At 39.3% G+C, this 72,089-nt stretch overlaps 2 protein-coding genes across 2 annotated transcripts; both read right to left on the bottom strand.

Moving 5' to 3' along the window:
* Positions 1–22,580: 22,580 nt before the first annotated feature.
* foxi2 (forkhead box I2) lies at positions 22,581–27,489 on the bottom strand. The gene is made up of 2 exons (XM_014972333.2): positions 26,639–27,489; positions 22,581–25,122 (listed from the first exon to the last, which is right to left on the bottom strand). Exons 1-2 carry the CDS (start codon positions 27,240–27,242, stop codon positions 24,527–24,529), a joined length of 1,200 nt encoding a protein of 399 aa, XP_014827819.1. The 5' UTR covers positions 27,243–27,489; the 3' UTR covers positions 22,581–24,526.
* Positions 27,490–42,366: 14,877 nt separating this feature from the next.
* LOC106906872 (phospholipase A and acyltransferase 3-like) lies at positions 42,367–44,912 on the bottom strand. The gene is made up of 4 exons (XM_014972334.2): positions 44,807–44,912; positions 44,142–44,250; positions 43,275–43,543; positions 42,367–42,734 (listed from the first exon to the last, which is right to left on the bottom strand). Exons 1-4 carry the CDS (start codon positions 44,819–44,821, stop codon positions 42,627–42,629), a joined length of 501 nt encoding a protein of 166 aa, XP_014827820.2. The 5' UTR covers positions 44,822–44,912; the 3' UTR covers positions 42,367–42,626.
* Positions 44,913–72,089: the final 27,177 nt, after the last annotated feature.

The raw sequence follows: 72,089 nt of genomic DNA, 5'->3' as shown, positions 1-72,089 counted from the left end.
GTGCACTATTTATCTATTACAATTGAACTAAGTCATGGACAGGCATTGAAACAATATACCTTGGGGAGTATTTCAGAAATTAGTTGATTTATGAAACTATTAACTGCTCTTTTTTAACTTTTTTTAGTCTAGTTTTAAATTCACATGAACATTCTCGGAAAACTTTTATTTAAAGAGCTCCAGAAAAATGTTTTACTTTTTTTTGCATATTTATATAAATATATACTCACAACATAGTCTTATTTTTTAACATTGCAAATAATGACAAATACTTGGACTGATTAAACTTTACTCTTGTTTAGTCATTTGTATGTCTGAAACAAATGACTTTGTGTATGAAAACATACACAAAGTAGTCTACCCCAAAATGCTGCTAATATCCTATCTTGTTTTCTATATCCAATTTGTTATTGTTCCTGCATGCTGGATGTCTCCTTATGTTGTTTAAAAAAAAGAACACTGAGGAACATCAGACAGCAGTGATAATGGCTGCTCACTTTCCAGTTACATCCTTTAATAACAGTATTAGTGTTCTTGCTTGAAAAACAAATGTAAACCAATTATTCCCCCATTTTCAGTCCTTTAAAAGATTCCAAATTTGAAGTCGTCTTTGCTTTAGGGTGATTAAATTTTATGTAATATACCCCATAAAGTTTTTATGTCAGTCATGGAAAGGTTTTTAGCTAAATTAGAAGGCGTGAAGGTGGTTTCAACGCTCATTACCTCCGCTCCCCCAACATCTCCCCCCCAAAAGGTTTTTGAGGTTTGGGGAAACGGGACGCCTCCATACGACAAGATTACACAAAGTCACACAAACTGTAGCTTGTGCGTGTAACACGGTGAAGTCCTTTCTCTTCGTTCTTCCCAGACTAGAGACCGCCGCACACCCAAACAGGCGGTGGGGTATAGTTGTGTGAGGAAAGGGTAATTTAAAGATGAATTAGGGCCTTTTATGCTGATGCCATATTGTCAACACGGCCTGTAAAACCTCCTCCTTCGCTGCTCTTCCCTCCCCTTCCCTGCCATTCTTCCCTCAGTTCCACTTTATTTGTTCTAATTCCAGGGGACCGGCTGGGTCTTGCCTGGATTTGGAGAGTGCTTGGTTTCAAAGGGTAATTGACACCTTACCTGTAATTTCATGGTTTCACTCCACCTGCCTTTGATGTCTGGGTCTTGGTTGAGGTTGGGATACGAAAGGAAGAGGCGATGTCGTTTTGCCGCTGCACGCTCCTCAGCGAGCCTCTTCAAGTTGGGCCCCGAGTGGCGTTTCTGAGCACAAAGAGCAACGTTTCCATTACAGACGGGAGGAAAACGTTGTCAGTGTTTTCTGCTGGTCTCGAAAAGAACCACAATTTCGCAATGGTGGCATTTCCATTAAATAAGAAACACAATTAAAATCACACCTGGGTCACGCCACGGCATCTTCCTCCAACCACTTCCTGTTGTCTTATTTGTGGTTTGTGCCAGTGGCAACATCCGGCTTTTGATCACGTGACTCGTGTGATGCAAATAAAGTGTTTCCTTTGCAGTTTTGTGAAGTAAATCCATTTTGAAGTGACCGAAAAAACTCACCGTATCCTCTTTTTTTAAAAATCAAACACAATTTTTTTTTTATTAAAATTGGTGTATCGGTTGAGCAAATTTATCTTCAAAATGTCAAATTGTTTAATAAAACGGAGCTGCTGGCATGTCGTCAAAGTCTGGTTATCAGAAAAGTCAGGAGAGGATGGTGTAGTAAGACAAACATCCATCATGGCAATGAATGTAATTTATTCTGGGCTTTTAAGGAACTGTTCTTTTTTAATGTTTGAGTATAAAACAAAAAATGTAAATGTTTTGTAAAAACAAGAGTCAGGTATACAACTATATACAATATACAAGGTATATAAAGCATATATACTTAAATCTAAACATACAGACCCACTCATATTTGATTGAATGACTTTTGGCTGGTTAAGGAGAAGTCACTGTCAGGAAGCTTCTGCCAAAATTCTGCTTGTTTGATCAACCACAATATCAGAATGGCTCTGAAATTTGAATTGCTTGGTTTTCTGGCTCTGATATTTAATTTAATTATAGTCCATATAATTTCCAAAGGGATCAGACAGGAGCCTAGAATCATCCTGTTTCATCCAGTTTTGATGCAAGCTTGAGGTCAGTATCCTGTTGGTGCGTCCAACTGTTTCAAACCTTCAACAATCGGATCCCGTTATTTATTTTGATCTGCACTTTTTTTTTTTTTTCAAACATGTGCATAACAATAAAACTTAAAACAAACCAGACAGTTAAGCTGAACATAATTTTAATCCCTGTCAGATTTAGGTTTAAAATTGTGAGGATTTCACAAGAAGTTTGGCATCTTTCAAAATATTATGAGAAAAAACAAAATGAAAAAAAAAAACACCCAACCCAAAAATAGAATTTATTTGCTTATTTACACTCTACTATGAAATAGTATGTCAAAAATCATTTATTCCCTCTCTAATAATCAATGTAAAAATGTGCTTCCATTATATAAAACTCTCTCTTTAAGCCAGGAGGCGGGTCTTAGCACTGTCAGCTAACTTCGTGAAAGTCAACATGACGTCTGCTAGTGGTGGACAAACAACTCACCATTACAGGAAAACCATTTATCCATCATCAACTTTGGCCACGCTAACTAGCTTTAACATTGAAACAGGCTCTGCTAGTTGCGGCGTAGCAGGAAGCGAGGTGGGCTTTGGGGGTGAAAGGCTCGCACATGGGAATGATTGACAGCGCTAAAAACCGCCTCCTGGCTCTGATTGGTTGATTCTACTTGGCACTGGGAGAAGTCAGAACAGCTACATATTTTCACAGATTATCTGTGTCATATTATACTGTCGCAATATAGTGGCAGCTTTGACAAATATGTAAAAAGTTACATACTGCATCTTTAGTGTCAATCAAGTAGTTCAAAGTGCTTCACATGATAACAAACATACAGTCACAAATTGTGAAACCAGTAGCAAACATTACATTTTGTCATCTTCCATCATCAAAACCATCAATACACATCAGTTATGCTGTTCAACGTTCCAGTGATTATGGGTCCAAAGCTCTAAACAGGCGGCTTCTCAGCCTTGATTTAAAGGAATTCAGTGTTTCAGCTGTTTTGCAGTTTTCTGGTGGTTTGCTCCCGATTGGTGGTGGGCAGAAGCTGCAGCCGTCCAGCACCATCCAGCAAATACATCTACAGTCGGCTCATTTCAAAGACTACCAGAGAGAGCAAAATATTTACTGGACTTAAAAAAAATTATTTCATGTATTTTCGCAATAAAACCTCTCAGCCAATCATAGACGCTCTGCTCCGGTCTGAGAGGAAGACCTGCAGATGCAGGCGTGCAGCAGTGAGTGATGAGAAGGGAGTGACAGGAAAATTGCATTTGTGCAACCATGAATCATTACAAACAACCCTTTAAAAGGCTCCCCTCACTGTAATTACCTCCTGTGCGATGCTCTATTACGGGGTGCTTTATTACCTTCTATCACTTTGCCGTGCCGGGCTTGGCAGATGGAGACCTCACACTGACTAACAAAAAACTTGGCAGGTGAATCTGGAGGACTTGTCTGTTTGGGGGCAACAGTAGAGGTCCAAAAAAAAAGAAAGAAAGAAAAGAGCGAGAGAGAGAGAGAGAGAGAGAGAAAAGAGCAGCCGTGTCAAAAAGGATTACGTAATGTGTGACTGTTTGATTGCAACAACATAGACACACCACATCTTAAAGTTCGACTTTAAAAGCAGGTTTGAATTTGCTCCAGGCTCTTCTGTCAGTTTGTTAATCAACAAGTGTATAAAAGCATTAGACTGCTATAAAAAAATAGACATTGCTAAAATGTTTTAAAATTTAATTTTAAATACTTTCTGTTTCTTTTTCTTTGTTTGTTCTGTGATGCTTTTCTTCTAAATCATGTACTATCATCATAGTGCATGATTTAACATCATGTATTAGGTACATGATAGATTTATATTAAAAAAGAAGAAATTTGATAGTGTTTTAAATTGTGATGCGTTAATCCTTTACAAAGTTAGATATAAACACTGAATTCTTAATATGTTTTCAAAATTCTTCATGAAATAGAGACCCGTTTAATAAATGAGAATAAAACTTAAAAAGTTAATTTATGTCAGGAACTTTATCACAAAGTGTTTAGATGCCTTTATTTCTGTTAATTATGATGATTTATCACAGACTGAAAATATTTGGACAACTTAATATGGCAATAATAATTTTTTTAAAAGTGTGAAATTATTCAAATAATCTGTGTAAACAATTGATTAAATTTTAATTAAAATCTCTGTGTAACTACAGAGTGAGAGAGTGAATTTCACGTGATTATTTCTATTCATTTAGCTAAATATGGCAAACATTTAATTAAAACCCAGCAGCTTTAATACATAATACAATTACAAATACAATTTTACTAAAGAAACATTTTTGGTATTCTTATGCTGCTATTTACACAATTATGGGGAAAAACTGCTGACAGTTGTCTAAGAAAGGAAGGATAATTATTTGCTAAAGAAGCTGACTCTTAATATGTTTGGCCAGGCCAAGCACATAGAGGGAAAGTTGAGTGGAAGGAAAAAGTGTGCTTGAGAAATGTGCACAAGCAACACAAGGAAAAAAACTAGGTGGTGTATGATGCCATATTATGGCCATTATGAATAGAAAAAAAGGGAGTAAATTTGTGAGGAAAAACTCAAAACTTTACTGATTAATCTCAGAAATTTTCTAGAAAAAACACAAATATTTGTGGATTTTTTGGCAGAAATGTTCTAATATCTACCACGGCCGTAATACATTGTCATACTGATCTCTGCTGACCAGAACAAAGATTATATTTAAACATCATTTCAAAAGAATAAACTATTGACTTTAGAAAATTTCTGAGATTAAAATCAAAATTTCTCAGCAAATTTTCAACTTTTCAAACAAAGAAATTTTAAAGTTTTCCCCCACCCCAGAACATTTCTGAGATTAATCACAAAACTTTTGAGTTTTTACCTGCAAATTTCCGACTGTGGGAGCTCAGAAATGTCCTTAATTTCCTTTGATTAATATCAAAATTTCCATGTTTTTTTTTTTTTGTGAGAAAGTACCGCTCTTTTTTCCAACAGCCCTAATACTCTGTCATAAATATCTCTACATAGGTCATATTTAAAAAATTTTTTTGTAAGTCTGTTTGCAAGTTATTGTAGATTGAAGATTTTAAATAAGATTAAGAAAATTGACATGCACCATATCTTACGGTGTTGTTCTCTATTCAACTGTTTTTCTGCGGGAATGCCTCACTGACAGTGGAGTTGATGAACCATCGCTAAGAAGAGACCAACTGAGCCGATCCCAGAGCAGCGGATGGATGAACGAATGAAGACACGTTGGTCGTCATGAGTTTGGACCCACTTCCCCCGCCAAGCGGGCCCGGGGCCGTGGGCGGCATCAGTGCCTTTGCCACCCGGGCCCCCAGAGCGGCACTCGGCACAGGTCCAGTTTTCCATCTAAATTACCAGCTCCGCTTCGCAGGAGAAGGCCAGCGGGGTGAGAATATCTCACCCTCCGCCCCCCACCCTCTCCGTCTGATCCCCTCGCAGGCCCGGTGCGAAGCTGACAGAGCGTCTCGGATGGCCCCAGATTGCACCTGGACCGGGGGGCTTTCCAGTTCCTCCCCACTTTGGTTCACACACATGCACAAATCCATCATAACAGTCTCTGGCTTTTTGTGGCTTTTGGTCTTTGGCTCTGAAACCAACATTCCCTTAATTGTAGAACATAAGCAGCTAGAGTTTTGCTAATTTTGAGAGAGATGTTAATTCTTAGAATGTATTTTCGTGAAGAAGGTTCTCACTGCTCTAAGTGCAGTTCAGTGGCTCAGATATTACAGATCCTATGTAAATTATGGATATAGAATTTGGAAAAAACTATCGCCCGAAGAGCAGAAATTAAAAGATAATGCATGATCTTATCGCATGATCTGGCTCAGAGGTGGGTAGTAACCAGTTGCATTTACATGAGCATCTTTTTGGGGGAAAACCCCCCCAAACTTTTTGGAGAAGTTTAGGTGCATCAATCCATTTTCTTCACATCTGATACCGATACTGATATCTTAGGTTTAGTATTGACCGATACCGATGCGATACAAGAAATCAGAGCTGAATTGACTTAAATTACTGTAATTCAGTACCATTGTGCTGACTTGCCAACTCTGCACCAGTACAGCTCACTGTACTAATTAAAACAACAGATGTCGTCGGAAGTGTAACAATGGTAGCGTGTATTGTGTTTTCTTAAGACGTGACCAAAGGGTAGGGTAGGGGGTAAATGAGGCATCATCCTCTGCCAATGAGGATGATGTTGGAGTGAGAAATTGTCAAAGTAGCATTTTTCTACCTCAATTTATTTTATTTGTAAGAATTTTTTCATTATATTTTTAAAAACACCAGAATTATATCTTTTTTCATCTGATGAAACCATCAGCTAGTATTTAAGTAGCTATTCTACAAAATACTTTTTTTCCCCTGTCACTTGAGTAATTTCTTGGATAACTACTACTTTTTACTTTTACTTGAGTAAAAATATATCACCCACCTCTGATCCTACTTGAGTCACCATCTGACTTGCATATTCATTCACGAAGGGGGCTGTAATATGTTCACACAGGTGAAAGAAAACAGAAATGTCATGTTACATAAGCCCAAGTAAAATATATATTAGTTTTCTCCCTCATTAAATTTGCAAACTATATAAAAACAAACAAACATCTTCCATGACAAAGAGTCTCCCTGAGCGTTTGCAGCGCTGCGGGTATCATGCATGTCGGACAGCTTCCTGGGGCTGCGCTGCTTGTCCTGGCCTCCCCTCAGGGTTGGGGGTTGTGTTTACCTCATAACAAAGTGCAACACGGTTTTGATGCCTTGCCACTGTGAAGCTGTGTAAGCTGTAAACAGAATACACACAAACACACACACACACATTCACAGTCACCTGTTGCTCTTTGTCACCGTCTGGGTGAATTTACAGAAACACAGACGTCACGCCTCGCTGTCATCACTGCCATGTGGTCATCCTAGGCAAGGCACTTAACCTAAAGGTGAGTCCTGTGGATCCACCAAGTGAAATAGTGCTTGGCAAGTTTAGATGCACAACTGTTTTTTTTTTTTGTTGTTGTTTTTTTGTTTTTTTTTAACCTTTTAGTTTACAATAAAGTGAGTATTCTTCAGAAGCTTAAGTTGTAAATTTAAGCTTTACGGGCCTTACAGGGCGTGTTTCTACTAGATTAGTATTTTCTTCTTTTTTGCAGGGTTGCTCTTCCCTGGTTGATGTAAAATTTGTTAAAGGTGCCAGTAGCTGCGTTTCCATTGACCATATAATTATGCAATTTGGCATTTTGAAAATAAATTCTAAAGTAGTTGTAGTTTCCTCTTTGTAGTGGTGCTTTCTGCATTCCACTCCCGTCTGCTATGTCAGAACATTGTTACAAAATGGAGGCCGACAGATTTGTTGTAGTTGTTTTTTTTGTTTGTTTGTTTGTTTGTTTGTTTTTTATTGATTTTGGGACATTTTAAGTCATTTCTGGATTGTAGTGGATGAGAATCGGGATTCTTAGATGAATAAATTTTTTTGACACATCTCTACTAAGAACGGTTGTAAACGACATCAATGGACGCCATGTTGAGAAGCTGAAGGGTTAGTAGCAGAATCAATAGCAGGTCCTTAAAGAGGCAGAGGCCAGTATCAAGGCGTCAGGTGACGCAAGTCAGATTGCTTTTCATTTGTATTAGTTATGTTTTATATATTCAGCGTTTTCATACAAAACTGAAAGTAACAGTTACTTGATTGTGCTGTAAAATGGCTCCATGTGCCTGGAAAACACATAACACCCATCCTTTAACATGTCCCCCCTGATGTGTGTAAGACACTTGGTCTGTTCAGATTGATGTCCCATTCATTAGCTAATTGGTTGACTTATGAACACACTTGATTGTACTAGTACAAAGTAAACAGAGCAGAATACAAATGAATTCTGCTCCCAGCAGTGAGCCACTTTGTGTTTCCCTATTACACAAAACTTCAGAGTATTTTTGTAACGTATCAAAATGTGCGAATGCTCAAGCGATATGAATACTGTAGTAAGACCCTTTACATTTTATTAATTGCTTAGCCATCGCAGCTTCAGAGATCATTAAAAGAGCTTAAAGTGCAGTTATCGTTCCTGACACCCGCCCTAAAATTGTCCTTCAACACTAATCCAGGGAAGCCACTTGTCAGCTATCCTTTCAAAACATTTAGTTTCAGTCTGCTGCCATCTTTGAGGGCTGACCATTGGCTCGGCTGTGACCCATGAGCAGGCGTCGGGGCAGTGAACCCAGACAAATGTGAGCGAGGAACCTCAGAACCAGTGAACTCCCAACTCACGGACATGCACACACACTAGCTCTCTCTCTCTCGCTCGCTCACACACACACCTACACACACACACACACCTACACACCCCCACACACCCCCCCCCCCCACACACACACACACACACACACACATCCCACCACCAGCCCCCACTTAAGCGAATGCTTCTCCAGCTCATGCTCCTCTCCATGGAGGCTGATTCCGGCCTTTGGATGAACCTTTCCCTTGGACCTTAGGCTCAGAGGTAGCTGAATTATGTGGAGTTTTTGTGTAAGATAAGACAGGCAGATAAATAGATACACTTTAGGAGTTTGCACAAGACATAAATATTGATTTTCAATTTAGAGTTCTCTGGACTTTTCTCATTTACCCTTTGAACATTAAGTTGAGCAGTTAAAAAAGCCCAGTAGTTTATTTTACCAAAAATAAAAATACATACCAATTGAATTAAAGTGTTAAAGGGGGAGAATTAGGTGTTTTCCAGACACATAGTTACTTGATTGTGCTATAAAATTGCACTATGTCAACTTCAGCTGTTAAAAAAAAATGCTTAAAATAAATTTGACTCTGTAATTTAACATCTTGACATTGGGCCTCTGTCTCTTGAAAACTTCTGCTCTTTCTGAAACTCCGCCTTCAGGAAGTCGTCACAACTTTGCTCCTTTAACAAAATTTTTACCAGTATTAGACTGAAAAGTAGCTCCTATAATGAGCTCAACAGATGTGCAGTTCCACCAGGTGTTTGCTAATTGCTGCTGGCTAGTCTGAAGGAGCTCAGTGAGGGAGTTGCGGGTTAGTGCTGTTCTGTGAGGCGGAAGGTGGACAATGCACCACCCAGGAGAAGAACTCGGTCCAACCAGGCGTCTGATACAGCTGATTGGTTGCCATGATTTTTGTATACATGCCTGGGTGATGTTTTTTCTTTTAGATTTTTATTCACTGGTGAATTTCAATGTTGTATAAAAACAAATAGAGTGTGACAGAACATAGGGCTTTTCAGTACTCGTGATACTGATCAGTGTGACATTAATGGCTAATGGTTAATAACTATATTTAGCAGATTAACTTGTTTTTTTTAATTATTTTCAGGACCTTTCCACTGACATGGCTGCATCAAGGAAGGACATTTTCAAGAAATGCTCTTAAGCTTTTAGACAGGCTTTAGAGATTCTTGCGAAGAAAGAGTGTCAAAGAAAACCCCATGAACAGAAAGTCCTGCTGCTAGCCCAGCAAGTAAGCAAAGCAGACGACAAGATGGCAACAGCAACGGATGAGCTGGATATGCTTCAGAGAACGGCTGCATTTTGTGATGGTGATGGCAGGCATTCGAATAGAATTTCTTGATATTGTTTTTGTGCTAAAATCTTTCAGAAAAGAAAGTTGCCGGCAAACAGACAGATTTGAGTTTGAGTTCTAAAGATATTTGAGAAATAAATGCCATGTGTAGAACTGAAGGTCTAGCATTAATTAGACCATTAAATGAAAAAAGGAGTCCTCAGTGTTTTAGAACTTTTTATTACTGAATCTGAGGTATTAAATATGAATCACAACGTATCTTCTCACCACAGGGTGGAGCTGTGAGAGACGGTAACAAGAATACTGAGAGAAAATGAACAATAAACATGAGGGGAGCTGAAGAAGACAAATAAACTAAGAGAAGGCTATGACTAATATAAAGGGGTGTATTATGTAATTACCAGGCAGCTGTATAAAAATGCTGTATAGATCAAACATAACTTAAAAACGGCAAAGGGCAAAAAAAATATTGAAAAGCCTTTAGTTGAAATTTGTCTAAAGACTCATGGGCAGGTAGATGACATAGCAAATTCCATCCGTTTAGAAACTGGATACGGTTTTCTATGCGGATATTAAAGCCTCTCTGACGACTTGAAACATATAAGTGTGACAAACAAGCAAGAGCAAGAAAACAGTTGCTGTGTTTCCATGAATAAAAAAATGTGCAAATTGTGAAAGTAAATTCTCTTAATGGAAATACGACTATTTATTTTTAAAACTCATTTTCAATTAAAGGTTTTTGTGCATTGATGAGGTTGTTTTTTCCAGCCGTATTGAAATGCATGTATTTTTCAAAACTGCAACTGAAACTTTTCCATCATCACAGGAGTCACGTGATAAACAGCCGGATGTCACGACTAAAAATGATGAAGAAGCCCACAGGAAGTAGCGTGAGGATGAAGTTTGCTCTTGTTTTTTCTGTGGAAGTGCAGCTGGATCCATCAGAGCACTCACAGCGTCACACAATTCATAAAAACTGGTGTTACATTCCAACGTCTTTAATCCATAGCTTTTCTGTAAAATAGCCGACTACAATTTACCCAAAACGCAGCATACGTAACCGCTCACAAGTTTGTCACTCCAACGCCTGAATACGTTGACGTCTCCTCTGATTGGCTGATCGATGATGAACATTTTCACTACGACTGAGTTATGAATATGTCTCATGTAACTGTTTACATTTGTTGCTGTCATGACTTTTAATAACTTATCACGTGGACAAACTTGTTCATGTATGATTTGGATTTTATTTCTTATTTAATGGAAACACCACAATTGTGAAATTGTGTGTGTTTTTTTTACATTAGTAGGAAATAGACAAAGATTTGTGTACATTTGTAAGGGAAGCACAGCTACTCAGATGGATCAAGTAAATAAATACATTTTATTTATATATCCCTTTTTACTGATAAAATATCACATGCTTCATAGTATACAATAAAAGAAGAAAATAAAATGACAATTGAAAATAAAACTATGTGCAACACAGAGGTGTTAGGATTTGTTTTGACAAATATAGACAGACTTGCACACATTTATAACGAAAGCGCAGCTAGTGAGTAGAATGTGTATAATTTATGGTTCTCTAAATGTGAGTATACTTTTAGTCATTAAAAAAGGAGGAAAATACGACTGCACAATGTATAACAGTGACACAAAAATATTAACACACACACACACACACACTGTCTCTTTCTGAAGCAGAGGGGCTCCTCCCAGGACTCCCCCCAACACACACCTGTACGCTGCTTTGCCCCAGCATGCCCTTCATCAACACAGCACCCTGCACACATGAAAACCTTTACATCTTTGCAACAGCTCAAGAGGAAACTCTGGAAAAAAAAAACATCCTAGCTTTCACTCAAGCTAAGTTTAGCACTCTCCCTGTCCAAAAAACCCACTTTGATAGAGAACTGCATCTATTCTGCAGCAGCCTTTTTACAACGCGGTGACTGACTTTGACACTCAGCCATGAGGGGTTGAGTTCTGTACATCCCCAACTTAAAACACAGCTCTGCGTTTCTCTCTGCTGTGGCTGCATGAAAGCATTAATGTTTCAGCCAGGCTGCAGTGCCAAAGCCCTGAATTTCTGCCTGGCTGTGTCAGGACTTGTAGAGATGGATCACTATTAAAGAAGGTTCACTCTTAGTCCCACCATGCAGTGCTTGACTTGCTCTTTCTTACAGGTTTCAGTTATACAGAGGAATAATGTAACACCTCTCTTGAGTTTTAAGCATTTATTACAAAGTATCCATATTTTACTGGGTGAATGAATGAAAACAGGTCAGCAGGTTTTTCTCTTTTTTTTAATGGTAGAACACAAGCCCTGTTCGCATTGGATTAGTTTTATTTAGGGGCCACGTGCTTTGGAAACTGTGTCGTTAATCCCATGCAAATCAGCCACGTTGGTAATTTGTAAAGTAAAAATTCCATCGAAATTACCTGCTACTCTGAGGTCCTGTGATAATACTAATCCAGTGATTAGTATTATTTGTGAGTTAAACAGAAATGGGTAGAGTCCGAAGTGTAATTACGTGTTGTTTATTTTTCTGGGCTCATTTTTATTTGTTGTTGGCTAAAAATAGAGGTTGCATTGAAAATCTTCTGGGTCCCAAAATCCTTTCAACCCAGCATCAAAAGCAAAAGACTGAAGAGAAGGAGCAAAATAACATGGAAATGGTGGCTCACATCATCCATTGCACTGTGCAGTAAGAATCACTGTTTGCAGCTTTCTGTTATACCGCTTGCTAGCATAACACAGCACCGAGATGTTTCCACAGCCTGAAAAGTAGTTTTAACATCAACTCGCGTCATTCCTCCAGTCGACATGCGGTAACATCTCACCCAGGAGATGTCTGTCAATTACTGCAAACATTCTGTGAAAACGCACCACGTAGAAAGCAGACGTCAGGGAGTAATTTATGTATAATTTGGGGTCCTGTGCAATTGGGTAGCCAACCAGGAAACAATGGTTTCTCAATAACCAAGATGGAGCGAAGCGTAAATCCAGGGGCTGATTTTTACCTGGGTACCAATAGACTGATTTGTGTAAAAATGAAAAAAAAAAATAATAAAATGGTTCCATTCAGAGAAAATATGAACAAGTTTAGGGGTATGAATACTTTCAGAAGTTACTGTAGTTTTTCAGGTAAGCAGTGTAGCTGTAGAAAATACACTATAAAAAAAATTAAGTACTTTATTTTATTTTTAACCGTTTCTGGATAGCTGAGGATATGAAAAATATTGTTTATGTTTAACATTGTGAATTGCTGGTGTATGGCCTGATGGGACCTCTCAATTCGTTAACAGGTGCTTCATTGTTTTCCATTGAGGCAGAAAGTCATATTTGTACCAAAGCAAGATTGCTGGATAAAAGGTGTTACCGTTTGTTTTGTTGTTTCCTGGGGGGCACTGAAAACGAGTTCACCACTACGTGATCTCCTCCTGTGTTTACCTCTGACCCCTGCATACCCTCCCCCACCCCTTCTTCCCCCAAAAAACAGGCAAAAGCTGCCCTGGGATCTAGGCAATAACAATGGCTCGACTGTGATGTCCCGAGTCCCAGTCCCACACAATGACCATGTCCATGTCGATTAACGTAGGGTGGCGGTGGAGGCCGGTCTGGCGGAGGCTAATAGCTTATTACACAGTGTAAAATTACAGTGCGATCTGGAGAAGTTCCAGTAGAATGGGTCCAATTAAAGGAGAAAAGAGAAGGTGTGTGTGTGTGTGTGTGTGTGTGTGCACATATGTGTGTCTGTGGAAGAGACAGTGGTGAGAGTATCAGGGGGTTAGGACAAGTTCAGCAATGTACGTTCCCCCTGAGCTTTGGTCTAATTTACCCCCTCAGAGGTTTCCTGGGGACTGACACCCTTCGTGACTAAAAATATTTGAAGGTTTTCCTGTTCTGCTGTTCCATAAAGGATCTGAAATAACCCTCCAAACAACCACAATCACCACCACGCAGTTCTGGATAAGTCAGGGTGTTTACTGGTTCATATCAGCTGAGAATCAGAAGTAGGAGAAATATGAGGTTATATATATATATATATATATATATATATATATATATGTGTGTGTGTGTGTATATATATATATATATATATATATATATATATATAAACAATTAACAAAATACATAATATAGCTCTTTAAATTAGTCATATCCTTTTAATTTGTCTTCTTCAGCTCCCCTCATGTTTTTTGTTCATTTTCTCTCATTTTCTTTTTGTTGCCTTTGGTTTTCCATTCCTATGTCCATGCACTATGCTGTGCTCTTTATTTATTCCTTATTGTTTAATCAAAACAAGTTGTTCTTTGATTGGAGAGATTCCATTAAGTGACTGTTTCTGAAATGTGCAGTTAAGTGGTTAGTGGGAACACAGCTAGTCATTCCTAAAAGCAAGTTAGAAAGTCCAGTCACCCAAACAAATGTGAACTGTAGCAGGAAGCTGGAGTACCTGGTGAGCTTCCATACTTATTAAAGGAGAAGATGGACATGTCACACATGAAGACTCTGACATGGGGTTTGAAGTGACAGCCTTTTTGTTGCAATGTAACCCCATCGAGAACTGTTTGCCTATGCTGCCCTACAAAATAAAAATATCACCTAAGAAGGTTTGCTTGCATATATTATCAGCCTCATTTTATTCTAAGTTCAAGTCTGTTTCAGATTCTCTACTGAAACTCATTTTGTCTGTCGGTTCCTCCTAATTGTTGCATATATTGTCATGAGTTATTGTCACAAAGTGTCACTAGCTTCTTTTTTTTTCTCAATGGGATGTAGAATCTTGTCAGTTTGATGTTTAAGCCAAAAGAGGAGAGCCAACAGAAGGGGTTAAAATAATCCATTTCATTGGTTGGGAGCTCTAATAACTGCTCTCTGTCTCTCTCTCTCTCTCTCCCTCTCGGCGTCGTCATTGGCCCGCAAAGTTTCCATTGTGCTCGCCGGTGCAGGTGTGGGACATGCTTTGTTGATCATAATCCCCCTGGCAAGCATAGAAGCTTTGAGTGTGTTTGACGTACCCCACCGGCAGGCCCTTTGCTCCTCGGCCGCCGAGCAGCCACCGTCTCCAGCGGCCGCTCATGGGATCCGACAGGCGGAAAAATAATGAACAACACCTCAACCCGGAGCTGACCTGGCTCCAATTCACCAGCTCCACACGAGGAGTAAACGAACCACTTAAGTGAGCCTTCCGAGATCAAATCATGCGGCCCAAACCCCACCTCCACAACCCAGCTCCCCACTGTCAGCCCCTTACACACTCCCACTTTTAACTTCCCAAACAGTCAAGATATTTTCCTACATAAACAAACATTCTGTTTCATTCTTCTGTGACTGGTTGTGGCACCCAGGCCTCTGTCAGGCCTGCTTATGATATCAACTTGTATTTGTATACTGGTAAACTATGGTTGTGCTCCTTTAGGTCAGTTATGGATACCAACATCACATCTGCTTGATAAGTAAAAGCACAGTCAGAAGTTTATAGAAAATGTTTTATTACTTTATTTAAATTGGGAAGTTTACATACAGTTCACCAGTCATATTGAGTCCACTTTAATTAAACTCTAGTTTATTTACCTGGAAAGTGTGGTTCATTCGTGGAGGTGTGAACATGTAATCAAACTCTGATGCTAACCAAAAAAGCTAACTCTGGTCCGCCTACAAACCTAGGTCTTGGATCGGTTAATGGGAAGTTCATATGTGAATGAGTATGCTCCAAAAGCAGGAAGTGGACTATAGTGCAGGGATTTCTGGGTAAATAAAACCAAAATAAACATGCAAATCTAGCGCTAGCAGGAGAAGCGGTTCATGGTCTTTAGCCAAACACAAAACTGAAATCCTACAACCGCTAAAGTCTGATCCCAATGTATTTTTGTTTACATTTTGTAAAGAAGGAAGTCACACTCAGTGTCTTCTTCAGAAGATTTTGGGTTGTTTACTTCAGTGGATCTTGGTGCAGCGCCCCCACAGGCAAGGAGGGGAACAGGCTTTTCAAAGGTATTGGTTCGTTTGACACGGTGCTGTGTGAAATCGAAATGCATCAGCTGAAAATGCAACAAATGTTGCAATTCCGGTCCCCAATCAAAACTACTCTACCAGGCTATGAGGTGTGAAAACACTCTTAAGGTTTTGGTGAAAAATTAATGCAACACTAGATGAAAATAAATCTTGTGACATTGCCAAAGCTTATCAAAACAATGCCACAGCAAATGTGAGCGGTAATCAAAGCTAAAGATGTTCCAATGAAATATTAATGTATGGCCTTAATGTTGTTTTGCTGTACTTTTCACTAAGCTCACATTTCTGTTTTGAGATGTTTCTTTTTTTTATTGGTCTAATGTAATATTCTAATTTCTAATTTATTTGAAATTGAAGATCGTAATTAACAGAAATAAATGCTTTCAAACATCCATCTGTGTGTAATTACAATAAGTGATCAAATGTGCTTCACTTATTGATTCATCCATTTATTTCAGGAACTTTATCGCTAATATTCTAATTTATCAACTGGCTCTGTATTTATCCCCTTTTTACTGTGTTGCATCAAAGTCAATTCCACTGCAACCAACTGCCTTTAAAATCATGATTTGGAAAATAAATCTTCCACTTGTGCAGCATGTGCTGAAACATGGTGATCATCATCCTGTCAAGTTTTTGATGTTTAGGAATCTAAGCCATGGAATCTGTTACTGTAGATCATTCCAGGACACGGGTAGCGCCTTGCTCTGACATCACCATCACTCTGTGTCCTTATTTGACGCCCGCAGTCAAGAAATCCTTGATGAAGCTGATCCCCTGTCCATCATGTCAAACATGCTGACTAGACGGAACAGTTGCTTTCTGTCCTCTCCCTAAGATGTCTCTCATTAGTGAGGCGCACCTCTCTCCCGGTCCATTGTCAAGGGAGCAATTTGGGGCTGCGGGGTCACGTTGGGTGGGCTTAGGTCATGAACCTACAGTATATAGTCATCCAGCGAAATAGCACCGGGAGACCCGTGCTTAACCCGCTTCCCAGCCACTCCAACAATACCGCTTTTCACATGTCGAGCTGATACAGCCGTGTGATTGCCAAATTAGGACGGGATGCCTGATGTTCTAGGCGCAAAAGAAGGTGATCAAACAGAGCTCGGGTCAATGGATCCGCCTCTAATTGAGAAGTTCACACTTGGCAGCGGAGCAACTCATTCAGCAGACAGTGCTGCTGCTGCCTGCCAAGGGGGAAGAGTTTTGAGTCTGCCCGGGGTCATCTGCTGGTTGTTCAGAAGTCATTGGGGCACAAAGGTAGAAATCTGCTTCATGTGATGAAGGTGACAGAATGTAAATGAGCTATACTGATCCAAATTCTAGGACTTAGGTAATCTCTGAATATGGATTTCTTTGGGACTTTATGCAGTATTTAAAAATAGCACTTGGGGCTGGAAACAACTTCTTCTATCTTCATTAGAGCTAAAATGTTATTCCCTGATCAAAAACATACCTTTAGTGTTGCTTTGATTCTTTCGTGCATGTTCGAGAAATCCTTTAATTTCCCATGGCAACCATTCAACTGTCCAAAACGCCTGGGTGGACAAAGCCCCGCCTCCGAGGATGAAGCTCCTCCTCAGAGCTCCGGTTTCCAAGCTCCTGAGTGTCCGAACTCCCCTCATGAGTTTTTGTGTCGTCTTAAAGTTAAACTTGATGTAGTGTTTTGATTGTTGATTCTATATTGCATGATTTTGAGTTTTTGTTATGATTTAAAGCACTTTGAAATGCCTTGCTCCTGAAATGTGCTATACAAATAAAACTTGATTGATTGATAGATTAAAGTCAAAGACATTCTAATGTGTGTTGCAGCTAAGCAAGGATCTGGGGATAAAAGTAAACTGGATCACATCTAGATGTCATCATCCTTAAAAATAGGCCTACATTTTTGCTAAAACATGATTTAGACAAATGAACAAATCACTTTGGGCAAAAATAATTTACTTAGACCATTATTTTAGGAATATTGTTACAATATTCCTAAAGGTAATATCATCTTTAGGAAGGTGACATTATTAAGATTACATTCAAAAACTAACAATAATAATTTAGGTTATTATTGACATAACTAATAACCCAAATTATTTGGGTTATTTATGACAATGAGACTTTGTAAAATTAACCAAAATTAACCAAATTTTACCATGTTATTAATTAATTTATAAATGTCACCGTTCCAAAAAATTATTTCATATAATTTTAAATCTCACCCCATTACAGTATGTTGCATCAGCAAGAGGGAACACATAGAGGTTAAACTGCACATGTCCCAATATCAAGCCTAGGGGGATTCCAGAGTTAATTATACATATATATATAAAAAGGTCCAGCCACCACCGACACTGATTCTGATTCTAATAGTCGAGTAACGCAGGAGAAAATGAGTCTCTCCTTATCATGAGTCATCTCTAATCATGAGTCATCTCTAATCATGAGTCATCTCTACTCATGAGTCATCTCTTGGAGCTGGATCAAGTGTAAATGACAGATCACCAACGCTCAGATCCAATCCAATCCGAGATTTGGGCAACAGAGTACAAGTCATTTCTGTGAGGCGATTAAAAAGCCTTGACGCACGCTTAACTCCGTTTAAAAGAACTCCAGATTCACAAAATCCTCAGACCGTTTTCCTGTATCAGCACCATGTGTGGTAAATGTTTGCAGAGATGTTTCACGATGTGCTGATTCTTAGCAGAAACAAAGTAACGCGGCTCCCTCTCTTATTTGGGACAAAGTGCTGGAAACAAAGGGGATGCTTAAATCCCGTTGGCCTAACAGGGATATCTTCACCTCTCTTCAGAGAGTACCTAATTGATACATGCGGATTGGCGTACAGGACAGAGGACAATGGCGCCATTGTTTCAGGGTTTTCTGTACCAAGACATCTGTCAACTGCTGTGTCTTTGCGAAGCGCTTGGCTTCGCTCCAAACGAGAACCTTTTCATCTTCCCAGCGCGCCTCATTCCCACCTCTGGCTGCAGAGCTCGTGTTGGAGGAAGTCGGGCTTCATTCATTTATCTTTTCTTGTCGACGAGGGTCGCATTCTATTAGTGTTTTACCGAAACACTTAAACTAAGGGTGAGTTTAAGTGTTTCGTAACATTCAGGTGGAATGTCACAGAAATAAAAGAGTCGTCACTCTTCTGTGTTTCCAGGGATGCAGTTTTAATAACCAAGAACAAAAGTATGGAGGACCTTTTAAATTTAATCGTGCACTTGAAATAAGATAAAACTGACTTACAAATAACTTTTCAACAGGAGATTGTTTTAAGTCAATAATTCCTTAATACTGATGAAAAAGTACTCGTTCCGATTCCAAGTTATAGGTGAAATAATTTGCCAGTGAAGCAGGTACTTTTTCATCAATATTAAGGAATTACTGACATAAAACAAGCTCTTATATCTTGATGTAAAGCTACTTGTAATTGTGTTTCTGACATGAAATGGTATGGTTGATGGTGAGGAGAGACGCTGAGACCCAGGTTATGGTGATGAAGAAGATTTAATGAAGGCTCAAAAACAGTCCAACACAGGCAGCACGGCAGAGACAGGCACACAGCCAAATACCGGTAGCAACTGACAACAGGACTTGGAGACGAGAGCTAACGCAAACCAGGACTTAGCAGTTCAACTGGCGCGAATAGACGACAACTTAGACAAACCTAGACATACGACGAGGATCCGACAAGGAACACAGACAACAGGTGGGTTTAAATACACACGGGGTAATTAAGGGAATGAGACACACCTGGGGAGCAATCAACGGGGAGGACAGGACAGAGACTCACAGGGAAACAGGACGGAACACAGAAAACTCAAAAATAAACACACAAAAACACGGATCCTGACAATACCCCTCCCTCAAGGGCGGATACCAGACGCCCACAAAAAACAGAAAAGTCCAAAAACACAAAACAACCCAACAGGGTGGGCGGAGGGGCGACGGAAGGAGGGCAAGAGTCCATAGAAAGACAGTCCAAAACAAAAAACTACCCATCAGAGTGGGCGGAGAACCAGGAGGCTAATCCGGCGGACGTTGCCGGCGCAGGAAGCGAGGAGACGGGTCCGGCGGTCTCTTCCGCCGGCGCAGGAAGCGAGGAGACGGGTCCGGCGGGCGGCGTCTCCGGCGCAGAAAGCGGAGTCCCGGAGGCGGGTCCGGCGGGCGGCGTCTCCGGCGCAGAAAGCCGAGACGTGGAGGCGGATCCGGCGGGCGGCGTCTCCGGCGCAGAAAGCCGAGACGTGGAGGCGGATCCGCCGGGCCGGCAGGAAGGCCGGCTGGGGTCTCGGGGGAAGCAGACTCAGGAAACTCGGGCGGAGCAGACTCAGGAAACTCGGGCGGAGCAGACTCAGGAAACTCGGGCGGAGCAGACTCAGGAAACTCGGGCGGAGCAGACTCAGGAAACTCGGGCGGAGCAGACTCAGGAAACTCGGGCGGAGCAGACTCAGGAAACTCGGGCGGAGCAGACTCAGGAAACTCGGGCGGAGCAGACTCAGGAAACTCGGGCGGAGCAGACTCGGAGAGCTCTGGCTCGGGGGAAGGCTGCGCTCCGGCAGCAGACTCGGGGAGCTCTGGCTCGGGGGAAGGCTGCGCTCCGGCAGCAGGCTCGGGGAGCTCGGGCGGCTGCGCTCCAGCAGCAGGCTCGGGGAGCTCGGGCGGCTGCGCTCCAGCAGCAGGCTCGGGGAGCTCGGGCGGCTGCGCTCCAGCAGCAGGCTCGGGGAGCTCGGGCGGCTGCGCTCCAGCAGCAGGCTCGGGGAGCTCGGGCGGCTGCGCTCCAGCAGCAGGCTCGGGGAGCTCGGGCGGCTGCGCTCCAGCAGCAGACTCGGGGAGCTCGGGCGGCTGCGCTCCAGCAGCAGACTCGGGGAGCTCGGGTGCGGGCCACGCCACTAGCCGTGCCGCCTGACGTCCCGGGGACAGCCTGGCTCCTTGAAACCCCAGCACCACGGGGACTGTAGCGACTGGAGACGGGCGGACGGAGGTGGCTGGAGACGGGCAGACGGAGGTGGCTGGAGACGGGCAGACGGAGGTGGCTGGAGACAACGGAGGGGTGGTGCGGAGGGACGGAACGGGAACAGGTATGGTGAATACTTTCTTGGCGAGAAACTCTTCGTGGAGCTCGTGAACCAAATCCAGCATAAACGGGTCATTGTGAAACAGATTGAACAGATAACAGAAATCCTCCTCGAACTCGATGTTGTGAATGTCCTTTGATTTGAGGAATGGGAAGAGCGGTGGAGTTGTAGTGGTTACTGGGTCCATGATGATAAACTGCGAGCCTCACCGGTCGTGGTCGGATCCTTCTGTCATAATGTGTGGTTGATGGTGAGGAGAGACGCTGAGACCCAGGTTATGGTGATGAAGAAGATTTAATGAAGGCTCAAAAACAGTCCAACACAGGCAGCACGGCAGAGACAGGCACACAGCCAAATACCGGTAGCAACTGACAACAGGACTTGGAGACGAGAGCTAACGCAAACCAGGACTTAGCAGTTCAACTGGCGCGAATAGACGACAACTTAGACAAACCTAGACATACGACGAGGATCCGACAAGGAACACAGACAACAGGTGGGTTTAAATACACACGGGGTAATTAAGGGAATGAGACACACCTGGGGAGCAATCAACGGGGAGGACAGGACAGAGACTCACAGGGAAACAGGACGGAACACAGAAAACTCAAAAATAAACACACAAAAACACGGATCCTGACAGTTTTCTTATATTTTAGTGTACTAAAATATTTACACTTCAACCTAGACCAGAAATGCTCAATAAGATTTTTTTGTTTTTGCAATACATACAGGGATCCTTTTTTACACATATAATTACTGATTTATTTATTGGTCTGACCAATCAGATGTCTTTTTAGAGAGTCACCACAACAGATAAAATTATTGTATGGTGCGCAGTCAAAAAGAGACCATGCAATTATTGCTTTTAACATAAACATAGCTAAATTGCGTAAACATTTATTTACAATTTTATTTAAATTGCTACATGTATAAAGCATTAAGTTTATTTATATGAAGAACTGTGGCACATTTGGGCCTCCATACAAGACGACCCATGTCCAATGAAAATTACATAACCAAATAGAACAAGTGTTTTCTTGTTAGAAAACAGTCATTCTAAGGTTAAATGCCTTCCAGAGGATGAACTTTACTTTAAGCTCTGACTTCCTGTGAAAACAGTTTAACATTTACTGTTTAATCTGAGTCGAAGCTAACACTTAGTGTATTTTTCCCTATAAATCTGGGTCTTTGGACCTTACAGTCTCAGAAGTCAAAATAGAAAATCTGAAAGAAAAACTTTGTTCATATGCTTTTCAATCGACAAAACAATGATTAATGATTTTTAGAGTTAGACTTGGCAAATTTAGTAAAAAACAAACAAACAAACAAAAAAACCACTTAAAACATAACTTATTAAAACAAAATATCCATCTATGCTCATTTAACCCCAGTGGGGTTGTGAGGGGTGCTGGTGCCTATCTCTAGTGTTCTAAAATAAAATATAGGAAACAAATTATAAAGAAATTAATTTTATTCATAACACCAGGTTTAGCTTTTTTTTAATGCAAATGTTTAAAAAATATGAAAGATGCTGATATGTAAACATAAGTAAAGTTGTGAGAATACAAGAAACAAGAATGATTTTGTTTTTCTGTTTGTATTCTGTGTGAACTGATATGAAATAGAGCAACACATTACATTTTTGGCAAAGCCCTAATAATATATATGTATATACAAGTAAAATGCATTAGAAACTAGATCAGTTTTATTTAGTATGATTGTGTGATGCATTTCATCAAGAGTAAAAACAAAACAAAATGTCAATAATTGATATAAAAGCCATTTAATGATTGTCAAACTGAATCCTGAGGAAAATAAACAAGACAGAATATATTGTTTACAGATACCGTATATTAATAAAATCTGTGTTTTTTTTTAGTGATGCTGTTTTTTTTGCTGCATCCTGGAAGCTAATATTTGCATATTTAATCAGGCAGTGTTTTTTTTTTTTTTTTTGGACAAACAGTAGAAAATGCCTATGAACATAAATAGCATAAATACTCCCAAAAAGTATTTTTTTTTCCAAAAAATGTTACAAAAATACACATCTATCAGGTCCACGTCTGTTTCCACAAGCCACAGTGCTGAGCTATCAGTCAACATGGAGGACGTCAGAAACAAGGCAGCAGGGATTGGCTGGTCGGGCAGCATTTAGCGCGAGTACCACAGTTTCACAGTATTTACAGAGGAGTTTAAAACAACAACAAATGTAAAACATGATGTAGTTGCTGTTACTTAAATCAGAAAACAATTAGTCCTACTGGTGCTTAAATAACACATCAGTTGTCACTGTTGCAATAATGTCTGTAGCTGCATTTCAATTGGCGTTAAAATTGCGCAAAGTTTAGTTCTGGAAATAAATACGGCAAGATTCTGTATGTTTTTTTTTTTCTTTTTAGCTGTATCAAAATTAATGCATTTTGCAAAACTGCAGTAAAAACACTTTTTCTTTGCAGTTTTTATAAAGCAGAAACCCACTAATTTATAGGAGCTGGCCTCCTTGGACGATGCACAGCTGGCTCCACTATAAATAAATCGCATGTAACTGTTTACATCCGTCGCCGCCATTTTTTTTAAGACATATCGCGTGAACAAACTTCTTCACGTGTGATTTTAAATGCATTTCTTATTTAATTACAAAATTGTGTTTTTTTAACATTAGCAGAATATCAAAAGTTTTACACACATAATGGAAATGCAGCTGCAGACATTTATTCTGATCTTGTTTCACAAGTTGGAGATTAAGAATCTGATAAATTTAGCAGTAGTTCTTAAGTGCTTATCGGACAGAATATCAAGTTTTAGGTGTTATGGTTACATAGCAACAAAAGAACAGCAAGCTGGGTAATTGGTCAGATAATTCAGCAGGGTATTGAGTCTGCAGCTTACCGATGAACAAACTAACTGAAGTTTTCCAACAGCATTTTGTTAATAAGCGTAGTGGGTGATGCTACTTCAGTTCCCACAGTGATTATCAAGTTTTTATTTTATTTCCAAGCAACAAGAAGTTTTCTTTTTGTAAAACTTGGGAGAAGCACAGCGTTTCCTTTCTCAGCCTGCTCACGAGCAGTGTGCAGCAGCATGTTGGGGAGGGGCAGCTATGAAAACCGTGAGAAATCTTGTCAGCGCTTTTTCTGCCATGTCATTAAAGGACTTAAATTGTAGGAACGATTTTGAAACCGCAACTTCCCAAAATCTCAGCTGGTCCTGGTTCATAAGGCAAGCATATGAGTGAACATATTAGCATAACTGCATTTGTTTAACAAAATAATACAAACCCTTGGAGGGCCACTGTAATAAATGACTGTCATTCTGAGGTATTGTTGGCGTCACATAGGCAACTTTGGCAGCTTGGTGTTAGTGATGAACAAGCCCTTTTGTGGTGAAAAACCTATAGAACTGTGAAGGTTTGGGCTCAACTTTAAATATGGTTGTAAAAAATCAATTTAAGTTTATAAAATATTTTACTTTTTGATGTTACAATATTGAAGTTTAGTTGAAAAAGGTGCTCAGGTGTAAGTGAAAGGAGAAGATTTTTTTTTGTTTGTTTTGTTTTATTTTGCATTTTTTTCTGCTCTCTGATGATAATCAGACACTCCAGCTCAGTCTATGCTGTGACTTCTCTGTGGGAAATATGAAGCGTATCGAGTATTGATGCGTATTCTGAGTGGGATTCTCTGAGAGAGTCTTCCAGCAGGTGAGGCCTTGTCCCCCTAGAGCTCAGTCCCGTCCCTGGGAAAGATCAAGCTGTTCACACTGAAGCTGTTGTAGAAGTGAGCGTTGAACTGTCCGCTCTGCCCGCCGCCGAACGTGTTGTAGTACACTCCCCGGTTAAAATGCAAGCCCTCGCCGTGGTCGGGAGGCCCCGCCCCCACCTCCTGCCCACCGCCACTGCCGCCGCCGGGGTGGTACGGGCTCAGAGCCGTTATGTTCCTGTTCGACAGCTCGTTCACCAGTCCGAGGGACCCCTGTCGGCCGGGGGCCCCCGAGCCGAGCGCCGACATGTTGCTGTAAAAGTTATTGAAACACGGAGCGGCGGCGGCCAGCCCTGCTGGCGACGACGACGAGCTCTTGTGGTTTTCGTTCATGGCTTCCATCTCCGGGGAGGAAGGCCCCAGGAGCTGGGGGCTGTCCGAGGCCTTCATGGGGCCCGCCGCCGTCGGCCGGCCGTCCTCCAGCTTTGTGGCTGCGGCCGCAGCAGCTCCCCCGGAAAGGCTTGGGTCTGACCGTCGTTTCCTTTTCCGCCGGAAGTTTCCGTTGTCAAACATCTTTTCGCAGTTGGGGTCCAACGTCCAGTAGTTTCCTTTTCCTGCAAAGAAGATTAGGAAAATAAAATAATTTGTCATTTATTTTCTCTGCATGCAAACCTTAATCTTTAAAATATGTCAAGTGAGATTTTTTTTTTTTTTTACCAAGACATGGAATAATATCTTGGATTTTTATTTTTTTCTTCAGAAAATATAAATTTAATTAAGTATAAATAAATAAAAATTGATAGATGTAACTTTAAGTACATGTAATATAAACTTTAAAAAAAGGTAAAAAACACAAAAAACAAACAAAAAAAAACTGTTGAAACTTTGTTCCCTTCTTCCTAATTTCATTCATAAATGCATTTCTTTTTGAAAGAGATGATTAAAATCTAATTTGTATCGTTGTGTACATACTGGAAAAATTAGACAAATTCTTACTTTACATCTTAAGTAATTTTCTGGGGGGAAATCATGTTTTTATAAAGTTTCTTGAAAATACATCCAACAACTTTTGTCAGATTTTGATTTTAAGATGAAACTGGTAAATTCTCTTTTTATAAATGTTTGAGAATTATTAGTACTTTTGTCATAGGTACTGATCTTTGTATATTTATTTCTTAAATGTTCTACAAATTTTGACATATACTTAAGTCTTTTTTGCCCTTTTATCTTTATTTGCAGGTATTTCAAATTAAAAGATGGGGGAACAAAGCTAATTCTATGAAGGTTTTAATGCTACCCATGCAATATATAATTTTTTTTTAGTAATTATACAAAAACAGAATCTTTGGTATTTACACTTGTCTTAGTGTATTTTTAACTGATCTAAATTAACTGTAAAAGTTGTTTCTTTTGACATTGTAACAAAGGATTATAAACCAAGCTATTTTTGATATAAAAAAATTATTTAGTAGTTTGTTCTGAATGCAAAGGCCTTTTGTAAGTTTGGGCTGTTTTTTTTATTTTTTATTTTTCACTTTAAAGAAAATCCAGTTCAGTGGCTCCTCACGGGTAATTCCACAATCATGGGGGGCCAACAGTACAACATTTCAATAAATACTTAAATCTGAACCATATAACTATACATTTTTAAATAAATAAAATTACTTTACAATCTAGTTTTTCCATTGTCCCATACAACAGCAAAGCATGAAAACAACCGGACTGACAAGCTGTGCAGGTTAACAGTTTAGATGTTACTAAACATTCAATAAGCCAGTGATAATTTTAATAAAAAAGAACCATGAAAATAATTAATTTATAAATGTGTGTGATTTTTTAGTGCAAATTTAATTCTAACTTGTTGCCATTCTATATTAGCTTTATTTTGATAAATTTACATTTAAAAAAGGGGAGGAAACATTAAATGCCAGATTAGCTAATTTAGCATTACAATCATTCATATTGTAAAAAATACTAACAATACTAAATAAAATGTTAACTCTATTCACAATTTTATTCAAATCGTGACATTTTTGATTATTTATTTGTTGAACTGTGGCACGTTTGACCTTCCATACACTTAAGGCGTCACCTAAATATTTCTAACCCTTTCCAAGGTGTTTAGGTTACCTGGGTCATCCTCGTCCCTCGGGACTTTTTTGAAGCAGTCGTTCAGAGACAGATTGTGCCGGATGGAGTTCTGCCAGCCGGCTTTGCTCTTCTTATAAAAAGGGAAATTGTCAGCCACGTACTGGTAAATCTGACTCAGGGTCAGCTTCTTTTCGTGCGCGTTCTGGATAGCCATAGCGATGAGAGCGGAGTAGGAGTATGGCGGCCGGACCAGCTTCAGCAGCTCCTCCTGGCTGGCGATGGACAGCCAGCCTAGGTCGGGCCCTCCGAATCCAGGTGAGTTGGCGAGGAACTGCCGCTGCGAGCCGTAGGAGGGCGGGATGAACGGCGTCGGGTTGTTGCCGTGCAGGTAGGACGCGGAGGAGTTCACACCCGGCCCATTGAGCCACAGGTACGGGTTCGGGGAGGAGGCGTAGTCCCCGAGGCCGTAGCCGGCGGGTCGCTGAGCGCCCTGGAGGCTCTGCTGGTGGTACACGCTGCTGAAGTTGTCGCAATAGACCGCAGCTGCCATGTCCGGGGACTCCTGGGCGCCTTTATGTGGAAGAGAGCCGACGGTAGGGGAGGTGTGGTGCTGGTGATGGGACTGAGGGTCGATGGAGTTCATCACTCCCCGCGGGAAATCCCAAAGGAGAAGCTGAAGCGGTTCGGGTGGACTCTCTCGATGATGCGCGTGCAGCTGCAACAAGTGTCAGAAAGAGTGAAGCAGGTTTTAGAAGCTTTAAAAGGGAGGTGGGGGGAGGGGGGGAACCCTGGAGAGCGGCCACATGAAGACTGTGGAGAACTCCCAGTAACTCCTAACAACCAATAGAGAGCCCAGAGGGTGTGGTTATACACTCATTGAGCTGAGAGTAGGTCAGTGGCTTCATTTAATAAAATTCATTGAGAGAAACTTTTCAAAGAGGAGGATGCTGTGACCGTTTAACCTCAGCTAACAAACAACACCGGACAAAAAGGGCTATGTGGCCTTCAGGACTTTTAATTGAAGATTTCTATGTTCCAGGTCATTACAGTGGGATGGCCTGGGGAGAATAAGTATCTGACACACTCTGATTTTTCAAGTTTTACAAAGAATGGAGGGGTCTTTAATTTTCACCTTTGGTACACCTCATCCATTTGAGACAGAATAGAAATCTAAAAATGAATTATTTTACAGAGCCATTTAGCTTAATTATGTGATCACCTTCCAATCAGCAAGAATTCTGGCTCTGATAGATATGTTAGTTTGTCTTTAAGATGTAATCCTGTCCTCCACTCATTACCTGAATTAATCACACATGTTTGAACTTGTTACCTGTATAAAAGACACCAACCTGTCCACCACGGGCAAGATCAAAGATTAATGACCTGGAGGGAGCTGGGACCACAGTTTCAAAGGTTACCATAGTAACGCATTCTTCCTTCGAGGAATAAAATTCTGCAGCACACACCAGGCCCATGTGAAGTTTGCCAATGACCATCTAGAACAGAGTTTTTCAAAGTGGGGGTTGCTGCCCCATGAGGAGCACCAGGGTTGCTTTAGGGACACATAATTTTGGAAAGATGAGGAAAAAAAACCCCACAAAAATAAAAATTTTATTAAATTTTTATTTTATCATAAAATTTAATCTGTTTTTCAATCATTACTATAAAATATAAGTTAAGATAATTTATTGAAGTATTATTTGCTATGCTCATCTTTCTGATTGGCTGCCAGTCAAATTTATCAAGCTGCTTTCAGCTAGGACAGCTAGCAAGCTAAAAATCTACAACTTTCTGACAAGAAAAAGACAAAAGAAAGCAGCCCATCTGTAGAGGTCACTACTGCAAAAAAAACAAACTACGAACCCACAGGAAACTAAAAGTATGTGATCAGATGAAACTAAAATGGAACTTTTTGGGATAAACTCCAAAAGAAGAAGGTCGAGCACAATCTCGACCTTCTTCCTCCAAGAAGACTAATCTCAAGAAGACCAACCCTACCCCAAGCATTGGGGTGGAAATATCATGTTTTGGGTGGAAATATCATGGGTTGGGTGTGCTTTTCTGCTAAACTGACAGGACAACTGCACCGTATTAAGCATAGGATGAAGGAGCCGTGTATCATGAGATTTGGGGCATTAAACCAAAACAGAAGTACAGGCTCTGTACTTCTGGTGTCTAAAAGTGCCTTAAGTTTCTGACACTCATTTTTCTGTTTCAAAAATGTTTCATTTTCTTGCTGTCATTACATTCCTGGACTGCAGTACTTTGCTTCCTCTGTGCATCGGTTAGGAGAACTTCACCCAGGACTCCGTCACAACTCTCCTCACTACCTGCGTTTCCATTACAAACATGCTCAAAACTTTGTCAATATTCTGTTAATGTCAAAAAACCACAATTTCGCAATTAAAATCAAATGTAAATAAGTTACTTCACATGATAAGTTATTAACCATGCCACACCACGATCCTCCAACTACTTCCCATCTTCTTTGTGGTTTGAGCCAGCGGCAACATCCTGTTGTTGATCATGTGACTCGTGTTGCTCCTCATCCTAGCGCCAAAACTTTTCATCGGCGGGTTTCCATTAAGCAAATTTATTTTCGAAATGTCAAATTGTGAATTTATATGATCAATGGAAACACACCTACTGCTCCTCTGGCCACCTTTGTAGAACCACCATCCCGGGTTTCCCCTGACTCACTCGCCTATCCACCGTTAATCACTCCGTCCCTTCAACATAAAATTAGGACAAAGAGACAATCGGCAACAAACCCTGCCAACCTCAACTTCTGCGGATATGCTAGCCTCCTCCTGGAGCACCACCCCTTCTCAATCAGCACAAAACCTTTTCTTCTTCATTTCAAAATCAATCTATCAGATCTCAGACATTAACAACTTGCCTCTTCCTATAACGTTGACATGGACTGCTGCCGTTTTCCTCAAAGAATCATCTTGCTGTACACATTTACAAATTAACATCTCAAGCTATGTTTTGGGGTTCTTTGATTGTTACTTGCACTATGGTCTCATGTCTTAACAAACATGACAGCAAAGATTTAAATCTTACACTGCTCTTTGTGTTTTGCTTACAAGGAGCCAGACTCTTTTGTAAATCTTTTCAAGTAATCTTGACTAAACCTCTTCAGCCTTTCTGAAGATTTTTCATTTTTTCTTGAAAGATTTACTTCTTTTGTATTATTATTATTTCCTGTTGATGGGAAACTGGATGGAACTAAATGCAGGTCTATCCTGGTAGAGAACCTATTAGAGGCTGCAAGAGATTAGGATGGAGGTTCATTGACGATGACCCTAAACATACAATCAGAGCTACGACAGAATGATTTAGGTCACATTTTATTTATGGTAAAACATCAAAGTCCAGACATAAATCCAGCTGAAAATCTGTGGCAAAATTTGAAAATGGATGTTTACACATACTCACTCCTCAGTCTGACTGAGCTTGAGCCATTTTGCAAACAAGGGTGGACAACAATTTTCAATATTCAGGTGTGCAAAGCTGGTAGACTCCAAAAGACTTACAGCTGCAACTGCAGTGAAAGGTTCTACTGGCAATGACTCAGTGGGAATTGACACAAATGCACACCACACTCAAATAAACGGACACAGACAGTGAAGAGCTACTGCGGTGTGTGCAGAGCATTATAAGCAAAAAAAACAACCAAAAAACAAAGAACGGCTCTCACTAACAGAGACTCCAGTCCTGTTGTTAATGGTAAAGAGCCGTTCAAAAAAATCGGATCCTTCATGAACGTAATTCAGGTCTAGGCTAAACTTGGTAGTTTTAAAATACACTTAACTAAATATGATGAGGTACCAAACCAGACATTTGGTGCACCTGCTGTAATAACACCGGAAATCGCTAATACAATCAATCATAGAGCAGCGCTGCTAGGAGCAAGGGGGGCGGCATAAATATGCTTTTGCAATAATTATTTTTCCAATTATTACTTTTCCAAGCAAGACTTCACATTTGTTCAGATGTTGTGAACTATTATTATAGAACATGTCTGATTTTTGTGACTCTTGAAAGATATGGCAGCTCATGCAGCTCAGCAGAGGGGGCAACGTTGCTGAAGATTCACATGCTTGTTAAAGACATCGTATGAGAACCAACATTTAAAATCAATGGATAAAAAGGTGGACGTGACTTTGAAAAGTCTATCCTTTATTTTTTTCTTGGATGACATCCTAAGTAGTTACTTTTTACGGTCACTCATACGGATAGAGCGACCGTATGTTTTCTACACTCCTTCACCCTTATGTATCTTCCTTTGGGGGTGGGGGGGCGATTTATGATTCCACATCCATCTGAATAATATGTAGTTGCGCCCCTGTGTGTAAAGGACAGACCAGTTGAATACAAGGCACTGGACACAGCGCTCAATTCATGCTCAGCAACCCGGCTCTTTTACAATGTTAAACCAGCGAGAATTGACTTACATTAACAGCTGCTGTTTTATGGTTCGCTGCGAGATTAGAGAACACACACACAAATACTAGCTAACTTTTAGGTACTTGCATGTAAAGCTAAGTAAAACCTCACCATGTGTCCTGTAACACCGAGGTGACGAAGGCCAGGCCAACCTCCAGTGGCTGCCGTTGTTTTTCCTCTCTATTTACGCTTACATCTGACCATGATGACCAATCAGAGAACAACAGCAAAGCTTACATCACACTCAGTATCGACTTGGCCCTGACGGAAAAAAGCAGCAGTGGAAAGCATCTGAAGGCGGACTGGGTAAAGTGGAGCCAGGTCTAGTAGAGCCAGTGGAAAACGAGCACATGTCTTCATGGAACTGAATGACTTGTTTGGTGTGTGAAAGCGGGGCTGTGGAACACTGTCGACATTTACTAGCACAGAAAGATGGCTAACATACTAAATTACCTTTTAAAAACACATAAGCACTTGGTCTTGTCATCATTTGACATTTTCATATATTATGAATACAGATTAGTTGCTACCCTAGGCTGAAGCTAAAGGCTAGTCCAAAAGAGGCCAAGATTAAAGTAGACTTCCAATGTCACGATAACTACGGGTGATTAGAGCTTTTTGTCAGACTATTTATTACAATTTGGTAGCAGATAGTCTACTAGAAATACAGGTCTTATTTCTGTTGCTTTGACACTTGTAATTAATGTACACAAAGATTAACTGACCAGTTTTTCGCAGTATTGCATTCTAGCTAGGCATCTAGAATGCCAAGTCGCTCCCTAGCTATTTAGCATTCCGACTAGAACCATGAACCATTCTGTTCATTGTTCTATAAAAAACCATGGGCAGAATGATTTAATAGTAGGTAGCTGAAATTCTATACCTAGGGTTGTAGCCAGGTAGCTAGAATGCTAAATAAGCTATTTAGTAAGTAGCCAATTAGCCCACACTTGAGGGCAACAAAGTAGTTTTTAAACAACATTTTACCAGTCTTAAACTTTTCCAAAGTTTCACTTCATTCTTAGACATAGTAATCAAAATCGAAAGTAAGAAAAGAAATGTAAAAATTGGACACAAAAAAAGTTATTTATGTGTCCATTTAATATAATAAACCTGCAGTTCATTTCAGTCAAATGATTTCAAATAAACAGTGCCATAGAGGACCAGAGTTTTAAACATGAGATGAAATAAAACAAACAAAACTGTCAGACTTGCATGAACAAATACTTACCTCAGATTCATAATAGAACCTGCCAGAAACAGTAGAGAACACTGTTGCATGTAAAAAGTATAGTTTTTCAAATAGACAATAAAATGAACAAAGGAATTAGTTCCCTTTGAGTTGGTCACCTTCATTTACCAACAAACAGTTTTCAAAAAAGTAAAAAGCAAAAGCAATGCTATTGTTAAGTATGGAAACTCTCCAGTTGTGAAATTAAACTGCAGTGATCTAACAAACAGAGACAAGCTAGCCAATTAGCCTTGCTAACCAAACAGACACAAGCTACATTAGCATGTTGCTAACAGAGCTATGTTAGCTAAGTTAACATGTTAATCAGATAATTTTCAAGATATTTTGAGATCGTTCAGCTGGATTTGAAATATATGATATTAAAATTAATACTAATAGTTTATTTTAGTTTTTATTTGTCTCACTTGTTAAACATATGCCTTACTCTTTTGTTAGGTGTTTGAAAATAGATTTTCTGTTTTTTTTTTCCTGTCTTATTTTGTCACATTCTGAAAATATGATTTAAAAGTTGAATTAAAAAAAAAACAAATTAAAAGAGCATCGTTCAAAAGAAAAGACCTCCAAATGGTTCTACAAAAACCATTTGGAACGAACGATAGCACTAGAAGGTGTAGAAGTCCTTCTCCGAGAGCAGGGATGCCCAAGTCCAGTCCTCGAGATCTACCATCCAGCAACCCTGCTTCAACACACCTGAATCAAATGAATGGCTCATTATCAGGCCTCTGTAGAGCTGATCCCAGTCTGTTGGAGTAAGGATACTTCTAAAACTTGCAGGATGGTAGCTCTCGAGGACTGGACTTGGGCACCCCTGGCCCAGAGGAATCGCTGATGGAGTCATGCTGCCACCTGGAGATGCCAGTTCCTCTGTGCCCAGCTTCACAGTGTCAGATCCACGGTTCCGATTGTGAGCTATCACTCATTCTCACCACTAGATGGAGGCAGCTCGCTGCAGAATAAGGAGCTGAAACAGCAGAGAAAGAGATATCGGCAAGAAGAGATCAGCAGATGGCCGCAGTCTCTGATGAGCTCCTGGGACGTTTTGGCATCTGGAAAATTATTGGGCTGTTTGCTTTGTTTACCTCAAGGGATCCAAATGTTAAATTGAGGAGATTAGTTTAGATTAGATAAAGGTTATCCCAGTCTGCTGTAGAGACTGTCTCTGTTTTGACTACGATAGTCAGCAGTTAATTTCCTTTTAAGGGGGAGTCAGTCCCCTCTGAGCCCCACTGTGATTACTTTGGTGGATATTGACACATTATCTGCAGTAAAAAGACTAAAACGACTGAGGTTTTCTTCTAATGCAACTTTCCCACTGAGATCCAGGCCACAGGGTAATTGTCCGCTGAGCAGCAGGAGTCGCTCTGTCTGACTGTAATTCTATAATATCGGGGTTGGCCATGACAATAATCCATGGGCTCGTCGTGCATCGCCAGAACCGCTTCCCAACCCAAAATATATCTATATGAGAATGCGAAATTGTGGAAAAGGGAGGAATCGCTGGCTCTGAAACACGGACTTGTTTTAAAAAAAGAAAGCTTCTGTTTTCTTGGAGCAGAAAATATGGATCGTTAACAGGATACTGGCAACATTAATGTGGCCAAAAAAAAAAAAAAAATGCTGAAATGTGGGAATCAGGATCAGCATGCTGGATATGTTATTGGTGGTGAGATTTGAAATTAAAATGAAAGAAAATGTATTGCTCTTAATTGGAAAATGTTTTTAAAAATGGAATCTGCACTGGCTTATATTATTTTTTGCCACCTTGCTTTAAACAAAAAGATAATTTTACCAGTGTTTGAAGGGAAATATATTACCACAAGCCTGACTAAATAGGGAGAAACTCTTCAGATCAGTGACATAAAAATATTCTACATATAAAAATAATTCCAAGAGAGACAAATATGTAGTTTATTCACACAGTAAAAAGTCATATTTGGAAGTGTCAGTTTATTTTAAAGTATGTCTTTTTTTATTTTGAATTGGAATGATAATACAATCTGACTGAACTTTATCCAGTTTTGGCACATTACAGCTTCAAAGTGTCAAACTGGAGTCTTATGTGACAGACCAACACGTGTGTGTTTGTTAATGGACCCAAATGCAACAGGCTGAGACGTAAAGCAGTGTAGAGGATTTAATAAAACAGAGAAATGATAAAATAAAATAAAAAAAACTCACAAAAAAATCACAGAGAACCCAAGGAGCCAGAGAAGAACAAAAAAACATGAATCCGAGGAAAGGAACGACTGGGAATCAACGGGGAGAACCAATTTTAAGCAAAATTTGAAATGTGAAATGTGGGAAATGTGAAGTATGAAGAGAAAACGCTGTTAGCTTTGTTGTTAAAATCTTTAAAGTAACAAAGTCACTTTTTAAAGGGTTGGTGAGTAATCAGTAGTCAGATTAAATTTCCTAGGTAGCCGTGGCAACACTGTTCGTCACATAAAAACTTGGTGAGATTTATTTTTTTTATAGACTTCAACATTACAATGTATAACAGAGAATCAGGGTTATACGAATAAAAAATTATTTTACAAGAATAATTTTTTAGTTATTCATAAAAGTCATAGTACCATGACTTTATTCTTTTAATAACTGTGTATTATTTTGACTTTTATGGTATGAGTTTCTTCTCGTAATGTCATGACTTTATACTTGTAATACAAATATGTTCTCGTAATACTACGGCTTTATTGCTGTGCAACTTTATTCTCGTAATATTATGACTTTATTCTCTTCATTTCATCTTTTTATTTTCTCAACGTGACTCTTACACTCCATCGTATGAAACGGAGAACCACAGGATTAAACTTAAAAAAAAATTACTTGGTTTCAAGAAATGGGGGATTTACATCATACTGCCCAAACATGTAAACAAGCTCCTAGGAAAGAATTCTCCCACAATGCTCACACTGTAGGCAATCAGTGAAACACACTTACATAAAACAAGCCGCCTTGACAGGCTTTTAGTGTTTAACCATCAGTGGGAAGGTGGGTGGAGGTTAGGGGGGGCGGTTAGGTTATTTCTGTAGATGTAAAGATCTATTTATTTCTGTTTTGCACAGATATGTCTATTCATCAGATGCACAATCACCACCATTTACCTGCAGCCTGTTTCTGATCGGTCAGTGATCTGGTGCATCAGCCCCTGTGTCCAGCCAAGTGGGATCGTTTACGCAGGAGCCATGTAAAAATAAACATATGCACCGTTACCTACGTGCCTAACTCCTGTGAGGAACAAACACATGAGCAGACATGCAGGTATGAGGATCAGGAGGCAGATAACACACACACACACGCACACACACACTCGCGCCCACACACGCACACACACACACACACACACACACACACACTTGCGCCCACACACACACGCACACACAGAAGGCATTCATAGCAGGAGGTAATAACACAGTGCTGCTTTTCAGACACAAGCCACCGTTCAGTGGGCTGAGAGAGTTACATGCAGGACATGTTATTGCTCTATATGTTTATAACGCTGCCATAAAAAAAAGAAGAGACCCGGCCTCAGGCATTTCCTCCGGCCGCCCTCTCCTCGGTCGCCTTCCCAAGAAAGGCAGGGAGCCCTCAGGTCAGGACCGAGAGCACACCACACTTCGCTTTCGGAGACGGCGTCTTTGTTTCTCTTTCCGCTTTGAAACGTTTTTTCCAGGCACATTTTATAGCTCAATCGAGTAACTATGTTATCTACAGTTGTTGTAAAAATGCTATATATATCAAATATGACTGAAGAAATTCAACTTTGTAATTTAGCGCCTTGAAATTGGGCCTCTGTCTCTTTAAAAACTGCTGCTCTTTCTGAAACTCCGCCTTCAGGAAGTCATCACAACATGGCTCCTCTGTTAAGCCTTTAACAATGATTTTACCAGTGCTGCACTGACAAGTAGCTCCTATAATGAGCTCAGCTGATGCACTGACTGTTTGCTAATTGCTGCTGGCTAGTCTGAAGGAGCTGAGTGGGGTTGCTCTGTGAGGTGGAAGCTCTGAAGTTTGGGAACTGCATCTCTGAGGAGATTAAAGGATTTCTCAAATATGAAAGAAAGAATCAAGGCATTGCTCTAGGTGTGCTCTGATTATCAAATAAATTTATAACATGATGTAAAACTAAAAAAAATTATAATAAATTTTACATAGTAGGATTATAACCTCACACTTCTCCAGACCTTCCTCTCTCACTTGTCAGCTGTGTCACTTAATACATCAGATAAAAGTTAGTCACACTGTTAATGGGTTTGACTACAAATGTAACTGTTCACATCTGAATCGGTTAGGGAAACTGAAAACCATGTATCATTTTTATGTCACTTCATAAGTATTCTCTACTTTGTGTAGGTTTATCACATCAAATTTGACAGCTTTCTGAGCCATACTCTTACTATTTTTTTTTATTCTGCCAATAAATTGTGTCCCTGTATTATCCCGCCTGACCCCATGCATAAGAATAGAAATAAGTCAAAGGAAAATAATGAAGACGGTGTTGGTTTTTAGGGCTCATAAAAGGATTTTCAGTATTGGCTCTTTCATCACCAAGTGTCTGAGGATTTAACAAGCTCTTTCAATAAAACGGATAGAGACTTTCCTGGGAAGAGGTCATTAAACCCACAACCATGTTGGGTTAGAGGGAGGAAGGCAACTCTTTCCTGGACTGTGGAACAGAAAGCTGCTGCAGGAGATTGGGAACCAGTGATCTAAGTAGTACTGTCAGCCTATAACACGATTCCAAATAACAGTTAAAAACATGTCACGTTTGATTATTGTCAGGCTTTTTTCCTCATTGCAACTCTGAAAGCAGGTCCTTAATGTAAAGGGCATGTTAAAACCTTAGAGGTGATGGACTTGTGACCTGTCCAGACGAAAAAGGAAAACAGTTGATCCAACTTTTAAAAAATCTAATTTGTTACTAGTAATCACATTAAGTTTATCCAAGGAAATATATTAAGTTGTCGTGTTTAAAAAGAAAATGTAAATGGATTAAATTTGACAAACTGAATTCGATTACATGTAACAAATTAACTTTTTTTTTTTGAGTTGGAGATCTCTTGGATATAAGATACATAAAGCAGAAAGGAACATGAAATGGAAAAAAATAATAATTTAAACTACATGCAACACACAGGAGTTTGGATTCAGATGTTTTTCACTCTACATTGGGTTGTTCCACTAAATACATCTTGTATTAACTTGTGCAGTTTACTTTTCAGTGATATTATTATTATAATTATTATTATTATTATACAGCTCTGGAGAAAATCGAGGGATCACTTAAAACGATCAGTTTCTCTGATTTTACTTTTTACTTGTCTATGTTTGAGTGAAATGAACATTGTTCTTTTATTCTATGAACTACTGACAGCATGTCTCGGAAATTTCAAACAAAATTGTAGTATTTATTTGCACAAAATGAGAAATGGTGAAAATAATGAAAAAGATGCAGTGTTTCCAAACCTCAAATAATGCAAAGAAAACAAGTTTGTATTTATCTAGGAACAACAATACTAACATTTTAACACAGGAAGAGTTCAGGAATCAATATTTGGTGGAACAACCAGGAGGTTTTCAGTGCAGTGGGCTCTTCATTTTTTTCCAGAGCTGTATTTCCATGTAGTGTTTGTAGTTTTTTTTCTCTTTCTGCAGACTTTATAGTGTTGACTTTTATTCTCTTTAAGCTTCTTTCTTTTTTCTACTCTTGCCTCCTTCTTTCCTTTCAAACTTTCAACTTTCCTTTCTGCTTCCATTTCCATTACATTGGCAATAAACCCAAAGCATTTTCTACAAAGATTGGGAATTACTGATTGTACATCCCACGTAGCGATGTCATACAACCAGTGATGGTGAATGTCCTCAACATGAACACCTTTCTGCTATGACCTTTCTCCAGGACTGACGCAGCTCTTTTGTTGACATTGTATGACATATCGTTGGTTTAAATGCCCAAAAATGTGCACTGATGTGACGTGTGTGATTTTAGGCATTTTAACTGGGAAGAAACTTTGGAGCGTCCAAATTTATTCCTCACCTGAAATTGCCTCATTTGTCGAGCCTTTAGCTTTTATTAGGCTTTTATTGTCATGGTTGTGTGGATGATAGTGGACCCAGAGTCAGATAGGCAGAGGCAGCTTTAGGTGGAGAATGTTTTCATGACAAAATGGTGAAAAAAACTTACAAAAACCACAGGGAACACAGGGATCCAGAGCAGAACAAAAACCATGAATCCAAGGGAAATGTAGGGAGAGTAGACAGGGGATTACTAAATACTTCTAAAATGATATAAGGAACGTAGTTAAACTAAAGCACAAGGAATAACTAGATACATGAAATAAACAAACTAGAGTCACTAACTACGAACTGAAATAAAGTAAGATAGAAACAAGGCTGATCTAATCGAAGAAAGAGACTGACACAGAATAATAGTGAAACTAGAATCAAATCAAAGCACCAAAACAACTCAAAACCCAGGAGCTAACATTTATGTGGTGTCCTAAGTTTTTAGATGAATGCATAACCATCTGAAAGGCAGAACTGCAGATATTTGAGTCTCTGTTTTCCAAAGTTAACACAAGATCCCAACTTTCTCCATGGCTTCAAAGCTTTCTTTCTGTTTCATTTGAAAAATGTCTCTCCTGCTTTTCTGCCAACATCAACCTTCAAAATGAAGAGTGAACAGGTTTGGTGAAAAATCTGAAAACAAAACCAAAAAAAAGCACAAAAATCAGCACTGAGGCTATAGCATTAAAACCCAGATCTACATGGTTTGATCAGATGGAGCAGAAATGGAACTGGAATCAGACCACATAGCTAACGGGGCTGTGTTTAAAATTCACCGCAAGCAATCAGATGAAAAAAAAAACAAAAAACAGGGGGAGTCGACTTGAAGGTCTAATGGCTTTTTTAGTTTGTTTGGGTTTTTTTTTAAGTAATGACTTTGTGTCCTTAAAGGCACAAACGGCATTAACCCAGGCTTTTGTTATTCTAATCCATCCTGGTCTGCAGCCAGAGACTGAGAGTTTGTGTTGCAGGAAGAGTTTTTCTCACTGGGAGATCAGAGAAGGTGCGTGTGTGTGTGTGTGTGTGTGTGTGTGTGTGCGTGTGCGTGTGTGTGTGTATTTGCGCACCCTGACCCCCGTCACGTTTATGGCGGTCCTGTCCTCCGTCTTCCATCGCCCGACCTCGTCCGCCCGGCTCGTCTTTATGCCGGAAACACTTTCCCCGTCTTCTCCTCTCGCCAAGCCGCCTCCCTCACAAAAACCTCCTCACACGACAGAGACATTTCCACCGGCCCTCGTTTGTTGACCTATCTGCCAGTTTGCTTTTTCAATAAAAAAAAAAGTGACAGAGAGTCATTAAACAGTTTGCAGGGAGGTGGTGGCCTGTTGTCTGATGCACAGGAAGAGCCTGTGCCATCTCCTCCCGAACTTGAGCAGGTGCAAAGACAACAGTCAATGCGATCTTTGTGTCGACTGGAGGAACTTTGGACCTGGCGCCACCTCTCCTCTGTCTGGCTTTTGGAAGACTTGAACCACTAAAAGAAAGCGGTGACACGCTGCTGAATGGGAAACCTATATATTCTTGACTGACACAGGCCACTAAAGTACCTGCTTGTTTTGGCCACCAGCCGCCCTCGTTGCTCCCTGGTCGATTCTCACAGACGGCTCTTGTTGGTCCAGCCGTCAGTTGTGTTTCTCACTACAATGAAACGTCACTAAATGACTCACTTTGAAAACTGATGGGTCATTTCTACAACAAGAAATATGAAATAGAATAATGTGAATCCATACAGATTTTTGTTGGGTTTTTTTCTAGTTTTGCTTTTTTGTAAATCATAATTTTTTAAAATATGTTTTTGGAACAAAAGGGGCAGATGATGTGAGATTTTTTCTTCTTTCTGTTGCTTTTCATTTTATTGACTTGGACATGTTTTCTATTATATGAAACTGCTTTGGTTTTAATGAAATGAATACATTTCCTAACTAAATAAAATAAAAATTTGAACATTTCTGTGTTGGGGAACACAATCGCTGTTTCTCTTTTTTTCACCTCACTTTTCCTGACCGAGGGACAATTTAGACAATTTTTCAGCTACATGCAAAAAAAACAACAACAAAACACTCGGGACAGAAGGCAAATACTTTTCATTTGAAGGCCAAAAAATAGGCTGTCTATCCATTTTCACCTTTAACCTTTTATCTATGTAGCCCTAATTCAGTTGTAATTCACTGTTGTTATCGATTATCATCAGGTCTTCAGTTTGCCATCTGTTGATCATTAGTATCGATGCTCACCTGCTGCATAACTTAACATCTACACTCGGTACGCTGCTGCCTCATACTATAAATCTCCCTTAGTCTCAAATGTGGCTTAAATCTAATAAAGTGCTTGTGAATATTTTTGCTATAAAACATCATTTTTCTTTCCGAACGCAGCAGATGCCAGCATCAGATATCAGACATTAGATGAACAGATTACAGATTTGCTCTGTTGTGATAAGGAGCCACTGGCCAAAAAAACCCCCAAAAAACCTGCATAATAAACACCAGGGAACAATTTTCAAACTCCTTTCTGCTGACTGTATTAGATTTTTACAAACTCAGAATTCCTGTTTACATTGGATGTTTGATTCTGGATGCTGCGTCTAATTATTGGTCGTCTTGTTCAGAGCGATCACGTCCATGGGGAACGCTGCTGTGGAACGTTACTTTAGTAAAACTTCACTTCCTCTTCCAGAGCATTTTCCCCTCCTGTTCCATGGCTGTTCGCTTTGCTGTGAGTCATTCTGCCAAAGTTTTATAATCTAATAATAATGATAAAGCTGAGAGGATAATCTACCCACACTCTTCTGATGGTACGACTTAATTCACTTTTACTGTTATTGCCTAAAAAAATCCCTCACCGCCACCGTAATCGACTCCAACAGGGGGACAAATTGTGTTTCGCGGCGGGGTGAAATAAAGGTTTTTGTCAAATGATTGAATTCAGCAGCAGCCGTGGAGCAGGCTGAGGAGGAGGAGGGAATAAAAACCTGCCGAATAAAATGCTTCAGGTTTCTCCGCTACTTTGATTAAAACAATAAAGCAGGTGCTTGATCATTTTGTGTCCAGTAAGTCATCTGGTTGTGTATCCTCACTTTTATTGAACATAGAAGTTGTTCCTGAGTTTGTGCTTGGTGAGCCCTGAGGCCTCCATACACTGTAAAACTGTTTTTTATCAGATTTTATGAAAAATATTCAATAATTCCACAAATCACATAATGTCAACTGGGAATATTTTTTCTCGTCAATTATTCTTGATCCCAAATGCAACGTTGCAAACTCTGCATTTTAAAAAAAGACTTTAGTTTAATGAAGGTAACTCACAGCCAAACCGTTTACACTTTGACCCGCCGTGATGTTTGTTGTTAGGGGTCATGTCGTGATGACCTTTAAAGTGGGTACATGACCTCATGACCTGTTGCATACTCGGGACTTTTGGTGTCAGATGATTTCAAGACAAATATTAGTTGAAGATTTTGAGGGGAATCAAATCAAAACGACATCAGTATCTTGAAAGACAATAATTTGCAAAATAAGAATTTAAAAGTTTGTTTAAAAAGATGTGGAGAGTTGATGTTAACTGATAAAATTGCAATTTTTTTGTTAGTAATGTCAACAACAATCACCTCAATTTAATGTCGTCGTTGGACATAGCTGGTCAGTTTTTTAAAGTGTAAATTAAGTTCAAATTGAAATTATTGGGAGGAAAAAAAATGTAAATGTACCTCTCTGTCTTACTTTGGCCTGAATTATAAACTTTCTTTTTGGTTCTATATTGTATTTTGCTTTTGCACCAATCAAGCCAATGAGAACAAAGAACAGAAATTAAGAAAATATGAACTCCAGTGATTGACCTGAGTGTAAATGATAAGAACATGAGAAACATGAATGAAACTGAAAACTGTAACACCCAAAGATCACGACTTAAAATATCTGGAATCTGAGATTTGGGAGTAAATTCCCGAGGACTCAATACAAACGTAAACGTGCAATAACAAATCATTTCTGTGGTCTAATTTTAATCAGTTATATGTATTTATTCACAACAAAAACATTAGCATCACTAATTCAGTTAAAAGCTACAGGATTCCCTTTTATTTTTAATGAAACATCATAAATTAATACAAAATAATAAATTTCCATTTCCATTCGAGAAAATCTATTTAATATTTGCAAATATACAAAGAAAAAAAACCCTAAATTACAAAAATAAACCTTTTTTCATGCTTTCGTACAGTTTTCGGTATATTGAAGAGTTTTGAAGATTCGGTCATAATCATTCTTTGTCTTTATTTTTGCGGAAGGCAGAAAACAAAGCGGCTCCTACGACTGCAACCGCCACGCCGGCAGCGGCAACACCTCCGATCACAGCCGCGGTTTGAACCTGCAAACAATGAGCCACACGTTACTGTTACTGAACCACAGCAAGCGTTTTATCAGACACTTGAACTTCAAACAAGCTACGAGTTCAGAGCCGCAGGAGGCTCTGAGACAAGAGGAGGTCAGCTGCCTTCCACTTGGAATATTGCTGGGTTTCTGGTGCTTTTTAAAAGCAGATGGCATCATGGGTAAAGAACATTATGTGGAAATGTTGAAGCACAAATTTGTCTTCCAACTGGTTAATCACCCAAAATATACAAACTAGTTAAAATGTGACTTAATGGCAACAAAGTTTGGAGTTGCCTTGACTCAAATTTTATTTGTAAAGAACCTTTCAGCAACAAGGCCTTTCAAAGTGCTTTACATCATAAAAACACAAAAATACATAGAACACACAGTTAACAGGCAATTTAACCAAATACTAAGAAAATGTAGATTAACCTCAGACTGAATCATTGAATCATCACCAAAAACTTTTGCTTGCAGCTTGTTCTAAAGCAGATATCAAAGCTTTATTGAGGAGATTTCATAAACATTTGCTCGCCTGTCGTGATTCCGGTTTGCCGTATCGAAGCTCGGTGACAAAGTGTTCGCTGTTATGAGTGGCGACGTTGTACGGACGCTCCTGACCCACCATCTTCACAGCGTTGCTGACGATGGTGCTGGGGTCAAGAGGCTGGTACTTGTCGTCCAGGAGGTTGTTGACTTGGAAACGGTTGGACCCAACCACTTCCCAGATCCTCTGACGCCTCACCGTAGCATCGCTGCTCCCAAGGAAGGCGAGCACCTCGAGCAGATCTCCTCCTCTGTGCGCTTTATGGGACATGAACGAGGAACGGCTTCTTTATGTAACGTATTTTAACACAGACAGATGTCGCAAAATCGTTCCCAAAAAGGATTGAACCAACAAAGTACACAGCAATACCGGAAGGTACGACTTAGTGAATTCTTCCATTTGGGTTTAACAAATAAGAAAATAATCTTTTAACGCATCAGCCTCAAATTATTATCAGTCACAGTGCTTTTGTTTTAAATAATAAAAAAATTTAATTAATTAACAGCTAAATTTCTAATAGACAGTTTATGAACTTCAAGAGGCTCAAATGAGCAGCAAAGCTGAATATCATCAGCAAATATATGATATGAAATATCACTCAACTGCTGAATTAAGTGATATATTCTAAACACAAAATAAGTCCCAGCACGGAGCCGTGAGGAACTCCACACACAGCAGCTCTTTACCGTCAGACAAACTGGTTTACAGCTAAAACTCCAACCAGAAAATGTAGGAAATAACTGATAAAATACAGAGAGAGACAATTAAAGTTAAAGATTTTATCTGTACAAAATCTCTCAAATGATGAGAGTAAGTTAGCATGTTGTGATACTTTTACACAAAACCTTCACTTACTTGAAGGAATCAAATGAATGACTTCATTTCCTCCGATGAAAACAGCCCAGTGATGATACACCCCACCAAAGATTTCTATCAGGTCCCCCGGCTTCGCATCTATGTCAAACTTTAACAGAATGGGGGAAAAAATGAAATAGTTTTAGGGAAAAAGTGAAGAGTTACACACAGACATAAAGCAAATCTGGGCTGCACAGTGGCACAGTTGGTAGCACTGCTGCTTTGCAGCAAGAAGGTTCTGGGTTCAATTCCCAGCCTGGGGTCTTTCTGCATGGAGTTTGCATGTTCTCCCTATGCATGAGCAGGTTTTCATGTTTCTGGCTTCCTCCCACAGTCCAAAAATATGACTGTCAGGTTAATTGATCTCTCTAAATTCTCCTTAGGTGTGTGAGGTCATTTGTTTCTGTGATGCACTGCAACAGGCTGGTGACCTGTCCAGAGTGTTCCCTGCCTCTCACTGGCAGGCACCAGCAGCCTCCTGACCCCACTAGGCTGTAAGAAAATGGATGGATAAAGCATATCTGTGATTGTAAGTAGTTATCTATTGGTTAGCTGTCCAGCAAAACATTAAGGGTTAAGTGAGTTTTATGTAAGAAGATAGGCAGCTAAAAGCTTTTAGAAATAGATCAGAAAGGTAAACAATGAGACAGAACGGTGGGACTCACCAGAACGGGAGCCATGTCTTCACCCGGACCACTTCAGAGAAAATGAAACTTACACTAAATGTTCTCTCCAACTTGAAAACACTTACAGCAGACACAGATTATGTAAGCATGCTGAACACAGTGTAGACTCAGTACACACCCCCATGCTGTGAATTATTAACGACACCATGCCCATGTTGACCTAGTAATTTAGTTTGCACTGTTGACTTTTGTTTGCAACCAAAAAAGTTGTTAATAATTTTCTTTGGAGCATTTTAATTAAAATGTTAGTAGAGATGCTTCTGTATTCATATCCCACATAAAGCTGCTAACTTCAGTAGTTTTATGTCAAACAAACAAAATGGAAACTGAGGAACACATCAGTCAGATATGAAAAGGTCAAAGCAGGTGATCAGTGAAGCAGCCAAGAGCCTGCATTACACTGCAAAAACACACAATCTTACCAAGTGTTTTTAGTCTGTCTTCAAGTGCAGATATCTTTTTATGCTTGAAATAAGACAAAATTAATTTAAATGTAATTTTTCAGTCAGATTTAAGAGCTTGTTTTAAATCAATATTTCTGTAATAATCCCACTGGCAGGTTATTTCATATGTAAAAATGTCTTATTGTAAGTGAAATAATCTCCCAGTGGAACTATTATGTTTTCATCAATATTAAGGAATTACTGACTTAAAACAAGGTGCTTGTTGCTGAAAAGTTACACAAAAGTTAAATTTGTCTCATTTCAAGTGTTTGCACCTCATCCTACTGTTGGCACGGTGGAGTTAATTAAATGTCCCTCTGGGTAAATTCCTCTGTCAATGACGACCAAATATGAGATAGTCTGACTTTGAAAAAGACCTAATGGAGTTTATCTTAATGTAGTTTAAACAAATTTATTCGGAGTCTGACCACATCAACTCTTTTAGAATGAAACAGCGAGATTAGAGAAATGAGAATCTCTTGAGAATAAATGTGGGTTATCTGAAAAAATGTCACGACATTGATAATAAGTTTCATCTTTCCTGCTTAGCAAATCTCGACGTGTCATCAAGTCTATGAATGTGATACTAATGCAATACCTTTAAATTAAAAACATCTCATCTAAGCGGCCCTTTTTTAACTGCCTATTTTTTCCTTCCTCCCATGAACATAGCGCTGCTTAGATTAATGAACTCTGATGCTGTCCACCAATGGATGCGGTAAACAGAGGTAGTTTAGATTGTTCTATTGCTTTTATTATGATAAAGAATATGTGATTCTATTGAGCACTAAAGAACAAAAACAGAAACAATGCCACTCTTAGCTGAAGTGCAGCCGTTCTTTTTTATTATATTTTACCTCAAGATATTTTTTGTGCTTTACTTTTGCACTAATGTTAATACTGCTTTGGAATATAGAAATGTGCTTTCTGCTTATTGTAGAGAATTATGTGCGAATAAGAACTTGTGTGTTTGCTTTGAAGTTTATCTTCTCCCTTTTGGGAGGGGGAATGTTTTAAACATTCAGCAGAAAATATTAGCTGAAAACATGCCTGTAAATATGAAACAAACTGTGTTTTTTTTGTTTTTTTCCCCCCTCACGCTCAGGAAAGTTTCTAAGTTGACATACCTGTTAATTTGATTTCTCCCCAGGTCCCCATTAAGTGCTTAAAAGAGGAAATCCTCAGTCGGAGCATCACAGGGAGCTCGCTGACCGTTTCAGCTCTGCAGGATGTTTGGAGAAATTCCCTGCGCTCACATCAACACGGCTGTGCTTTTTATTAAATACAGCTGTACTACAGTATATCCTGCACCTCTGCCAACAATCGTTTTTCTTCCTCTTTTTTTCTTCTTCTTCTTCTTCTTCTTCAGGATTTCTTGTTCACTCTTGTACTCTGTAGCAGCTCTCTTCACCTCGCTGACAGCAGACAGAAGCCAGAGAGGAGACAAGAATCCAGACTTTCATCTCCCTTTACGTCTGTCATGGCTGCCTTTCTGCAGCAGCAGCTGTGGAGCTCCCCGTCTCGCCGGCTTTTGTCTTCTTGTTCTTCATCCCGTTGTTACGAATGTCAGCGTTACACTTGGCAATATTTTCCTAGCATCTCTGTGTTATTGTAAGGCAACTGCATGAGTTTTGTGATGTCATATCACGTAAAATTCCAACAAACTCCAGTTGTTTCTGGGTGAAATGTGGAGGCACAGAAACTTGGTTGGCACTCACTTGGTTGGGACGATGTGAGCTTTTGAATTTTGACATGAATGTCTCTACTGCTGTGTAAGTGATGTTCACCCAGCTACCCGCAGTGCTGGAAGTCAGGTGAACAGTCATAAAGTTGTTTGATTTTAATGACAAAAAAAGGAAGTGAATGATTCAAGAAATGTCACAAATTACATAATTTCACCAGAAAAACATTTTTGAGACTCATCTAAAATTTTTCTTTCAGTGCATGTTGGACTGAATGGATTATATCTTTTTTTCATTTTGATCTGCTCAGCAATAAACTAAAAATGCAAGATTTTATTAAACTATCTGAAATACACAATTTTTTTGTTGTTGACAATGGATATATAAAAGAAAATGCCGTCCAAAACATAAAGGGTCTGGTATGATTAGTGTTATCACAAAACATAAAAAGCAGACCTTCAATTTCTAAAATTCTTTATTTTTGGGGCCCGAAATTTTTTTCTTTTTTTTTTTTTTTGCTTGTTCTCAGCTGTTATTGGTTTTAATTACCACAAAAAAGATGGGGACAGAACATATATATATATTAGGATTACTTTATTTGTCAGTGAAATTATTGCCCTAAATTTGTGTTAAAATGGTCGTATTTGACATTCTCTTGCCTTATTTTTCCATCTTTTTGCTGTAACATTCATTGAAGAACTCTCTGCTCTTTGATGGAGTTGAATCTGAAGTCAACCCAGGCCTTGAACACAAAAGAGCTGCTTTACACAAAAACTGCCAAGGCAGCAAAAGTGCGTACAAAAGTCACTTTTTATTTAACAAACTGGCTTCTCGGTGCAGTGGGACAGATTTCAACCAGCATTCAGTCCTGTATCAGTCATCAGGATTTATCAGCTCGGCTTGCTGCTGGTCCCCAGGTGAACGGTCTGCCTGTTAGTGTGACTGTTCCAGTCAGGAAGAGTGATGTGGGACCAGCTCGCTTTTCTTCTCAGAAAACACACTTACTTATCGGGAAGTTACATCAGGAGAATTTTTAATCTTACATCAAAATCCTCATAATAAATTTTTAAAAAGCTACATTTTGTGATCATTTGCAGTGCAAACCAAGAACCTTGAGCTTGTCCATGTGAGAACACCCACAGTCACTGTTTGTGTGTGCATCCAGCAGGTGATGCTGTTAACCAGCCATGAGAATAAATGTTGACAAGGTGAAGAAAGTGAAGCAAATCAACTATGTGAAAAGGTAACTGCCCCCTACACCTAATAACTCTTTAAGCCACTTTTGATGATTACCATCAAGCATTTACAATTTATGTCAGCAAATCTTTTACATCACAGTGAAGGTTTTCAAACATGTGGAACAGAAGTTCAAGCTCATTTTTAAAAATAGGATGATAAAGGGGCACTATATGTATTTTCCAAGCATATAGTGCCATTTCACAGCACAGTCAAGTAACTATGTTACCTTCAGTTGTTGGAAAAATGATTCATATATCAAATGAGACTTAATAGAAAGTTGACTTTGTAATTTAACTCCTTGAAGTTGGGCCTCTATTGCTTTAAGACGCAATAGAGGCCCATAGAGGCTTCTTAAAGCCTCTAAACTCGAAAGAGCCGAGTTTCGGGCTCTTTCTGAAACTTGTCTTTCAGGAAGTGATCACAACATGGCTCCTCTATTAACCTTTTAACAACATTTTTACCAGCATTGTGCTGAGAAGTAGCTCCTACAATGAGCTCAACAGATGTGCAGTTCCACCAGGTGTTTGCTAATTGGTGCTGACTAGTCTGAAGGAACTGAGTGGGGGAGGGCTGCTCTGTGAGGCGGAAGCTTGGAAACTTTGATCAGAGGAGGAGCTTTGCCTCGAAAATTTTCTGTTAGAGTAGACTTCATGCCTTTCAAATCCTGAAACACCAAATAAGAGTTAAACCATCATCCTATAACCTCCATGTTTGATTTTTTGCTATTTTTCCAAAATTCTTTGCTGGCTTTGCGGTACACCTTCAAAAAGTTTCACTTTTATCCTGCCAGCCCAGATGGTTTTTAACCGTAAGTCAAAACACGGATTAAGGAGTTCCTCAGTCACTTCAGGAGCTGCAACAAATCCTAAGGAAGTGTTTGCCTGTCTGTGTACGCTGATTTATGGCAGAAAGTAGGGATAGCTGTAGAATAATGCAAAACATTGCAAATTATTTCCCATCTGCTGGGCTTGACGATGTGTTTTCTGCCAGCATGCACTCTGAGCGATCTGCTGTTTGAATACAGTGTAGAAACGGAGCAGATGGCAAAAGATGTTGAGAAAAAATAAATAAATCAGCTTGTGAATTTTCAACTTGGGATGACTAAGATAATTCTTAAACATTCTTTTGGAGGAGACAAATACAGTTGAGCAAGTTCCCCTCATGATGCTAAGTGGGTCACTGACAACTAGAAGTCGACTTCCTTCATTTCTCTGAAATCTGTTCGCTGCCAAAAAATGTTTCTGTTCACAGTGGGAAGAAGAATAGAAAAAACAAAAAAGAAAAGATGACAGCCACTGTGGAGCTGTCATTTCTGAAGATTAGATGACATGTCAATGAATATTTTGCACCTCGAGCCAGAAAAAAACACAGAGCTGCTCAGCAGCGTGAGATGCTGATTGATTTTTTTAAAAGGAGCTCTTGTTCCTCCTCGCAAACTTCCTGCTCTCAGCCAATAAGCCAGCAGAGTACAGAACGCACCGCAGCCAACATCTCCAGGGACTTACTGACCCTGACAGCAGCTCTGACCTCCCTCTGCAGGCCGGACTCCACATTTTGTTTTCTTACTCTTTGTGCGATCAGACCGTCTGCTGTGTTAATGAAAGATTTGGTTCAAAGGGTAATGAAAACTGGCCGTTCTGAAATAATAAGACAAAAGAAAAAAATCATTAATGTCGGTGTCAGTGCTTTGCTTCACCAATAAAAAAAATAAGGTTACATGTTCTGGCAATGACACGATGAAACATCAGACTGTAAAATTTTGAAAAATTTAACCTATAATTTTTTTTTTAATTAAGTACATTTATTCAGCAGGGAATAAACACTACCACACATACACACATTTTTGTCTCACTATACTTGTGTGGACTGGCACTGAGTTTCATTAATTTCTGTAGTCTTACCCTGGCCTTCTCCCTAAATCTAACCACCTCTAGGTTATACCTAACCCTATCTCTGACCTAAACTTAATTCACATCTTAGTCCCAAACCAAACCCACAAACTATGTGTGGCCCAGAAAAATGTCCTCACACTGTCAAATGTCCTCACAGTGCCAGTTTCATGCAAACTTTGATTCCCACATGTACATAAAAACCAGTACATGCACACGCACACACACACGCACATATAGCGTTGGTTCTTATGTTATCTAAAAACGAATGTGTCTAAGGTACCAGACAAAACAAGAAAAAGAAACTTATCTGTACTGAGTGAAAGTGTGAGAATGAGCAGACAGAAGGTGGATGATGAGTCACAGAAAGATGCCTCTGCTCAGCCTCGGTGGTCTCCTTGGAGAGCTGCTCCATATGACAGACAGGAACGGTAGATGTTTTAACCATCTGGTGAGAGCTGAGACACCACCACCAACTGCTGGTGACTCATTCAAAACAAACGCCTTTCTGCCGGGATGGAAGCTCTGTCTGTCTTCAAAAACAGCAACATCATCTGTGAAAAAGGGATTTTAAAGAAATGATTGCAGCAACCTGTGAAGCTACTTATATATATGTATGTGAGTATATAAACTATCTGTTTCATCTATCACAAATCTATTTGAAGTTTGATACCTTTTTCTGTAAGAAAACTTGTATTGCATGCTTTTCAGAAAGAAATTATAAACATGTATTATAATCATAATAATTTACTAGAACTGCACGATATTAAAAACTATGGCAATGAGGATAATATTGGTAAATATTGTTATGAAGATAACAACTTTGACATGTGCTTATTTTTTTCTTTCCTTTCTTTGTAATTTGTGCTTCCATCACCCTACGACCTTCAGCATTTTGGCAAATGTCATTGGTGTCCAGAGTGAATGTCTGCATCAATAAGACTCTAACAGGCTACAGATGACATGATGGTCATGTAAAAAGCAAACCAAGAAAGTCCAAATCTCCATTTTTGCTCACATTTTGTGATGAAGGAAGTCATGCTCAGTGTGTTCTTCAGAGGTATCCATGTTGTTTTATTTAGTGGTTCTTGGTGCAGCGCTACCACAGGTGAGTAGGGGAACAAGTTTTTCAAAGGGTTTGGATCATTTGACACACTGGAGCTGAAACTGGAACAAATGTTTCGTTCCCCAGTTGAACTGAGTCTACTGGTCAACAGGTGAGAAAACACCTATTAAAGTACTGTGCATACCAACCCTCTGCTTCTGTTCAAATGTCATAAAAACAACATGGAAGTCAGCTCCAAAGCATTTATGACTCGATTGATGCTCAAAGGGCTTGATGCATTAACTCACACAGCATTGTGCATCCATGGGGGCTGTTTCCCTACAGATTCACTTTAAATCAAAGTTTTTGACACAACTGTTCCTTTTTGTGGGAGTCGAGAGCTGACTGGCTGAGAGCTGCAGCCTGAGTTCATCTGCAGAAGGAGGACCAGCATTGGATGATTGATTGTTTCTTATCTCCCCTGGTGAATCATGGCCTTCATTTCGGTTACAGATCCCGTTCTTATGTCAGTGGAAGTGTCTGCCGGCCCTCTGGGCTATCCCTTTCCATGAATGGCTGCATTCTGTTTGACGGCGTGCTGTGGGCAGGTCTTTGTTTTCTTGATTGATTGGCTTTGGGTAGTTGAGCAGCTTCCAGGAGATCATTAGTGACTTGACCTGACAGCGCTGGTGACTGCCGCAACCCCGTGGCATTGGCATTCAGCACAGACAGCTGCTCAGAGAGCGGGGCTTTACCCAAACACACTGACCTCAGCTTGTAGTTGGAATAACTGGAAACCTGGGGGCGCCTAAAAATGGTTTTTGATATTTTGAGACGGACCTACTCATAGAGTATAAAAGCTATGAGTTATAGACCTAATGATGCATTTACACCAAACGAGTGGTATACATTCAAAGTCTATGTGGAGGCGCGTCGAGCAGCGCATTTCGAACGTGTAGTTTGGCCTGATTTGAACACTCCAGACGGACCTGACACTCAAAACGGGTTTGGCGTGAACGCACCATAATTGTATATTTTAAAAATATTACACAGCGAATAAATCCAGATTGCCTCCATAATTTTGATCATAAGAGGGTTAACTTTTCAGCAGCACCAAATGCAAACTTGGTGCATGGCCAAAAGCGGGTGCCACATAATTTGGCTCATGTAAATCATAATAATTAGTTGTAACATATTTAAATACAAATGTGTAAAGCATTTTAATAGATTTAGACTAAGCAATGCAAAAGCATCACATTTGCTCCAGAAAACGATGAATTTCTTTCATCTATTGTGAGACTAACATGAACCGCAGACATATTTTACTGCTGTAAAAACAGAGCAGAGCATCATTTTAGATGCAGTTACTCACTGCTACAGCAACAGTATGTCGCCTTGAACAAATGAAAAACATGAAAAATTATGAATACAAAAGCAGCAAAGACGTGAGGAGTGATCCAGTGTTACATCTGTCCTGCTCCAACAATGATTTACTGAGACCAGCAGTGTTAAAGTGTTTTCATCTAAAAATTATTTATTTATTATGAAACAGTTCTGCTGACTTTTAATAAGCTCCTCCTCATTAATCTTTCCCAAAAAAATCAAAACCTGTCATGACTGTGTCAGATGTAAAGTCAGAACTTAAAAAATAAATAAATAAATTAGGGGTTTTCATCAAATAAGTACATCATGAGAAAATGACAAGTCTTATTCTTATTTCAGAATAAAGCTTTGTTCAAAATTTATCTTAGACCAACCTTTCACAATAGGGTCACAGAGAACAGCGGAAGCTCATGAAGGTCAATCCAACCCAATCAAAACTCTGTTTACACTGGAAAGCCCTGACTATCTCATGTGCATTTCCTTTATGCTGACTTATCTGCATAAATATTTTCTCTAAAACTCCGAAGTTGCTCTTCTGTTATCATTCTAATGGCAGTTAATCCAGCAGTGTTCTTTCAAAAAGTAAATACACAATACTCCTCAATAAGCCCAATCCAAAACCAACTAAAACAAACGACTCAACGCTGGATTCTCTCTGTATGTTGTTGTGCAGCACGGCGCAGGCCGGCGATGCCCTGAGGAGGCAGGAAAACTGAAAGTGATTTGAAGAACAAAAAGCTCTAATGAATGTTTTCCTTGGATTGTCAGGAAAGACTTTAGCCAAATTGTTTCTGCAACCCTGACCCTTCCTGAACTCCCTGCGTTATTCCTTTTCCTCGCAGCTTTTCCCAGCTGGTAACAGAAAATCCCCCCCAACGATCATCACTCACTGGACATTTTTCCGTTTGTGCAGCTGAATGTTTAACGAGGCGATTCGGGGGGGAGATTCAGGTTAAGTGCTGAACGTGTTAAAGCTGTCGGGACTCTCTCTTGAGCTGTGAACCGATGACCCGTCGTTTAACTGCTGCTGCGCCCCGCTGCTGATTTACACTGCTGTAGTCCCTGGGATACAGCCGCCGCCACCGCCACGCTGCCGGTGGTTATTTCAGGAGCTGGAATCTGTGTTTCGTTTTTCTCCCAGGAGTGGAATACTTAAATGTATCCAGTCTATACCCAAATTAAACACCTGCTGCTGTAAAAGAAGTGGACCCAGTATGTACGAACATCTACAGGTACACGTACCAGTTGAATAAGGGTCATACTGTGGTGCCTTTCAAGAGCATTCGTGACCTTTGAACTTTTAAATGTATTGTCACACTACTGCCACAAAGCTCAATGGGATTTCCTGCTAAGGTTACAATTGTCAACAAAAACTAACAAACTCACAAAAACTGAAATTGAGAAAACATTTTCGTTGACTGACATGAATAAGAACAGTAATCAACGGCGAAAAACTAAAACTTACTGGAAGTACATTGTGCGTTTATAAAACTAAAACATATTGAAATTATAGATATAATATCCTCTATTTGTTAGCCTTTCAAACTTGATAAGTAATTGGGTTTTTTTCCCACCTCGCAAGACGTTTACATCAGTTGTCGGCAAATAATGGCACTCCGTATTCCTCCTGATGGCACTCAAGCTAGTCCACAAAATGGCCACAGCCAAATTTGGGAGAAAAACACCAGAATTGGTTGGCTGTTCAATAATTGAACAGAAGGCAACATTTTGAAAATGTTGTCTTCTGTTAAGCATTCATTACACGATCAATGTATACATAATCACAACATGACCTTTTTGAATTCTGCACCTAAAAATTAACCAATGTATGAAAAAACTAAAACTGCTACTATAACAAAAAAAACAAAAAAACAAACTGAAACTAAACAATATTTAATAAAAACTAGCAAACACACTCTAAAACTAACTGAATTAGACCAGGTGTGTGTCTGAGTGACATGGCGTTTATACCTGAACTACAGATGTTCTGAGTGACACAGACGTCAACAAATGTACTGTCATAGCCAGTATGAAAAAATATCTGTAGTAGCCTAACTTCAACCTAAAGAGGGCAGTAGTGAGATAGTTTTATTCCAAATATTGCTGAATTAAACACACTACAATGTAGGGATGCACGATATGGGATTTTTGGTTGATATCCGATATACCAATATATTAAAACTCATTTGGGTGATAACCAATACCAATACCAGTATTTTCATCCTATACCTACTGACTGAAACTACGTGGCTTTCTCTTCTGTTGAATTAAAATGCTGCATTATCTTTGTCAATCTAGCCTGTTACCAAATGCTAAAAAGTTCAGTTATTTTTTAAATAGCTCTAAACTTAAACACATATCACTCTTTTTTTTAATTATCTTCATTTTAACATGATGCAATGCAGGAGTTCATCTGTCATAAAATCCCAATAAGACACTGGAAAACTTATGGTTGCATTGCAGTCATGCACTGCAACATTTTGTTGTGCAAGTCATGGGACAAATTACATCGTGACAAGATGCGGGGGTTTAACTTTCTGTCAGGAAAAAAAAACAATGCATGCTCACACTTCAGTGAACTGAAGTATTCCAATCTCCTCAGTCTTCTGCTAAGCTGGGGTAATGTCTGCAGTGTGCTGATGATGATAGATCGCATCTATTACATCAGTCTGGAGGGGACAAACTGTGCTGCACTCAGCCTGTTAGTTTTGGGTCACCAGCAAAGTAATACAGAGCAGCTTCCTCACTAACTGAAACAGGCCCACACTCTGCTGCTGCTGCACCAACAACCACGCTACGGGAATTACAAAAAGGACGATTTTTATTCTGAACCAGACATAGAGTGTGCATGATTAAGGTTTGCACACCAAACCTGTGATTATGTGTGTTTTTGCAGCAGTGTAGTTGTTTACCAACCTGGTTTAGACTCATGCTGCTTACATAAAACAAGTATTTAGTCTGTTAAATATTCAGACACACATCAGTGTTTATTCATTTAATTATCATTTATGTCATGAAAATTAAGTGATTGAATAACTGTCAAGCACATAAGATGACCCTGGATTTTCTCAAAAGGTAAAAAAAAATTATATTTATTAAATATTATATCAAAGCTGTTTACGTTAAGAAATAGATATTATATAAAGCTTTACCTCAGAAGCAAAGAAAGGGGAAAATAAGCTTTTCTACTATTTATGATTGAATGAAAACCAGTGAAACTTTAATGCTGCTGTTACTGTGAAATATAGCTACATGCTTCTATGACGGCGTATTAGGGCAATTATAGATAGAAAACAGAAAGGAGTAAATCTCAGCCAAAAACTTTTTCAAATTTTGAGGTTAAGCTCAGAAATTTTCTGGTTAAAAACAAGGAAATTTCTGAGGTCTACAAATCAAACATTTGTCAAACAAAACTTATCAATTTTGAGAATAATCTCAGATATTTTCTAGACAGACCACAGGCATTTCTGTTTGAAAAGTTGAAAATTAGCTTCAAAAATTTGGAGTCAAAACTTTTGAAACAAGAAATTTGAGATAAATGTCCAAATTTCTGAGGAATTTTTTTTCGTTTGACATTTTGTAATAGAATTGTTTCTGTGTTTTTTAAGAATAGTCTAAGAAGTTTTCTAGAAACAGGGAAATTTCTGAACTCCACAAATCAAAAGTTTGCAAGCAAAATATTGTACATTTTGAGAAAAATCTCTGATATTTTCTAGAAAAAATTTTGAAATTTTTGAGTTTGAAAAGTTGAAAATCTGCTGGAAAAAAGAAATCTGAAATTTGAAGAATCTCAAATTTTTTATAAAAAAAACAAGCAAATGTTTGAGCTCCACAAACAAAAAAATTGCTAGAAAATACTAATACATTTTGACAATAATCTTACACTTTCTAAAAAAAAAAGAAGGAGTTTCTGAGTTTGAAAAGTCTAAAATATGCTAGAAATGTTCTAGAAAAACTTTTCAAACTGAAATTTTCTTGTATTTCTTGAAAATGTCTGAGATTAATCTCAAATTTCTGAGTTTTATTGGCAGAAATGTACTCCTCCTTTCTCCATCTTCAGTGGAGCGAAATAATAAACCCTTCTCCATGGAGTGTGTGTCAGGGAACACAGTAGCTGTCTGTGTGTTTAAATGACACACCATTACAACCGACTGTAAATCCCGAGGGTCAGTTAAAAGCTCATCCTGTCCCCCCTCCTCCACCCGTTTCCCACTGCTGTGCTGAGCACCTGTCTCTAGGACATCACAGCACGGCACGCAAGCCCCTCATCTCAGGACTGTTAATTCGCCATGACTATATACAGAACAGTTGTACTCGTTAGTGTAAACATTACGTTTGGCCGGCGGTCATACCATCCTGCCATCCAACAGCTGAAGCTGAACAGAGGCTGAACTCAGGCTGATCTTAAAGGGCCGGTATCCTCAGGAAGATTCTCTCCTTCTGGCAATAATGGAGAGTCAATCACACTTAAAGCTGCGGTATGTAACTGTCACCATGTGGTGATGGTATGGTGGTATGGTACGAGGCAGATAATCTGAGGAAAACGGAGCCCCTCTGCCTTCACCCAGTGCCAACTACAAAAACAACCAATCAGAGCCAGGAGGAGGGTCTTAGCGCTGTCGATCAGCTCTCATATACATGGCGGTGACACCTCCCGCTTTTTGCTCTGCTATGCTACAGCTTCTCATCAGAGCCTGTCGTGAATGCTACACTAGTTAGCTAGTTAGTTGATGATGGCGGAAAAACGGCAAATTGTCTCTCTGCCATTAGCACATTTAGTAGCGAGTACACAAGGTTGTTTGGTAGCGCTAAGACCCGCCTCCTGGCTCTAATTGGTTGATTTTGAACGGGAGTTGTGCGTTGCTTCAGTTGGCTGGAGCATCTCAGCAAGGAGGAGATGGATCTTTTTATAGATAATCTGTCTCATATGTTACTGTAAGAAAAATGAAAAATAAACATTGTTTTTAATAAAAGTTTAAGGATCTTGTGTTGTTTTGAGTTATTTAGGAGTCCAATTTATTGATTCTAGTTTCATTATTCTTTCTTCTTTAGTCTATTTATTTGGTTTGATCAGCCTTGGCTCTGTTTTGCTTTAGTTTTGTGCTTCTTAGAGTATCTAGTTTGCTTTTTTCTGTCTAGCTGTTCCAGAACTCTAGTTTTATTATGCTCCTTATGTCTAGTCGTTTTTTAGTGTTAGATTCATTTCCTAGTCCCTTGTGTACTTTCCCTCACTAGCTGCACTGAAATGTTCATTTTTAAACATAATGCTTAACTATAGCTAACACGTCGTAACTCTAAACCGCAGAAATTGAAATGAAACGAAAAAGAACAAAAATAGACACTAAAATAGAGCCCAAAAGCATTAATCTAAACGAATCCGTCCACTTCTATTTCCCATCACGAAGGGGTACAAACTCAACGTGCTCCCTCTGCTAACCTGCTGCTTTGACTGCATGTATAAGGAAGATTTAATAGGTGTCGTGGAGGCAGAGGAGGGTGGCGGTGCGGTGGCGGTGCTCGTCCATCTCCTCCGGTGCCAGTCCAAACAAAGCCTCCGGGGCGGCTGAGGCGCTGAGAGCACTGGAGGAAACATTGCCAGGAATAGCTCACTCCTTTTGCCGCCAAAGGCCTTATAAAGCCAGGTACGGAGGCCGGATGGCAGCGCCGGAGCTGCTGCTGGGTTCAGACGTCTGCAGGGACAGAGCTGAGACAGAGCAGGGTTCCTCCAGTCTGCATGTTTCTGCCTCCGTGCCCTTTTGTACTCTGACAGAAAAAAAACTGCTCTGTGAAATATCAGAGCTCATCAGTGGAATTTAACACATAGATTTAAAAGAGAGAGAGAAAAAAAACTGGGTCCAAACTTCACTCCAGAGCTACTGTAACGATCTGGAATAATGAAATCACCGAACATGACTCAGTCTGAGTCTTTATTCGAAACATCGTGGAGACAGAGATCTGAATTTTCAGCGCAGCTGCAAGTATAGCAACCATCTGTCTCGATTTTTATATCCAGGAGACTAACTGGTCTAATTTACAGTCGCCTCTGAAGGAGATAAAATGAGATATTTTCTCTGGTCTGACTGAGCAGGCTCAGTTGGAACCCTTCAGGATCAGTCCAGGCCCACAGCGGTGAGCTTATCCAGGGACTCCCTGTTCCGTCCAGCTCTACTTATTCCAGACGAGGCCTTTTTTATATATAAAACACCTCCATGAAGCAAACAGGAGGAAATATTAAAACGTGTTTCAGTTCAGTACAAGTTTATGACAGAAAAATGCAAAGGGAGTCAAAGTTCTGCATTTTGATCTAAAGTCCAGCTAGTCAAGCGATTAATCAATTAATTGCATGATAAATTAAAACGATATGCTCGATAATATCACACTTATTCACATGCGATTTTAATTTAATTTCTTATTTCATGGAAACACTACATTGTGAAATTGTGAAATCACTATTATTATTGACTATATTTTTGTGTTATAATAAGTTATTGCATCTTTTTGCGAGAGCATTGCATTTCTCTCCTGCCTGCCTGTCAATCCATGTAAAAAAAAACAAACATGGAGGCGTAAACCAGGCCAGGTTCCTACAGCATCCTCCAAAACATCCTCCATGTTTAGTTCCGCCCTGAAACCGATTCTTAATCGGCCAAAACCTCCACCTTCCTGTTCTCAGGGAAATCGGTGGAAACATTTTGGGCGGTGAACAGCTTTATCTTTGTGAGAGTATTCCTCTTCTTTTCCTGACCCGACAGCACTCCTCTGCTGCCGACGGAAAAGGAGTTTGCTTTGAGCGCAAGGTCAGAGTAGACTCCTTAGTGAGTTCATCAGGAAAGGAGGAAACATTGTAGTCAAGGTGATCCCTAACGATGTGCGTGTGTGTGTGTGTGTGTGTGTGTGTGTGTGTGTGTGTGTGTGTGTGTGTGTGTGTGTGTGTGTGTGTGAAAAGGGGGGAGAGTTTCAGACTGCGTGATTTCCTGTTCAACAGATGTCTCTGTCACACTCCAGGATTTATTGTAAATGTTCTACAGTAGAAAGAGGTGATTCACAGCAACACAATATTAAGAATAATAAAAATCCTTCTAGGAATCTCTGCACTGAAAGTGTCTTGTTTTTTTCTGTGTTTCTGTGTTTGGTGCCAATAAGTACAAGATGTGTTTGACCTGCATTTCACGCCAAGGAAATATATTTTTATACCTCAAAGCCAAACATAAGCTCAGAATGAACCACACTTATAATTTTAAGTTCAGATGGCTGCTACACATAGAGGGCTCTAGTAGATATCTGCTTTTGGCATAAAAATATAGCTTTTAACTTTTATAATCCAATAAATTTGAACAGTTTTATAATTTTAATTTACATCTTAGTATATATATGATTGGACTGAACTAACTGGATTGATTTGAATTTGTACTCTTTACAATTTGATATTAATGGGACATATTTTACTGAGGCAACACTTCATCAAATACAATCATTATATTCACATATGTGATAATTTGAATATAAATGGAAATGTATAAAAAGCATGACATCTACAATTGTTTACATGTTTCAGTCATTTATTAAGTACACAATTAAAACAGTAAACCCTTTAATTCAAATTTAATCATGTTAAAATCTCATATTTATCTAACTGCTTCACTAATCAATTTTATTGTGAATTTATTGTACGAATGCTGTAAAGTCAACATGCTTATAAGAAAATCATATTTACTTTAAAAAAACTGTGTGAATGATTCCAGTTCTTGATCATTTTTTCCAAACACCTAAGTGGAGAACAAGAGTCCACGGGGAACAAAAACAGAATCAGTCAGTCAAAAAATAAAAATAAAAAAAAGCACGGTCAGGGCTCCAAAGCACCACCACGGGCTCCACCGTCTAAGCTGGTTACACACAACAAGGATCCGACAAGAGACAAAGACAACAGGTGGGACTAAATACACTGGGAGGGTAATCAAAGAAACGAGACACAGCTGGGAACAATCAACAGGGAAGACAGAGACTCACAGAGGAACAGACTAACACAGAAAAACCTCAAAATAAATACACAGAAAACAGATCACAAGACGTGCCCAACGACAACGTCAGCATCTACAGTCCACATTTCTAAAGAAGTTCCATGAATGATCGGGAAAGATGAATGTATATTAGCACTTATAACCTAAATAACAGATTAAAAGCAATACATGTATTTGTGGTTGATCTCATGTCTATTTAGTCAATAATTTAGCAGCAAAAACGGGTTTTGTATCAAAAATGTTGCTTATAGTTAAATAGAGTAAAATGGGATTAATTACAGATTCTCTTGTTAACTTGACTTAAAAAAATTTTTACGGAGTCCTCCCACTAAAATTAAACCAAGCCATACAGTCAGAATATGGAAGATGCTCATGTAGAACATTTAGGCTACAGAAGTTCATTTCAAACAAGCTTAGCATACCTGCCAATAATGTCTTTCAGAAAAAATACTGAGCTAGCATGCTAACATGACCATGATACATAACATGGAATTTAAGTTCATTATAACACATAACTTGGTGACATTGAAGAGGGAAAAGGTATAGAAATAGTAAATTGCTTGAGTTAGCTGACATGCTGACTATTAGCTAACAGGATTTTAGCTCAAGCGCATATGCTTAACACAATAAGCATGTGTTATAGTTGTATGCTATAGTTAATTTAAGCTAACTATAGCATACAATGTGCTAGCATTGTAGATAGAAATAGTTAACATTAAATAGATTACATGCTGACTTTTTCATATTAGCTAACAATAGCATCTTAGCTGAAGCACAGAGGCTTAACCCAATAGGTAGAATCTATATTTCAGTATGAATAAACGAGCAGTATGAATTGAAATAGCGTGCACTGTACATCTCCCTGACTTTGTTTGTATTTGGGTCTTTGCAGAAGCCTTGGCAGAAGTTCTTTATGCAGCATTAAGAACTTGCTAATTTGTTTCCTCGTTTATCGCTTAATTAATTTCCAGCTTTTGAGTCACAACTCTCGACGATCAATATTAATCACCGCTGCAGACGAGGACCTGCTAATGAGATCAGATTAGGGGAAGGGAATTACACCGGCTGCTGCCACCAGTGATTGGAAATCGCAAAGTATCCTTCTGTGCAATTAAAAGGCCATTTAAACAGCATCCACACGCCCAGGTTCTGTCTGTGACGATGTGGTTCTCTCTGCTGGGCACTTTGTAGGCTAAAAATGCAACATCCTCCAAAATGTCTTCCATGTACATACCTTGGTGAAGTATTCTAAACCCTTAGGTTAGAGGGGAATACTACAACTGCAAGTTGTAACATATTTTACTGGGTTTCTATATGACAAACTGACACAATCTAAGGCACAGTTGGGAAATTAAAGGAAAGGAATTCAAGAGTTTTATCAAAGATAAATCACAAAACAAAACTGCAGTGAATTTGTATTCAGCCCACCTAGATACTGTTGTTTGTAAAAACATGTTTTGCAGCAGTTATAATTCTGAAAAGAGAAGTTTATGTGTAAATGGCTGATGTGGCCAGCAGGGAACTCAGGAAAAAAGACATTTATAGCAATCAGTCATGCTGTTTTCCTATTGTGGTGTATTAGGTCTGATATAGATAGAATTTTTTTGTTTTTTTCTAGAATTTTTTTTTTAATTAATCTCAAAATTTCTGATTTTTTTTTATGCCAATCTCCAAATATTATTTATTATTTTTTTATAGAAATATTTTAAGATTAATGTAAAAACTTTCTAGTATTTTATTTTTTTTTACTTTTGGAGTTCAGAAATATGTGATTTTATTTTATTTATTTATTTTATCAGATCATTTGTAAGATTAATCTAAAACATTCTGAGTTTTTGTTTTTCTTAGTATTTCTTTTTTATTTTTGGAGTTCAAAACATGTAATCTCAGAAAGTTTTCTGAGATTGATAAAAAAAAAAAATCAATGTACTATCTCATTTTTCTTTCTATCTTCAACGGCTCTAATGCTCCATCATAATTTCCTCTTGGAAAAACACTTGAACAAAATTTAACCTTGCATATTTACTTAAAGTAATTATCATCTGTTTAAGCATCACGGCTGATGCTACCCAGCCGTGATGTTGTGAGGAGACATTAGCTGGTGAGAAAAGAATCAGCAGAAAGACGATCGAGACTAAAGTGTGTAGCCGGGGGACAATAATTGAGTTTTTATCTGTTTTATGTCATAATGAAGCCTCGCACATTAGCACAGATCGAGCTACGAAGACTTTGCAGAGCTTGGATAATTACTACTGCAGTGACTTTACATTAAGAAAGAAAAAAAAAACAGAAGAAAATCATGCATGTTTCAAATGTGTCCCTGTTGCCACACATGTGACTTAACAGGTTCCCACGTACCTGCACTTATGCAGCATGTGGACCCTAAAGACTACTAGCAGACCACCGGATTGGACTACAGAGACCCTAAAGAGTTTAAGCATTTTAGCTGACTATTTCTGTTGCAATTAAAACATTCTCAGAAATACACAAATTGATCTCAGTAAGAGACACAACAGAGAATAAAAAGAGGATTCAAATGGTCTGCATTTCAGAGACAGTCATCGATAACAAGCTGCTAATAACCAGACAACCAGCGTCAGAGCAACGGTAAAGTGCTGGCAAGGAAATACCAAAGCACTTAGGAAATACCAAAAAAAGCAGGGAGCACATGAGGTGCTCTGGTGGTGCAGGGGTTCAGCACAACTCACATGAGGAGGCCTTAGTCCTTGATGCAGCCGTTGCAGGTTCGATTCCGAGCCTGGTGCCTTTGCTGCATGTCTTCTTTCTCTCTCTTTGCCTACTTTTCTCTCCTAGCACTTTCAAATAAAGGCCACTAGAGCCAAAAAAAACAAAACAACCTTAACCGATGTTCACTTCAAACAATGATAGCAGGTGTAGATACAAAATGACATTTTCATTTATTAAAGAAAAATGAAAAATACGTTTCCCAATAAACATTGCCCTGGCAAAAGTAATTGTCCCTTTAAGACTAAAGCTGGTTGTGCCACCCATGGAGCGTTTGTGATGACTGCCAGTGTCTCTTTTATGTCACTTGAGAGGAATATTAGAAACATCTTTCTTTGAATGTTTGTTTTGATCCATCCATATCAGAGGGTTTGTGAGAGAAATAGTCTCGTGAAAATGAAAGGGGCAGTATTATGCCCCTTTAAAAATGTTTCCTTCAGTTGTTATAAAAATGCTACATGTATCAAATATGGCTTAAAACAACTTCATAATTAAAGACTCAAAATTGGGCCTCTGTTTCTTTAATTGCTCTTTCCAACAATCCGCCGTCAATGTTTTTTTTTTTTTACCAGTGTTTCACTGAGATGTAGCTCCTATAATGAGTTCAGCAGATGCGTAGTTCCACCAGGTGTTCACTAATTGCTGCTGGCTAGTCTGAAGGAGCTGAGTGGAGGAGTCATGGAGGAGAAGCTGCTCTGTGTCGGAAGCTTGGAAACTGCAGCTCAGAGGAGGAGCTCCATCCTCGAAGACTGAGCTAAGTACACTCAGGCGTTTTGCACAGCTGAATGGTTGCCATGGAGATTAATGGATTTCTCAAACATGCATGAAAGAATCAAAGCAACACTCCAGGTTTGTTTTTAATGAATAACATTATAGCATGATGTAAAGCTAAAAAAAAGGTCAACTTTACATAAAGCTGCCCCTTTAACATACATTTATGACATAAGATAAACTTAGTCAAACAGAACTTATACTTCATGCTCCGATCAGTTTTTCTGACCCAGACCTGCTGATTCCAGCTTTTTCTTGAGAACTTTAGAACTTAAAAGAAATACAAAAATGAAGAAAATATTATTTAATCAATTAATTACAATCCATGTATTTTGATGCATGAGATGAATAATAAACCTGTAGGAGATTTCTCAGTCTGAGATAATTCCAACTTCTGGCCCATGTGTAGCTTTTGTAACCATGATACAGAAAAGTATTTTAGTTTTGTCAATTCTTTGCCACACGCTGTATGTTCTGATGCCCTAACAGCACAGGAACCATTATCTGTACGTTAGCCTTCACTTCTGAGATTCAGGGCGACTTTAAGGTTCTGCATTTTAAGGTTCGTCTCACTGGAGTACATCTGTTGGGTCGAAACCCGCAGGCTGCGTCAAAGCAGATCTTTGCCAGTTACTTTCACAAACACGACGCGTTGGGACGGCGGAAGAAGCTGCAGAGCAGAGCGGGGTTTCCTTTCATCGCTGCTCAGTGAACCGTTTCTTATGAAATCTTCATCCAAATCTCTACAGACAGGCAACTGTTGTCAATGGGGCTCATCGGGCTCTCCCACCGCCCCGCTCCGCCCCTCGCCCCCTCCAGAAAGAAAAGCTCTTGTCCTCGCCTTCCCTCCTCCGAGAATCCAGAGAGGATTAAGACGAAGGTCCCAAAATGAGACGGCCAGAGAACGGCGTGGTGAAGAGTCTATTTCACACATGAGTGTGCCTCCATCTCATGCTGCTGCCCATTCTTTGAGGCAGCAGAAGGAGAAAGAGTGTGAGGGGATTCCGGTTGATCTCTTTAAGCCGTTGGGGCTTACTTAACTCGTCCAGGAGCTGGTGCTTCACTGAAGGTATCTCTAAGGCCCCACTTTGCATGAGAAAACCAGGATTAATCCAAATATTTATCCGTGCTGAGGGAGACGTTTTCCCAGTCCTGCAGCCTCTCAAAAGAAAAACCTGGAGATAGTTTTTTTTCTTCCCTTTGAAGCTCCGAAATTAAAACATGGCCGCTTGAAGTCTACAGTAGTTTTGTGTAGGAAGGCCTATGTCAAGTGTAGATATTTCATTTAACGTCATAATTTTAAATGAGAAACTTTGGCAATACCGCACTGGAATCAGAAAAGAGAATCTTTCGTTTCTTTGATGATGCAGATGTTAAAAAGTTTCAGAGGAAATCCACCATTTGACTGGGAAACAAGCCAAAGCATCGGGTCACTTAGCTGATACATCACACTGTAAAAAGAATATTTTACATTTTCTAATATAAAGTAAATATGTTATGGTTTAATAGTTTTGTTCGTAAAACTATAGCTTTAGCTTGGGACAAATTTCATTCATACTGTTACTGGGACCAGAAATAAATAATGACCAACAAGTGGCTGAGAAGTTTCCAGTTCATCATCTTCTTAAAATACTGCAATAGCCTCAGTCATTAGTTGCCAAAAGTGATATTTTTGCAGTAATTGTCTTTTGGCAGTATATAGAAGATCATTTTTGGCATCAAAATCAATTATTTTAGGAATGTGACAATATCTGACTGTGAGCAATATGTCTTAAAACGCCTTGAATTTGAGTTGGTGAAACCTGCAGAAACCCGTCAAGATCCTCATCTGTTTCCACGTGGAGCTGGACGATGTGGATGGAAAACTGATCACTACATAAGCATTTCATATCAGTTGAAATGGATAATTGTCAATATCGATGATTACAGAATAGTTTTTGCTTTAAATATCTGGAATACATCCAAACTGGTGGTGTGGTCCTTACAGTTTTCTCCACAGTTTTCATTCCATGTTGTTTTTTTTAATTTATTTTAAAGCAGTTTTGAGACACAGTGGCGAAAAATACACAAGTACACAAGTTACTCATCAGGTTGTTGCTAGGTAACCAAAAGACAGAGTGAGTTAGCTAGTTGATGCAGTGAACGGTTGAACAGCTAAAGTCTTTCCTCAAGATTTGTGAATAGAAGTCTTACAATATTCCAATCTATCAGATGTATTATCTATTGACATTGATCACGTGTCTATCGCGATATTTATTGTTATTCGATATAATTATACATTATAGTAATTATTACTGCACCTCTCCAGGCTTTTTGCTTCTTAAAGTGACAGTATGTCATCAGAAAACGCTTGAGGAGAAGCGTTGAACTCTTCAGAGTTACCACTTGTCATATTACTGACATCAACTTCACAGAACCCCGTTTCGGCATTCATGGTGCTTCAGCTGAGCGCTGGCCCTGTTCGGAACAAGCGGGCGGGGACACATCGCCTCCGTCAGAGCGAGAGAGATAAGGATCAGCTCACGCTCCTCCGGTCCTTATCGCTTTGGTGATTGCACGTCTCCTGCGGCGCAGGCTGGACTCGGCCCTCCCTCTGGCCAAGCCTGGCTATTCTCCTGCCTCAATAGCTCTGTTTGACACCTCTACTGCTGGTGGAGGAGCTGCCGCAGAGACCCTCACGGTCTCTGGGAGTCCGGCTCCACCCGGACCGAGTCGGCCAAAGCGAGGCGACCCGCTGCGGCCGAGCATTGTGCTCACTAAACAGCTCTTAGCCAAAGACAATCAAACTAACAAAAAAGAGAAGTGTACCGCTGGATGGATCTGTAGACGCGCTATCAGTCTTGACAACACAATTTATTGCCGGGCTGAAGATAGTGCTGGCTGGAGCCAAGGTGAAAGTTTGCACACATACAGAGAGAGGGAGAGAGAGGTTCCCAGGAACAAGCCGTCACACAGCGAGGCAGAGAAATTGTTAGAGGGGAGGCTGTGGAAGAAAGGAAGGGAGGCGAGGAGATAGTGAAACGGAAAATAAGGAAGATAACGGAAGACAAGAAAACCAAGAGGAGACAGGGAGTGAGCAGCTTCAGAAAAACCAAGAGGCTGAGTGGGAGAGAATGAGAGAAACAAACAAACTGAGAGGAGAAAGAAAGCGTGACTGAAACCTCAAAGATACCCCCGCTACCCCCACAAAAAAACAACAAAAAAAAACTAATTCTTTACTTGAGTCGTGTGAGGAGACTACTGACTATAAACAGCTAAATCTGAGTGGAGTTGATGCTATTGGGTGCTAACTGGGGAAATAATATGGAGAGACTTGGTTAGCACTGATTCAGGATTTGTGAGTAGAAGTCATTTAAAATCTAAATATATTAGACAGATTCTAAACAAATTTAAACAAGTTTAATTCTAGCATATTTTTATGTAAAAATCGACTTTTTATTTTTTGGCTTTCCATCATCTTATAATGTTATTCCATCATCAGAGACATACCTGCAGTGCTGCTTTGATTCTTTCATGCATGTTTGAAAATCTTTTAATCTCCATGGTAACCATTCAGCTGTTCAAACACCTGGATGGACCTAGCCCCGCCTTCGAGGCCCAGCTCCTCCTCAGAGCTGCAGTTTCCAAACTTCCGCCTCACAGAGCAGCTCTCCCCCATTCAGCTCCTTCAGACTAGCCAGCAGCTATTAGCAAACACCTGGCGGAAATACTAAGCTTGTTGTACAACTTTTGAGTGAAACACCGTTAAAAACGTCGATAAACGGTTAATAGAGGAGCCGTGCTAAAATGAGAACGTTTCTTGCTTTGATATAAAGACATGTTCCTCTGACAGATTACGACTTGCTAAAAGGCACAGAGGTCATCGCTATGACTCTCACTCTGTTTCCTCTAGATTTTTATAAAAATCCAGGGAAGTGTTGTTATTTTACCTCTTTTATTTAAAATGAAGATTTTGATTTTAATGATGTAGATCTCATCATAAGTTTTTGAAACAAGAAAATCATTTTGAGAGTTTTCTCTTTTTAAGCTTCTTAATTAATTTGACAGACACTTCTGTATTTGTATATCATTGTGCAAAATTATTACTCTTTTTCTCGTTGCCTTAATATGGAATCCTCCAGTCAACAAAATATATTCACACTCTCTTTCTTAAAGTCAAATGTAGTTTCTTTCGAAATCCAAAATGTAGAAATAAAATATATATTTTTTAAAACTTGTGTATAGAAGTATAATAATATTATAAGAGAAAAAGTTTTCTGACTTAAGTTTAAAACTTGAGTTCATCCCTAAACCAACATGGTGATGTTGGTGTTCTTGCTTGAGGCAAATTTCTTTTTGCTGGAATGAGGGTTGTAAAGGTCACTGACCTCTGACCTCAACATTTATCAGTTAAGTGGATCACACAACATCTCCATAACTGACAGTTCATAACCACCCCAGACTTTGCCATACATACATTTCCATCTTTGCAGCAATCCAGTCACGTTGAAGCATGCTGTGTAGGTCTTGGGGAGAGTAGCAAAGCTAAATGAAAAAGTAGTGAAACATCTGTGAACATAACTATGATGATAAGAAAACGATTTTCATGCTTTTATAGTCAAAGCATGACAGTTTGAAGATTTTATATCAAAACGTATGAATGATTTCTGGATTAAATGAACGAACAAAACAAAAGAAATCTAATAAATTAACAGGGAAAACTTTTCCTGCCCAATAATTTGACTGTTTATACACTTTAGTTGTATAAAAAAATGTACAAGTGTTTAGTTAGAATTTTCAGAAAAATTATAACATAGAACAAAAGCAATCAAATCAATACAGATTTTGCTCTATTTCGTCTTCCTCAAAGTGAGTTTGCTTCAGATTAAACCTGCCTCCACCAGTAGAGGGCGCCTGAATCTCACCTCCTCTGGGGAAGAGCGCTCCCTTCCCCTGCAGTACAGATACCACCACACCCAAACCCACATATAAAGACTGCAGGGAGTGTTGCAGTTATGCAACTAGAGTTTTGGACGATAGACGAGGAGGAAACCACACGTCTGGGATGTTTCTTGTCCAAGAGACGGAATAAAAACGCTGCGTCTAAATTTCATCATCTCTGTACAACAATAGCAGGCGGTGTGATCTCATTTTTTTGATTATGTTCCCAGTCTTTTCTCATGCATGGCAGATAAAAATCAACTAAGCAACAAATAATAAACAAAGAAGTTGTAGCGTTTTGCTTTCTTGAAAAATATTTGCTCTATCAGCACCTTGAGAACATATTATCTCTTACACTTTTCCATAAAATCATAACTTTTGTGGTAATTTTGGAAGATTTTATGTGACAGAAAGAATAATATACATGCTATGTGTTCAAGGAGTTGTGGGCAATATGGAATTAAAGTTTTATCACAATATTTTGTGGTTCTATTGTTACAGTTTGTGAAAGTATTTCGTAGTTGGCATTCTGCTCTGGATCTGAACAAAGTAATTCAAAGGAAAAATTAATGAAACACCTAAAGTTCAGAAGTTTGATGATAGATCAATCTTAAATAAAAAGTATCAGTATTGCCTTCTTGGTTTGCTCCACACGACAAGCCAGTATCGGTGGCTTGTCGTGTGTTTACGTGATATCAAATCGATACCGAATGCATGGCAACATGAGAAGAATCTGCGAAGAAGTTGAAGGGATAAAAATACTTTGTCGACAAAGTGTAAATCAAAATGTGTGAACATTTTTAAACAATAAACAGTGAGAGTCATCTTTTGTAGCAGCGGGAATTATGAGACGGCGTAGAAAAGATGGAGAAAAAAAACAAACAAACGAGATTAAGCAAAACCATAAAGGCACTCAGAAAGGGCGAGTTGTTTATAATTTGGGGAATTCACAAAGAAGACATTCACATGTTAATAGTGGCATAATAAAATAACCATCAACGCTGCATGGGGCTCGGCACGGCTGCCTGTCAGCTCCCTTTTGGTGGGAACGTCTTCATTCTGAGGGGAGCTGAAAGCTGTTACACAGCAGGCCCATTCATTCCTGCTTCAATGGGACAAGCACAACAATAGTGTGATCAATGTACGCAGGGCCCAACAAAGAACAGATAAGAAGTTCCTCAAGGATCAACAAGCCTTGTTTACCATCGCCCCAGGAGGCTCTTTTTGAAAAACTCAGGCAGAACGGGGCCGACGCAGAGATCTCATCAACGTTCAGCTAACTTGGGAATAAAAGATCTGATCTGCAGGCGAGCGGTGACCCGGCATCACATCTGTCAGCCGGGAGACCTGAGGTTGTCTCCTTACTGCTGCCATGGCATCTTTAATTACTTTTCATGCTTTCACCTGAGTAATTGCAGCTTAGGTTAGGCTGCAGTGCAGATTTTTAATCTAACTTTCGAACAATATGCATCAGATTTCTCAGAAAAGTTTGGGCAGGATATGACATAAGCTGTGTTTCCACTACAAAGCTTTGTCAATACGCTAAGCTCGAAAAACACAATTTTGCAACTGTGGCGTTACCGTTAAATGAGAAACAAAATTGAAATCACATGTGAATAAGTTTGTTCACACGGTAAGTCATTAAAACTACCCACGCCATGCTCCTTCATCTACTTCCTGTCGCCTTCTTGGTTTGCTCCAGTAGCAACATCTGGTTGTTGTTCATGTGACTTGTTATGTGAAAAAAGTCTTTCCATTGCAGTTTTGCGAAATAAACCAGTTTTAGTATGGTCAAAAAACCCACCTCGTCCTAACGGCAAAACTTTTCATCTGAAACAATATTTCTTTCAAAATGATTTACATTAAGGGAAATTATTTTCAAAATGTCAAATTGAGAATTTATATGGTCACCGGAAATGCAGCTATTTAAGTCATTATTTAACCCTAATATTGTAAAACAATCAAAACCTCATCAACTTAGTTTCCCCTCACTGAAACATTACAATTTGATGGCGCATTCACACCAGCTTTGGTTGGTCCTCGGGAATCCAACTCCAGGCCGTTTGCTAGACAGTCCAGGTTTGTTTTTGAATGTTCAAATCAAACTATCAAACTGATGTTGATCAAAAAAACAAACTCTGGTTGGCCTATAAACCTACTCAGTTCGGTTGAAGTGAACTCTTGTGCAATTTGAATGAACATATGAACTCAGAGTGGACCAGAAACACCTCTGAAAACAGGAAACGGATTATAGTGCAGGGCATTCTGGGTAAAATCAACCAAAACAAACGAGCGCTAGTGGGAGAAATGAGAGAAATTCTACAATTCCTAAAATCTAACGCTACTCCATGTTTACTTACATTTTATGAAGAAGGAAGTTGCCCTCAGTGTCTTCTTCAAAGGTTTTCATGATGTTTCCTTCAGGGATTCTTTGTGCAGCGCCCCCACAGGTGAGGAGGGGAACAGTTTTTTTTTTTCAAAGAGTTTGGTGTGTTTCACTCAGTGCAGTGTGAAAACGAACCATACAAATCCCACTGAAGAAATGAATCCACTTTATATAACCCAGGTTATTTGCGGCAACCCTGATACTTCTGATAATTTTCTTCCTTTGTACCTTTCATCCTACCCACCATTATTGGATTAAGTATGAAATCCTGCGAGATTTTGCAGGAATTGAGATTTTCTCCCATGATCTGGGAGAGCAAGTGATGGACACGGAAGTTCAAAGCTAGCTGCTGTAGGTAGGCTTTAAATCGATTTGTATAACTTCTTTTTCTTTTTTTTTAATTATTAGCGCGTGGTTACTAGTGATGGGCAAATGAAGCCTCATGAAGCAATGAACCTTTCCAGCCCTTTCCTTTGCAAAAAGGTTTGTTACTCGATGCTTCATTCATTGCTCTATAGTGACATCTGCTGGTGAAACTGTAACAGTCTTGTCACTCAGTTGGATCATACTTCCAAAAATTACTAAATGCAATATTGTCACAAAGTTTTCATCAAACTCATGTTTAGTAACAGGATAATCAATGAAACCATATTTAATTGTCATATGTTTTAATTATTACAATTATTTGTAACCAATCTAATCCTGGTTTATGTTGAACATTAGTGGTTGTGTTGGGTTTTA

This window comes from Poecilia mexicana, unplaced genomic scaffold (assembly GCF_051168715.1).
Source record: "Poecilia mexicana isolate PSO_F unplaced genomic scaffold, ASM5116871v1 scaffold_22, whole genome shotgun sequence".
NCBI lineage: Eukaryota > Metazoa > Chordata > Actinopteri > Cyprinodontiformes > Poeciliidae > Poecilia > Poecilia mexicana.
This window is presented reverse-complemented; position numbering and strand designations above follow the sequence as displayed.

Excerpts from the sequence above, each read along its gene's own strand:
- foxi2 (XM_014972333.2), bottom strand. The coding sequence starts at position 27,242 with ATGAACTCCATCGACCCTCAGTCCCATCACCAGCACCACACCTCCCCT. Across the intron at positions 25,123-26,638 it reads GAGGGACGAGGATGACCCAG|GAAAAGGAAACTACTGGACG; the intron begins GTAACCTAAACA and ends TCTTCTTTGCAG.
- LOC106906872 (XM_014972334.2), bottom strand. Across the intron at positions 43,544-44,141 it reads CATTCATTTGATTCCTTCAA|CGCACAGAGGAGGAGATCTG; the intron begins GTAAGTGAAGGT and ends TGTCCCATAAAG. Across the intron at positions 42,735-43,274 it reads GCAAACCGGAATCACGACAG|GTTCAAACCGCGGCTGTGAT; the intron begins GCGAGCAAATGT and ends CATTGTTTGCAG.